The sequence below is a fragment of the Xiphophorus couchianus genome, chromosome 4 (genome assembly GCF_001444195.1).
Source record: "Xiphophorus couchianus chromosome 4, X_couchianus-1.0, whole genome shotgun sequence".
NCBI lineage: Eukaryota > Metazoa > Chordata > Actinopteri > Cyprinodontiformes > Poeciliidae > Xiphophorus > Xiphophorus couchianus.
The window spans coordinates 35558020-35630108 of NC_040231.1; the positions used below are offsets into that span (position 1 = coordinate 35558020).

Sequence of the window (72089 nt, forward strand, 5' to 3'; positions counted from 1 at the left end):
TGTGGAGAAGCCCCAAAGAAGCGTACCACCCAGACTGTTGCATGCCCAGAGTGAAGCATGGGGGTGGATCAGTGATGGTTTGGGCTGCCATATCATGGCATTCCCTTGGCCCCATACTTGTGCTAGACGGTAGTCCACTGCCAAGGACTACCGAACCATTCTGGAGGACCATGTGCATCCATGTATATATATATATATATATATATATATATATATATATATACTGCTCAAAAAAATAAAGGGAACACTCAAATAACACATCCTAGATCTGAATGAAAGAAATATTCTCATTGAATACTTTGTTCTGTACAAAGTTCCATTTGCACAACAGCAGGTGAAATTGATTGTCAATCAGTGTTGCTTCCTAAGTGGACAGTTTGATTTCACAGAAGTTTGATTTACTTGGAGTTATATTGTGTTGTTTAAGTGTTCCCTTTATTTTTTTGAGCAGTATATATATTTAAACAGCACTTACTTTAAGCGCAAACACACCACATGAAACCACATCTTGCTGGATGGCATGTTATACTGTTTCACATTTCCACATTGACACTTTCATCCCTTTGCTTCTCATAAATGTCCTTGTTGAGAGGATAAAATGTTAAATTAACATTCTAGTTATCCAATTATGACATTTTTTATTATAATAAACAATAATTGTTCTTGTTTTTCTCACCTTGTTACTTCCAAGCACCTCTTCACATCTTTTTGGGACTCTCCAAGTGAGTTAAGGAAACCTATTGTTATGAATATTCTTTTGTTGAAATTAATGAAAAAAAGTGATTTAATTTTTATGTTAAACCAAAATAAAAATGGTTTGTGTATGCTTTACATTTAGCAAAGATGCATTGTCAGATTTATTTCCTTCAGTATCCTTGCAATAGCGATAATAAAGAAATAACATTTTCTACATAATCACATTTGTTCCCTTAACTGCTGGTATGAGTTTTATATCAATAGGATGATATTTGGGAAAAATAGGTATGGCATGCAAATATCGGCAGGCTCAAATTCGATATTGCCAAAAAATGCATCCCCCTCCTAGCTTGAAAAAATAAAGAGTCAAGAGGGATTTTACCTTTTCTACATAATTACACTTATCCTCTTAGCTACTGGTATGAATGTCATATCAATAGGATGACATTTGAGGAAAATAGAGGGAGCATGCATATTTTGGCATGCTAGTAATAGGCCTTGCCGTAAAATGCATCCCCTGCTAAAATGGAGAAATAAAGAGTTAAGAGTGGAATAACTTTTTCTACATAATCACACTTGTTCTATGAACTGCTGGTATAAGTTTCATATCAATATTATAATATTTGAGAAAAATAGAGGGGGCATGCATATTTTGGCAGGCTAATAATAGGCTCTGCCAAAAAATGCATCCCCTGCTAAAATGGAGAAATAAAGAGTTATGAGTGGAATAACTTTTTCTACATAATCACACTTGTTCTATGAACTGCTGGTATAAGTTTCATATCAATATTATAATGTTTGAGGAAAATAGAGGGGGCATGCATATTTTGGCAGGCTAATAATAGGCTCTGCCAAAAAATGCATCCCCTGCTAAAATGGAGAAATAAAGAGTTAAGAGGGATTTTAGCTTTTCTACGTAATGACACTTGTTCTCTGAGCTACTTCTGTAAAGTTTCATATCAACAGGACAATAGACAGGGGATACAAATATTGGCAGGCTCAGAAATTAAAATCATCCCCCCTACATTAATAGACTAGACAGTAAAGGGTGATATAAAATATTCTACACAACGGGCTTCTGTTTTGTAATGCTTTAAGCCATTGTGTCAAAAGAAAAATCGGGGAATTTCAAACCATCTGCGGAGACCATTTTCATCAGACGCTGACTGAAAAACGTTCGACTCAGATGTTTCAATAAAGCTATAAAAACCGTATTTATTTCAATTAATCTGCGAAATAAAACCCACCGTTTTATGTCTTACATGATTAAGAAACGTGATAATGTTACGAATATCTTCAAAAATGTCCTCTTCGGTCATATTTCAGTCCGTTTTCTCATCAATATACGAGAGTTTAGAGCGATGCGCGCTCCCGCGACAGGGGATGCAATTTCCGGCAGGCATGCATTTCTCGGCATAACACCGGTCCATCCAGGCTCCCCTCCTCTTTCCTCCGCAGAGCCGCATTCCTCCTGCTACAGCCATAGACATGTTTGTGGGTACAGCGGGCCGAACCATTCTCTGGGAGGAAACACGGCCACGCTTCGTTTCGGCTAGAAGCAACATTCCCGCGCTGGCAGTTCACAAGCCCCGTCTCTGTGTTATTCTGGTTACTGGTTCAGCTAGTGAGTGAGGACCGAGGCTTTGGGAGCTAGTTAACGGCAGCCATCTCCCCCCGGCCCCAGCTTAAAGTGGTCCTCACCCTCCTTCTGCCATGTTGGATCCTTCCTCTGCTCCCCAGGCTGCTGGACTTCCCAAATGAAAGTTGCGTGTTAAGCTACTCCAGACATTTCTACAGTAGCTGCTTTAGGTTTTCACCAGACGAAGAATAGAAGGAATTTCCCAAGCAGAAAGCATCCTGGAGTGGTGGCCGCGCCTTCCTGCTCGGTTCTCCTGAGCGGAGATGGTTGCAGGCCATAGCGGCCGGAGCCCGCATGGAATATCATTCCTGAGGAGAGACAGTTGAGGCCAGTTCTCGCACAGGAGCCCCGCCGCCGGGGAATCTAAGCGAATTTGGAGTCATGAACAGCCACCATCCGCCCCGTAGGGCTGTAAATGTCGGCTCGCTGCTTCTCACCCCGCAGGAGAACGACTGTCTGTTCGGCTACCTGGGCAGGAAATGCGCTGTAAGTTCCGCTGTTTGTTTACCGTCCTGCAGGCTGGAGCAGGTGCACCAGAACCCCGCTGGTCCTCAGCCCAGTAATGATACTGTTTAAATACAGCGCCGATACATGACCACTTTATCCTCATTTGCAATGTCTTTGTAGGAAAGAAGAGCTGGAGCACAGTAAATGTTAGCTACTGATTAAGACCGGTGTTTCAGGCTGTTTACACCTGAAACTAATGTGGCGCCGCATGTTGTTTACTGCAGCGGTGGGCTCAGTGTTGGCAGCTGCAACTTTTAGGAGCATCCCTGCTCCTTCAGCTCTGCAGGCCTGGCAGCGAGCCATGGGAGGGTTAAGAAGTCCACGGGACTTCTCTTGTTGGTCCGATGGGAAAAAATACGTATCCCCACTGGCCGGACCGATTATTAATATTCTCTCATGAACCCATAAACATTAACTTTTCTGTAGCCTTTGCGAACTGTACACGTACCTCATCTTTTGCTAATATGGTCCTCCGTGACTTTAACTAGACCATTTCTTAAACACACAGCAGTTTGGAAGGCAGTCATCACTGAAAACAAGTTCTGAATGTTAAATGTTTGAATGCAAATATTTAGACTTAGTTATTTTCTGGGTTTGGTAGTTCTCATATTGTATACTTTTTTATATTTAGGCTGGCAAAACATCAAGAATTTTCAACAAGAGATTTCCATTTCGACCCAGTTAGATCTGCATGATTTAGCAGATTGCATTCATCCCTACAATATCATAATCTCAAAGGACAGATTAGATGCAGTAGTTGTTGGGCTTCAATATTTAAGATGCATCAGAAGTCTGAATGCCTGCCAGTTGTCTATTTCTTTCACCTCTTTACTGCACTAATGTTGCTGCTCTGCTATAGAAGCCAATAAAAGATACTGAGATATATTGTTGTCATGAGACAAAATATGGAAATGTTTAAAGGGAGTAATATCTGGCTCTGACTCTATTGTAGATGTCTGACCAGAACCAGTTCAGCTGTTGCTGTAGCTGCTGCTTTAGATGTAGCTGTAGGTGTTGCAGTAGCTTTTGCTGATGTAGCTGGAGAAAAAAACCTACTGGTTCCAATAAAATATTTGAAATATTAAATGAAAGGTTATTTTAATTTTCCTCCTGATTTGATTTTCCCAGGTCATGTCACTGCTTCCTGGACTTGCTGTGGTCTCCTTTTCCTGACCTTTGCTTGAGCTTATTGTCGGCAACTTCTGGCTTCATGAGGCTGCTTTGCTGCTGGTCACTTCTAGTTGCTTCAAGAAACCAAACACCAGCATCTGATCAATATCCTGTCTACCTGTGTGTGCAGACCTTGTGTTCGGCTGTGGTGCAGGTGTACCGAGCCGAGCGGAGCTGCAGCTGGGTGAAGAGGTGCTGTGGAGTGGCATGTTTGGTCAAAGACAATCCACAGAGGTCATACTTCATCAGAGTGTTTGACATCAAGGTAAGACTAGCTTCATGTCCAACACCTCCAGCTGCTTACTGTACACTCACTGATGGTGAACAACACAGAAGAGGCAGATGTGACATACAATCCCACTTGGGCTGCACAATAAGCCTCAAATATATAGTCTTGGCAATATCAGTTTGTGCAACATTCACATCGCAAAGGACTGTTTAGAGATTAATAATGGTTTGCTAATATTTTCCAAGTTATGAACTTGCATTTTTCATGTTACTGTAATAATTTGCCAGCCAGACAGTATTGGAACAGCAGATGTTCACACCTGACATTAATGATATCACTCAAAAGGCTAAAGGTCATAGTTAACCCTAACCCTAGACTAAACAGACAAAAATGGGAGACAGACGAGCAAATCTATACAAACAATTTATTTATACAAAAATATATGGCTCTGGGAGAACTACACAGCCAGTCTGAGAGGAGTGTGAACTAATGCTGCTTCCATCCAGTCTGACCCGGAGGCCGACCCTGCAGGCCAGGGACCGACTGGACGTCAGTACCTATCATCAGCCTGGTGGATCCAATTGCAGTTCTGAAAAGAAGAGAAAAAAAAACATTTAGCGAATGGGAGAGACACCTACTGGACAGTAGGTCTAGGTGTATTAATCTGTGTTTACAATTTTTAGTGTGAAAGCTGCACACTCTTTTATACATAAGGCCCCTGATCTTTAATGCTTGACACCATGATGCATCTGTTTAAGGGTGAATTCACGCCAGCCCTCTTTAGTCTAACTCCAGTCCATCTGCCAAGAAACTCCAATTCATTTGGGGAGGTGTGAATGTGAAATCGAACCAAAAAAATAAACTATGGTCCGCCTTAAAACCTAGGTCTCAGTTTGGTTATGGTCTTGAAATGAGGTGCACAAAAATGGCATTGAAAGTAAATTAAAAGTGTCAACTTTGCATTAAAAGTGTAATTATTTGCCGAATGACACTTCATAACAGTCGTAAACACTTGTGAAGAGTTATTCATGCTTATGACAGGTGTTATGTTATGCATGACAGTCTTATGCACACCCCTTCAAATGAAGTGTTACCTTCAGTATTAATCAATGAATCTTCTTGGTTTCTCTAGAATATATTTGTATTATTTTGTTTGTATAGTTACGTAAATATGTATATTACTAAATATAAAAAAATGAGTGGCCGTGTGCTTTGTAAAAGGCTCATTATACATCAAATCAAAATATTCTACTCATGTTATTCGCTCTAAGAATATTTAAATATGCTCAAACATGTATCAATCCAGTTCAAAAATGGTTACAAAAAATAAATGTCTTTGCACATGTAGCTATGATAGCTGTTTGAATAAGGTTTCCAGCAAAAAGCATGAAAATCTGTTTAGTATTTAACGAGTTATGGTTAATTAAATGCGCTGATTCTTCATTGCGCCTGCCAAATGTATAACACAGAGTGGAACAGGCAACCGCTCCAAGATCAGCCCAACTTCACGTCGGTGACAATAGAGTGGTTCATGAGGCGTCTATCTTCATGTCTGTGTACTCTCCTGTTCTTGCAGGAAGGGAAGAGCATGTTTGAGCAGGAACTCTACCACAGCTTCTCAATCAGCTGCCCCCGGCCGTACTTCATCACTTTCGCAGGAGATGTAAGTGCCAGACTGCTGGCTCACAAACTTGTGTCGGCATCAGCTCAGTGCTGCTTCTCTGGCCCCTTTCCTTCTCCACCCTCCCTTTAGAGCTGCCAAGTGGGCCTGAACTTTGCCAGTGAAGAAGAAGCCAAGCGTTTCAGGGTGACTGTCAGCGACCTGCTCAACCGGAGGCAGCGGAAGTCAGGTGAGTGTCGCCGTTTGAGTTGGTCTTCTTCAGCCGCCATGACCAGTCTGCTTATAACTTCAAACATCTGCGCTACCCCACTCCAGCGCCAGCTCTATTTTTTGACCTTTTCCACATGTTGTCACATTACTGGGTGTTACTGCCATCTAAAAGGGCAGAGCCACACAAAGCAGTGTCTGATTATGAACTAGAATAGTTTTCACAAATTTTTAAAGTAAAAATCTGAAAAGTATGGTTAATATTTAATAATCCCCTTTACTCTGGTACCTCTGAATACAATCCAGTCTTCAGTCTAAATGCGTCTGGTCTGGTTCTGCTCTAATGGTGTGTTCACACCAAAAGCGTTAACGCGTGTCAACAACGCGTTCGACGCTTCAAGTTCGACACATGTGCACTTTGAATGCAGACGCTCGACATTTTGTCCTACAACTAGCGTTCTGTGCATCTGGTTTACATTCAAAGTCTATGTGGAGGCGTGTGGAGGGCGTGTCAGACGCGTCAGCTCTAATCATTGTTTTCCTTTGGATGCTCTTGATGCTTCAAACGCTCAAAAGAGTTCAAGTCTCGTCGCGCTAGATGCTTGAAAAGCGCCACAATGGCCCTTGATACATCTCCACATCAGAGGTTGTTAACAGAATATTTTCCGTATTTGACCGGTTATTTTTTTAAACGACAGGAAAGTTTAAAGACAATCTGTCATTTGACAGGTTATAATTAACACCCCTGACTGGTGCACATGGGCAGACATTCTAGACTTTATGCAAAGATTTCATTGCAGAGGCAACTAAAATCAATCAATAAAAAAAATCCTTTCTGAATATCATCTCATGAACGCTGAACTAAATGTGTCTTTCTGACCGGGTGCTGACAGCGTTTTGGAGAGTTATGGACCGGACGCTGTGGAGTGTCTGGTTCAGAAGCGCATTTCAAACCTTTTGTTGAAATAACGCGTTTAATTCAAGTCTCAAGTACATACAAAACAGAAAAAAATTAAGAGAATGCAATGTTGTGTTAATCCATTTCTAGTCTAAACAGAGGAGGCGGCAGTTTACCTTGAGGAAATAAATGACTGTGCAGAAGTTAATTAGACTGTAACATGCGCAGTGCGCTGCACAACCAATGCGGACGCGGCTTCACCGCTGCAAAGAATTAAACTTAACTCACTCTGCGGTTTTAACAAATGGAGCTGGAAGACATTTCCCTCCCGCACCCTGAAGAGCGGCGTTCTGGAGGACCGCGGCAGACGTAACATCTGTCCGTTTCGGAGAAGCAAAACCACGCAAAAAAAAAATCCTCGTAAAAGCGTACGTCCGGACCGCACAGGGTAAAAAAACTCGTAGAGTTCAATTGATCAGTTTGGATCAGACAGATCCTACTGACTGATGAACCAGAGCAGATTTCTCTGCAGATGCGACCAGGAGGAATTTGTGAGGCAGTGCGTTCAGACCCCAGCAAGTGAAAGTGCTGGTAATTAAAGTGAAGTCATTTAATTTAATTTATTACAAGTTATTGGGGCCACAGTCAGTGGTTTGTGTCACTGCGGAGAAAAAGTTAGATGTATTCACTTGCTTTATGTGTGATGAGATCTGGTTTCATGGTTCAAGTAGGTGAATATTAACTAAACCGCATAAAAATAGCCTATGTTAATATGATTAGAATTTGACGGATAAAAATAGTACATGACGGATTTTTTTTAATGTTGTGGGTCAAGATGACGGAGAACAAAAAAGTCTAGCGTGACCTCTGCACCATATAGACTTTGAATGTAAACCAGATGAGCCTGTCATTCAAAAGGTTCTTCAGAGAATCTCTTACCATGAAAATCAAGGAACCCAGCAGAAGGTCAGGCAGAACCTGGTGGTCGTGTTTAAATAAGGTTCTACAACAACATCTCAGAGTTCTGATCAATCCTTCATGAAGACGGCATGGACCAACTTAGGGGTGGGCAATATTGCCAAAAAATTATATCACAAAATATTTTTTTAAATACCTTGATAACAATATCACATTTTGTGCTTTTTCTTTTTTTTGTGGGGGGGCATAGGAGTTAATATATCTAGATTTTTTCTTTCTTTTATCACTACATGAAAAATATTCGTACATAAATATATTACGAAATTACAATGTTTACTGTGTCAAAGAAAATAAAAAGTAGATCAATAGAATCTGGTACTTGGTATTTTCATTTACCAAATGCAAATGAAAATACTTCCATCCATTTTTCCATTTTCGCGAGAGGCGGGGAACACCCTGGACAGGTCGCCAGTCTGTTGCAGGGCAACACAGAGACAGACAGGACACACAACCACACACACACACACACACACACACTCGCACCTAGGGAGAATTCAGAGAGACCAATTAACCTGACAGTCTGTGGGACTGTGGGAGGAAGCCAGAGTACCCGGAGAGAACCCAATATGAACAGGGAGAACATGCAGAAAGATCCCGGGCCGGGAATCGGACCCAGGACCTTCTTGCTGCAAGGCAATAGTGCTACCAACTGCGCCCACGAAAATACTTCAATACACTAATTAAACAAACTGTTGTGGTTCAACAGAACATTAGTTTTACAAGATGTTAACTGTTTCCCCCTCACGTTCTTTTAAAAATGCAAACATGTGCAAAACTAAGAATCTTGTTTATTTTTTTAAAGGAAATAATAATGCTCAACACCAAAATATGTCAGATAAAAAACCCTGCAAACAATAAAAGCTTGTGCACCCTTCCTAACAATAAGAACTTTGTGTATTTTCATTTCTTCCACCTGTCATGGACATTTCCATTACAATAATGTCTGGAATGAAAATCTGTGTTTTGACTTTTAGCTTTCACGGCTAAAAAGACCAACCAGCATGCAACGCTGTTTTCATTGCTTTAACAACAGTAATTGAAGTTTGTTTCATATTTTTTCTAAAGGAATTTCTGATTCGGGACACAGAGAACTAAGCACATTCAACTCTTGCTTCCACTGATTTATTGAAATGTTTATAGGTTAGTAGACATGACTAGCTGCAGCTAGCTAGTTTGTGCTCTGTGTCTGAGTAGCCTTGTATCCTTGACAAAACAATCAGGAAATACTTCTCCTGTTTCATAAAACTTGGTGGCCCTGAACCTTTGCACTAAGCTTTGAGTTATTTAGTTATTTTTTGAGAAGCAGTCTGTGTTTTAGAAACTTGACTATCTCTGCATGCGGGATGATATATTTACACCATGAAATTAGCATATCACAATACAATTTATTTTCCAGCTTTTATTTTAAATTATTTCAGTTTTCGTCATCTATACTAGAATTTTAACATTTGCTTATCGAAAATGTCGATGCTGTTAAATTTGATTTAATTGCTTCAGCAGAGACAAATGAAAAGATGTTAAATTTACATTTAAATTGAAGGTTTAATTGGGAAGTTTACTACAAGACCAACGCAGAGAGGTGTCTACAATGTGACTGGTGCATGCCTTCAGCATCGCCCTGTTTAATGAAAACCAGACTAAAATGCATGCAGTTTAGGGTTACTGGTGTATTAAAAACAGCCTGCCAGGCTTCTGATGCACTGATTGAGACCCTGGTCGCTCTGAGCTCTGAAACCTTGTGGAAGTAGTTGTTGTGTTCTAGGGTGGTGCTGCAGCACCCTGAGGATCTTCTCTGCTGCAGCTCCTCTTTCTAACATCTCCTCTAACCCTCAGCAAGCCTTCATTCCTCCTAAAATAATAATAATCCCTTCACCCCCAGTCAGACTGCCCCAGCCTGTCTGCTGATTGCTGAGTAACATGACTGATGGTTTGTCTCTTGCAGAGAAAAGAGGCAACCTGAGAAATGGTATGTTAAACTCCTCTCAGTATATTGTAATATTTCATTCTGTCTCGAGTGTGAAGCATTGAAGCAGTTATTGTGACGCTGCTGTAGCTCTGCTGCTCTACAGAGCAAGCTGATTTGCATGTACAAAAAAGAGTCCAGGAAGAGAAAGAGTCCAGGAAGCCTCCATGGCAACAATATGATCACTTTAGTCACTTTGCCTAAGGTCAGGCCTCTTGGCAGTGATATAACAGGAGCTGAAGACTGAAGGCACCCAGTTGAGTCTTCCCCGCTGCAGGTTTATCTGGTTTGCAGGAACCCAACTGTGCCATATGTGCAGCACATGGTCACTGCTGCTCTGTTTAAGCCTCCCTGTGACTCACTGTAGGCCTAATCTGTAATCTGTCATTGGAACCTATTGCTTGTTTACACATCTATTCATGAGTTAAAAGAAAACACACGAGTCATCCAATCTCAGGCATATTAATATTTTTTATTTTAGAAGCTATAGGACTAAGCTTAGACACCAGAGTTCTCTGGAAGAGCTCCTACTTGATTCACCCTGTGGCCCACACATGCTGTCTAGGCCAAAATTTGACCTTTCAAGTTTGAGGTGTGGAAACGACAAAATTTGCCCTTTGACACAAAATTACTTTCTTCCTGTAAATTTTAGGGCATACCTCCAAGAGACTTTTTTTATTTGGGGGGATCTAACTACGTACCAAATTTCATAAGCAAACTAAGCAGCCGCTTAGGACCCTAAGGCCACTCAAGGGCCCCCTCAGTGGAGCTGATTCTTTTTTTTTAGTAATAATTTCTATGTCATTATAATATCAAAAACACATAATTTTACTATGAAGTAATTTATTTTTACAATTATATATATTTGAGAAATTATTATTTTATTGATAAAAATAATAATAAGAAAAAAAGCTCTTGGGGGCCCCTGGTGGCCCCGGTAGGCACCACACGCTTCGCCGGTACCCAGCTGCCCTGCAGAGAGCGTCCAAATGTCCAAAGCTCCGGTCAGAAGTTAAGTAAGCAAAACAATGTCTCAAAAAAGGACTTATCCTTCAGGGAGGGAGAAAAGAGGAAGAATAGAAAAAAGCCAAGATAAAGGTTGGTTTTAATGAGTCTTGGTAACATAATGTAATGTAAAAGATTTATAAAGCTGCTAACAGAAAATTAGCTTGATAACGACATGGACCGGTCCAGTTCAACAGCCAAACGTTTATGCTAGGTTCTTTGTGTTTGTATGAAACTGAGTTTAAACTTTGAATGAGTTGATTCTCATGGTGGCTCTGGATATCTCTGAGGTATTTGATAACAATAATTAAAACTTGTCAATGTTTGACATTGTCTAGCAAAATGTTTTTCTGTCAGCCTACACAGCTGCTACATCGATGAGCTTCTCTATGCTGTAGTTGGGATTTGTTGTTTGCTGCTGAGCAAAATCATTTAGTGGCTAAAACAAACATTATTTTGACATCAACTTCTAAGTTATGAGAAACTTCTGTTAAAATCATTTGAAGGCTCAGAATCAGTCCGGTACCGGTACCGGTCCATATTCTCAGGGGAGAAAGACTCACCTGGTATAAATAACATTTTTAGCTATTGGAGTAACACTTAAGAGAAATTAATTTAATCAAAGAATGTCATGAATATGTGTGTAGAGCTGCACTGATTGCAGTTTTCTGGCCGATCCCTGGTTACCGATCTTTAAAAAGTCTGACCTGCCGATTTTGATTTTGGCTGATATACATTTTTTTGTCTGAAATGTCGCTAAATATAGCAAGAAAGTCACTGAGTTGGCAACAGTGAGGTGAATATTGTTAACTGCAAACGTTCAGACCTGACCTGGTGGGCCGGTCTGTCAGTCAAACCTCTTACTGTAGAGCAGAAGAGGACAGAGGATGATTTTTAAACCTTTTCTGACAAAAATAAGATTAGGAGATAAGATCAGCTTCACTTGTAAGTATCGGTCAACCACGATCCCCCAAAATTAAGAGAATTGGCGCCCAGAAATCATCTGGTCGACAAATCAGTTGAATCAGACTTTTACCATGTAGTGCTAGGAAGACTGGACACATTTAACATGGTTAAAGATTACACAAAAACATAAATAGCAGACAAACATTTGTCAAACAACATTTGAGTACAACTCAAAAACGCTGGACAGACTGAATTTTAACAAAAACAAAACTTAACTTAAATCCTGCCACTAGGGGGTAGTAAAACAACAGAAAGTAAGATACTAAGAGATCCGAGTATCACAACACACTCAATTACCCAATTCAGATTTTTTTTTTTTTGCCGTAATGTGACCTGCATCTGATCTTCTCATGACAGTCTGAACAACACAGGTCGGATTCTTTTTGAATGCTACCCATGCCTATTGGATATCCGATAAGTGTCCGATTCAAATGTGGCCTAACGTCCGGGTTACATTCATCTGACCGGAATGTCATTGATACTCAACAAATGTTCTGCATCCTGATTCGCCCAAGTAGGAAGAAAAGTAATAACAATGGCGAACAATAATCCTGACACAGTGTAGATGTGTCAGGATTAAGTTGGTAATATGCTGGCTCTAGTTGGACAACAACTTCAAAACGTAAACTATGCTCCACCGTTAGCATCCATGTTTAGTTCTGCAAACACTGCGTACGCTCTTTGTGTGTGATATTATTGCACCCTCTACTGACACTTTCAGGTAATTTGCAGTTCACACTGGAGATCACACACAGGTTGCATATTTGGAAGTGTGAATGGGCACAGCAAAACAATCAAATTTGACAATAAATCGGAATTGGGTCACTTCAGGCCGCAGTGTGAACGCATCCTTAGTTATATCCATGTTTGTAGCATCCAGTTTCCTTCTAGTCCTTTCATGTCTGTACAACTAAGTCCAGCCGGATTCAGATTTTAAACAAACAAAAGTTCAGACTACCACATTTAGATTACAATACTGTGATAGATTTCAAGAATCATAAAACAAAAAGGGCTTCTATCCAAGGACAAATATCTAACTATAAAAGTCTATGATTACATGAGGTAATATTTACTTCATGTAAGTATTACATGAGGTAATACTTACATAAATATGTAAGTATATACTTACATAAATATGTAAGTATTACATATTTATGTATGCAATACTTAAATATGTAATACTTAAATATGTATTTACCTTACATATTACCTCATGTAAATCTGCAGCTTGGTCATAAATTGGGGCTAGTCTAATGTCGAGTCAATTTGAACTAACAAAGACCCACCATGAATGGAGACCCTTCCAGTCAGTACATGGTCCATGCTTCTGGTTCATGGTAAACATTAAGTCCTGTAGTAAAGTAAAAGATGCAAGTTTGTTATAAATTTTGCCATGAACCCTCGAGTCAGTGGGCAGACAGACTGTAGATGTGTCAGAGCCTCGGGAGATGGCAGATGGCAGAAAGCCTCTCAGTCTAGGAGCAGAACCCCATCATTAATGGGGAGGTAAGGCGGGCTTGGGCTGGGATTAGTAGTGGATTAGTGTTTATGTCAGATGTTGCTGTGGTTTATTCAGATTATATGGAATTGAAGGAGTGAACAGCTTTCCAGTAACTGGAGGGATGGATCAAATCTGCAGGACAGAACTGGTCCTGAGGGTCGTTAATGGTCCAGAGGTGAACAGGTCATGGTGGAGATAGTCAGTCGGACTTTAAGACTCTGGATCATACCAGTCTGCCTTTCAACTGACTGAATAACCCAGCAGGGTTTCCACCAGAAAACTTGCTAAGCCCGGTGGTCCACCGGGGTTTTGTATTAAAAGATATTAAGTTGACAGGAAACGTAAAATAGTACTAGGTAATTATATGTTAGTGGAAGACATTGCTGACAATACCCACAATTATAGCTTTAAAAACAACAAATAAAAAAATGCAATTAAAATAAATATCAATTCTTTGCACTTCTTTAAATATTAAATCCAAATTAAGTAATCAGTTAGTAGATCTAAAAACACAATGGAATGCTAATCACATTTAGAACCGGTCCATTTGACTGCTCGGTCAATTAAACTAGGCCCTGTCTCCCAGATTTCACTAAATCCATAGTGAAATGCACCTCTTTGCAGGAAGAGGGGCCCCTAAATCAAATTCTGCTCAAGGCCTCATACAACCTTGGACCGGCCCTGCATGATGAGCTAGACCCGCAGCATAGCACATTTCTGCTGCTGGATGTAGAGGGACAAACAGGAGATTTAATTTATGTGACTTTAGTAGCTCTTCCATTTTGTGTTTTTAATAAACGCCACAGAAACCGTTTTGGTTGCCCAGGCTTCATGGGACGAGTTATACTGATATATGCACGGCCGCACAGCAACTTTACCTGACTTTAAGTAGACAAAGCATTTGATATGCATTGAGTCACCGCAAAAAAAATAAAATAAAAACAAACGAGCGTGCTGCGCTAGTCACGAGGCCAGAGTTCCTCCATGGGCTGAACCACGCCAGCGCGCAGTGACATCAGTGGTCTGATTGGTGCACACTCCCTGTTCAATGCATCAACTACAAAAACTATAAACCCGTCACTTAGCCTTTCATGGGCTAAAAGCATGGCGGCCCACCGTGCTTACAATTCATTGGCGAAAACGCTGGCCCAGTCAACTTAAAGGAACCAATACTAAGGTTTGTGCTCCTCCTACCCCAGTTTCCTCCTGAATGTCTTGCTCTTTAGTTCCTTTTATCTTTAAAATTTCTGTTCAATTCATTTTATTTCCTTAGCATCAAATCACAGCAAATGTCATCTCAAGACACTTCACCAACAAGTCGTCTCAGCTCAATCACTCATACATTCCAGTTGATCCTAGTTACCCATCAGTGTATTAAGTTATGTTCATTATTCAAAGAAACCCAATAGAGCATGGAGGCATCGGCTTTTACCTGTCTACAACCCAAACAGCCCTCACACCAGTGATGGGATTTTCGGCTCCTTTTCGAGATGCGGCTCTAATGGCTCTTCTTACTGTGGAGAGCCGGCTCTTTCGGCTCCCAAACGGCTCCCCATATATATTTTTGACATTATTAATTAATTAATAGCTTAAACCTAGTTTTATAATATTTTGTTTCATTATTGACATTGTTAAGCACTTATGATGAGTAAAAATGCCGCATAACAATGCTATAGCAATACCGATGCGTGTGATGTCCGCATGTGCCTGTGCAGGTTGTTTGTCGAGCCTGCAGATAGGAAATGCTGACTTTGCACAGTCTGCACTCTGCCCTGGAGCTCTTGATGTAACATTAAAATGAGTCCAAATCTTGCTCCGTTTTCTGTCACTCATTTATTTTCACCTATTCAGTTCTCACACTGACTCCCCTTCTTTCTGTTGTGCTTCTTGACCGCTGAGTGAGTGTCTGTACATAAACACCTGCCGACGAACGCTATACAGCTTGGCCAATTGCCTGCCGTTTCCACAAAAAAAGTGGAGATAAACTTTTTTTTTTCAGTGTTTTCCCGCCACATTATTAATTGAAACTATGTGTGATTGGTCAGATGTGTGGAGCACACGCTTGACATGAGGGCAGTGGACCGACCGAGGGAAAAAAACTCTCCGCTCTAGCACTGGCAGAAGAGCAAAACGCGCAAGGAGAGGGAGAAGGGGGGGAGAGACAGCGAGGCACCGCAGGACAAAAATAAAAAAACGATGTGGGGAAAAACTATCGTCTCTGGCACTTGCAGAGCACAAGCACAACAACAGGGAGGCGGAGAGACAGCGATATACTGTAGAAAAAAACCCGGCTCCCAAATAGGATCCTAAAACGGCTCCCATTGTGGAGCCGGTTCCAATCGTTCACTTCAAAGAGCCGGCTCTTAGAGCCGGATCGTTAGCGACCGACACATCACTACCTCACACCTTTTAGATCACTTTAGTTAAACTCTGTCATGAACTATGGAGATAAATGGTCATAAAAATGCTAACATTTTATAATTTTACAGTATATTTCTTTTCTGAAAATACTGGAACTGTTCCTATGTATTAATTGATCAACCTGCCATCGCACACTTTATTTTATCCACAGATGTAAAATAGGACTGACACAATTAATCAGATTAATCTTAATGAATCAATTGTAGAAAGAATTGTCAACAAATTTAGTGTTCGATTTATTGCTAACTGGAGAATACACTCACAAAAGGCCTTCTGTTGAAAGAATGACATGTTGAGCGGTTATTGAGCCAAAATTGTGCAAAAATATATGCAATCTTTGTCTGTAAATATGCTCTCCCCAGAATTCCTCAAGTGTCATAGCTTTAGCGTCACTCAGTTCAAATTTTGCAAAAAAACAACCATGCCACTTATTAATATCTCTTTAATCATGTCAGGTCCTGCTCTGCCCATGGCCACCGTGGACATCAAGAACCCAGAGATCAACAACATCAGAGTCCAGAACTCCCACAGCCACCATCAGCCTTATCACCTCAACAACATGCTGAGCAACAGTGGCCTGGTCCGCAGGGACAAGAAGAGCAAGAAGAAGAAGTTGACAAAGGCAGACATCGGCACACCCAGCAACTTCCAGTGAGTTCAGCTCTGTGGCACCAGCTAGATTGGCTCTGCTGCACATTTTCAGTAGCACACCTGAGACTGCTGTATAACCAACCTTGTGTGAGGATCTAATGGTTGGACAACCTCCAGTAAAATATCCTGACATTAACACAAGAATTTAAATTAGTTGTATAGAATAAATACTCCCTACTTTTTTTTTGGCGCCGGCACAGCTGGCTGCTTGCAGACGCAGCTCCCGTCGTGTGTGTTAATCTGTGTATATTTACTGTAACCGATTAAGGATCCGTGCTTAAAGAACCCATGGATCATCAGTTAAGCTTTCCACAATGGCTGGATGTGGTTCAGTCGATGTTCTCCGCATTCTTCTGCTACTTTTTATACTCTTTGTTACGGAGAACCTCGCTGAACGGAGTAGCGGCATTGTTTGCTCGCGTGAACGGCTGATTGCGCTGTGTGGGCCTCTGCTGCTGCCCGGAGACGGGCCTGTGGTCCCGGAGGAGTTACGGAGGAGACGCCGGGGCTGCAGGTCTGGAGTTAAACGGAGGGAGAAGAGGAGACGGCACAAACCAGCGGTAACGGCAATTATTGTGGGGAACGTGAGGTCTTTAGGGAATAAGGCGGACGAACTCACGGCGCTGGTTAGGACCCAGAAGGAGTACTGGGAGTGCAGTATCTTCTGCTTCACGGAAACCTGGCTGCACTCGCTTATTCCGGACTACAGCGTGGAGGTCCCTGGATTTTCCTTGGTGCGGGGGGACAGGGACTTTTCCAAGAGTCGGAAGAAGAAGGGCGGAGGGATTGCACTTTATGTGAGTGAGAGGTGGTGTAATCCCGGTCATGTTAACGTGAAGGAACAGATTTGTAGCCCGGACATTGAACTTCTGGCTGTGGGAATGCGGCCGTATTATTTACCGAGGGAGTTTACGTCCACCATTTTGATCGCTGTTTACATTCCCCCATCACCTGATGCAGCGGTGGCCTGTGACGTCATTAGCTCTACCGCAGCCAAACTCCAGACTCTACACCCGGACGCCTTCATGGTCATCACAGGTGACTTTAACCATGCCTCATTGGACAAAACTCTACACAACTTCCAGCAGTATGTTGACTGTCCCAACAGGGAAAACAAAATGCTGGATCTCCTGTATGCTAATGCCAAAGATGCATACAGCGCCACAGCCCTGCCCCCCCTTGGCAGGTCGGACCACATCTTGGTAAGGATGACTCCCAAGTATGTTCCTCTAGTGAGTAGGCAGCCTGTGCGCATCAGGACGGTGAGGAGGTGGACACAGGAGGCAGCTGAGGCACTGTAGGACTGCTTTGGGTCGACAGACTGGGATGTGCTCTGTGGGCGTCATGGGGAGGACATCGACAACATGTCTGACTGCATCACGGACTACATCAGATTCTGTGAGGACACTGTCATGCCAGCCCGGACCGTGCGCTGCTTCTCCAACAACAAACCCTGGATTACCAGCGACCTGAAGGCACTTCTAAACAAAAAGAAGATGGCTTTCAGGTCTGGAGATAAGGAGGAGCAGAGGAGAGTCCAGCGTGAACTCAGAGAGACACTGAGGACATGCAAGGACAACTACAGGAGGAAGCTTGAGTCCAAACTCGAGCGGAACAGTGTGAAAGATGTGTGGAAAGGAATGACGAACATCGCTGGAATGAAGGGGAAGGACATACAGACATCTGGGAGCCTGGATAGAGCAAACCAGTTCAACCAGTTTTTCAACAGGTTTAGCTCACCTCCTGCTACTCCCCTACCACCACCAGCCCCCCACACATCCACACTGCCCCAAGTTGTTCAAACCACCTACCGGCATTCTCCTGCACACCACCTCTCCTTCAGCCCCCCACCTCCCCTCCTCCCCCATCTCCACTGCAGACAACAACACCTACCCCCAGCTAACGGTGACTACAGGCCAGGTTAAGAGACAGTTGGAGCGATTGCACCAGGGGAAGGCTGCAGGACCTGATGGCATTACACCACGGATCCTGAAGACCTGCTCTGGCCAGCTGTCCCCTGTACTGGCACACATGTACAACTTGAGCTTGAGGCTGGAGAGAGTCTCACTGCGGTGGAAGACATTACATGTGGTTCCTGTTCCCAAGAAGCCAAGGCCATCCGACCCAGATGACTACAGACCAGTTGCTCTCACATCTCATGTGATGAAGGTCATGGAGAGACTGGTCCTGGCCCAGCTGAGGCCTCGGGTGAGGACGTTTCTAGACCCCCTGCAATTTGCCTACCAGCCCCACTTAGGAGTTGACGATGCCATCATCTTCCTGCTGCAACGAGCACTGTCGCACCTGGATGGTGGAGGAGACACTGTGAGAATCACATTCTTTGATTTCTCCAGTGCCTTCAACACCATCCAGCCTCTGCTACTGGGTGAGAAGCTGCGGAGGATGGGTGTCAACGACTCAGTGATCTCCTGGGTTACTGACTACTTGACAGGCAGGCCACAGTTTGTCCTGTCTGATGTGGTGGTCAGTGACGTAGGAGCTCCACAGGGAACTGTGCTTTCTCCCTTTCTCTTCACCCTGTACACCACTGATTTCCAGTACAACTCTGAGTCATGTCACCTACAGAAGTTTTCTGATGACTCAGCGGTTGTCGGGTGTATAGGGGATGGAGGGGAGGGGGAGTACAGGACACTGGTAGACAGCTTTGTGGAGTGGTCTGAGCAGAATCACCTGAGGCTCAACATTAGTAAGACCAGAGAGATGGTGATTGACTTCAGAAGGAAGAAGATACCTTCACGGCCACTGAAGATCAAAGGGGAAGTGGTGGAGGATTACAAATACCTGGGAGTTGTAATCGGCAACAGACTGGACTGGGCATCTAACACTGACGCTGTGTGCAAGAAGGGGATGAGCAGACTCTATTTTTTAAGGAAGCTGAGATCCTTCAATGTGTGCAGCAAGATGCTGGAGACCTTTTATCACAGTGTTGTTGCCGGTGCCATCTTCTTTGCTGCTGTGTGTTGGGGAAGCAGCATCAGAGCCAGCGACTCTAATAGACTAGACAAAATCATCAGGAAAGCTGGCTCTGTACTGGGACTAAGGCTGGAGTCCCTGGAAACTGTGGTGGAGAGGAGGACACTGAAGAAGGTTCTGTCTATTATGGACAATAAACAGCACCCTCTCCACCACATAGTGGACAGACAGCGGAGCACCTTCTCACATAGGCTGCTCCAGCTCCGCTGTCGTAGGGACAGATACAGGAAATCCTTCCTGCCACATGCCATCTCACTGTACATCCATCCATCCATCCATTGTCTGTTCACCCTTGTCCCTAATGGGGTCGGGAGGGTAGCTGGTGCCTATCTCCAGCTACGTTCCAGGCGGGAGGCGGGGTACACCCTGGACAGGTCGCCAGTCTGTCGCAGGGCTCTCACTGTACAATAAAAGCTAAATCATTGTTCTGCACTAATCAGTCCGATTTCGCACAACTGCACTGTGGCACACTTGCTGTACATATATTTACATATACATATCTACATTTTTTGGATCTTAAGTTGTTTCTTATATTAACAGCATTTTATATTGTATTTTTATTTTTTATTTTATCTACAACTACTACTCAGTGGTAGTTGTTATTGTGTCTTGTCTCTATGCTGTAACTGCGAAGTAATTTCCCCGCTGGGATGAATAAAGTACTTCTATTCTATTCTATTCTGGACTATTTGAAGTGTTCATAGTGATTATTTTTCCTGCTCTGCTCTGGGTTAGGCCAGCAGCCTAGCAGGTAGTGGGTTAGCTATTAGCTGTTAGCTTGTTAGGCTGCTGTCAGCTCTCAGCAGACCTGCTGCTGGAAAAACACCTGAAGAGTCCAATGACTGAGTGACTCTTAACCTCCTTCTAGAACACCTTTTGGTTCTATGAAGACATTAGGGCAGCATGAGCCTGTTGAGAGGGAGGGAGGGAAGTTGAGAGGGGCTTGGTAAATTGATCTGATTTGAACATGTTAAGGTGGGTGACAATAACCCCATCTGTAGTTAAAGCTTCATGTAGACACTCCATGTGAGGGTCAGGAGGTCATAGAGCTCAGCCAACAGAAAATAGAAAAATAATTGTTTTGCTGAGGTCCGAGAAGCACACCGAACACTACTTCTTGACATCTTCTGGATGTTGTTAAGTAACTTGTTGCTGTTATGCCAGATAAATGATCTGTTGTGTGATTGCTCCAGGGCAGTCATGGTGCTGATGGGACAGAACAAGCTGTGGTTCCTGTTGTGTCTGTCTCCACAGAGCAGCCTTCAGACGCCCAGTCTGCCAGCTGTTAGATTGAGATCTCTTTGTTGTGTATGCTAAGCAGCTCATGTGAATTTGCATGTGAACACATCTGCGATCTCACCACATATCTCTTCCATCTTCCTCAGGCACATCGGCCATGTGGGCTGGGATCCAAATACAGGCTTTGATGTGAGTACCACACTTCCCACAACGGCACAATAGTGACCTAGTCTGACAGCATGATGCCATCACACAATGACACATCATTGTCTCAAGCGTCTTCTTCTGCACACTGTGGATGTTCCAGACAGCAGCAGCAGGCCTGCTGACCTCATCGCTCCTCGCCTTCAGCTAATCCTCTGTCCGCTCTGACAGAAAGAAGCCAAATATGGCCGAGTCTGTTTCTCCAGAGTAGAGAGCGCAGTTCTGTGTTTAGATGCTGGGATTGAACTCACTGATCACCTGCTGCTGCTGCCAACAGTTACAAAAGACTGCCTGGATGCAACATTTGATCATAAAATCCTGGATTTTCCTGGACATGTCGGATGAACTCTGCCTGCCTTTAATAATCACACATGATGTAGATGTTAGTGGCTGAAATGCAAATTCTCAGCTGGAGGTCATGATCCTGGAATAAAATAGTGGAGGGAGGAAAATAATCATAATCTATCATCAATATCTTCTTGGGATGTTTTTTATTAAATGATTCCAGTATCCAGCCAGATTTATATTGAGAAGCCTGGAGCAGGCATCCATTATGGGCTGTAGTGATGTCGTCAGGGGAGTGTGACTCCAGTAAAGGAGACTAAGCTGAAAGTTTTTCTGGAACTTGACAAAATTATTAAAAACAACCAGATGGACTTGCTTTGGTCCACTCTGCCCATCGCGGGTTCATATAAGACGGATGGGACTCAAGAGTCTCAGAGTAGCAGCTCCTTCACCATCTAGATTTCAGGAGGTGGACTACAGTCCCATGTATCCTGGCAGTTGTTGTCACAGCAGCAGGTGGGTCTTAGCTTTGCTTCCCATGCTCAAGGTTCAGACCCAGCAGCATGCTTGTTCCTCTAAATGGGCTGATCAGAATGCTACCAGCACTAGTCACATTAAACTAGGAGTGCACTCATAAATTTGAGATTGGTGATCAGCTGACACTTGTATATGAAGTTGATCTATACATCGATCTTATCTTTTGCAAAGGTCTGAAAATCAGCTTTTGTAGCCTTTAGCGCTGTCATGAGGGCTGACTGACAAACCCAACCACCGGGTCACAGGCAGACGCCTGTCTGCGGTCAACTACAGTCATCCTTGCAACTTTTCACACAACAAAATATGTATCAGCCAAAATTGGAATCGGCAGGTCAGACTTTTTAAAGATAGGTGATCTTTAGGGTGCATTCACACCAGCCCTGTTAGTCCACTTTAATCAAACTCTAGTTTGTTTGTCTAGGAAATCCGGTTTGTGTGGGGAGGTGTGAATGCACAATCGAACTCTAATGTGTACTAAAAAAGGTTTAAACCTACCCTGATCCTCCTAAAAACCTAGGTCACTAGGTTCACAGAGTTCAGGTCTGGCATTCATGATCGCCATGACTTCAGCCATGAGAGCTCAAAACCTCGTGTGGGAGATGAGTGTGTCCTGTTTGGAGTAACATAGCATCCAGAATGCATATGGCTACACCGATAAGTCTTTCCCATGAACCACCCATGTGTGATAAATGTGGCGGGTTAAAAATCCATGTGCATCTTTTGCTTTGTAGATAGGATTCAACCACTGCCTCTTTGGAGTTCATGTTCAGTTCTCTGCATTCAAAGTTGGTTCCCGTGTCAGATCGGAGAAGTTTGGCAGGACCACGGAGAGTGAAAAATCTCCTAAAAGCGTTGATACAGCTATCTGTTGACATGGATTCCACCAGCTATATGTGCACAGCTCTGGTTGACATACAAGTGAAAAGGTCCACTAGACACTGAAAGATTTCCATCTCTATCAGTCAGCATAATTTGAGTTACCTTGAATGCTCAGAGTTGAACAAATTTTGTTGTTTGAGCAGCTAAACAACCTGGACCCAGAGCTGAAGAACCTGTTTGACATGTGTGGGATCTCCGAGGCTCAGCTGAAGGACAGAGAGACATCCAAGGTCATCTACGATTTCATTGAGAAGAAAGGGGGGGTGGAGGCTGTCAAGAACGAGCTCAGGAGGCAGGGTGAGAGCAGACACACACCTCCTCCCATGGTTCTGGTTCTGCTTGTACATCTGTGTGTTAATGTCACTTGTCATTCAGTTCATGTAAGCAGTGCCTGTTCACCGAGAAGCACAGATCACCACAGGTGATTTCAGTGACGTGCGGTGAGGTTCATAGCTGGTGAGGCACTGACGTCATCAGAATCAGATTTGCAAATAGATGCATAGATTGACAGCAGTTTACAGGTTATGTTTCACTTCTGCATCCTTACACTTTCAGCTCCGGCGTTGGCCTTCCTTTGGTTATTATCTCCTGCTTCGATTGAAAGTCCACTTGAGAAAACTTTTTTAGTGTTGTAATGTAGTCATCCATGTCGAAAGTCGGGATAAGCGAGAGGAAAAAAATCACTATCTCTATTATAATCTATCGCTGCACTTGACTTGCTTCCCGAATCGTTTAGCCTAGCTCGCTGTCACTTACTCGGCAGTTGAGGAGTGAACAAGACGAACGTCTGGGATCTTGAGCGCCCCCTGCCATGAGGCAAGAGAACTGCCTGCCTCACCACGAACCTGTTCTCTGCCGTTTATAATCAATCACTCATTACACGAAACACGTTACACAAACACAGTTGGTGACAAAAAGCACTGTACATTATATACATAAGCTAAATTATTGGAAATAAGTTCACATATTAAATTTGTTTAAACCATTTTATTGACGCCGTACAGCAACATGCTCTCTCCGCTTAGCAGCCAGCGCAGAGCCAGGGGTTGCGCAATCCAAGGTGAGGCAGAGCTCGCTGCTGCCTCACCGGCATCGCTTCCAAGCATTTCAATGGGAAAATAAGAAAATTCAGCGATTTTGAACAAATAAAAATTGAAATTGGTGAAGCTACATGAAAAATAAATATTTTTTAGTACAAACCACCGGATGAATATAACAATTTAAATTACTTTATGATTATATATTTTCTTTCTTTCCATGATGGCTGGTGAGGCACTGCCTCACCTGCCTCCCCTGACCGCACGTCACTGGGTGATTTGTGGTGAAAGATTAGAAATCTTTCTGAGACTAATTTAGCTCCACAGTGGTGTGGTCAGAACTCTGATCAGACCCTGTGGAGGGTTGTGGCCATAAAGTTTATCACGGGGAGGGTTAGGGAGGGTTAGGGGAGGGCTGCTTGAAGAAAGTCATCTGGCTTGAGACTTTGTTAAATTATGTTTTATTATTTAGCACGCTGCGTTCTGGTTGGATGATTACTTCTTACCTCCGTCAATGAGCTGCTGACAAATGCTAAGTGCTATTAGCAGCTATGGAGGAAGACTGCTAATAGAAAGAAGTGCTGCCAAGAAAGAGACAAAAAAGTAAATAGGAAAGATAGCACAGATCAGTGTGTGAACTGCAAAATGGAATTGGTGTTTTATAGTAGCACATCCTGCTCAGTGCTGTAACATGTTGGCAGCTGTTCTTGTTACAGCCTAATTAACTTCTGGACCTTCTCTGTCTTTGCTCAGCAGAGGCCTCTTGGATAAAAAAGTGCGCAGTTTTCACACTAAAACTTGACGTATGGACAAATTTAGAAAAGTGCAGCTGGTGGTCCGCCCTGTCGCCACCCACAAATACATATATAAATTAGTATAAATACCCGTGAAGCAATAACCATGGCAACGGTCCTTGCTTGTAGTATTGTAGTATAAGTATTTATAATAATAATAATAATATATTTTATATAAAAGGTGCTTTCAGGGCACATAAGGTCACCTCACAAAAACAAAAATGATACATTTTAAAGAAAACAATTTCAAATAAAAAAATAAAGAGCTCTGCTGTTCTAACGGGCTGTCTGGAGTTCAGCCGGGATTTAAAGACAGACATCATGTCAGAGAGTCCTTTGAGTGGGGAATGTGGATGTTTAAAGAAATCATGTGCATAAGTTGTACATTTACAGAACGATGCTGTCTGTCCATAAAGCCGCATTCACAAAGCGGACCTGGCTCGACTGAAGGATGTCTGCTTTTGAACTGGTCCTGGTACCGGTACCGCACGGCTCCTTCTTTAGGTTTTGCTCAAAGATCCAGAATGACCAGTCAACATGATCTCTCAATAAATGCTCCCTCTGAATCCTTCCATTGGCGATGTTCTCCATCAGAGCCAAAGCGCTCCATATTTATGCGGTTCATCTTTGCGCAGCTACTTGAATATGTGATTGTATACACAACGTATTATTTACATTCGAATGAGGTTTTTACATCCTTCTATTTTTATTTTCTTTGTTTTGTGTGCGTGTTAGCTTATTGCCTGAGGATAAATTTATTGTTTCGTCGTTTACGTTGAAACAATAAAAATCATGAAAAAACATCGGGTTCGATGCTTCTTGGTCTAAATAACTGAATGTAGTCAGATTTCAGTGTATTTAGGTGAGTTTTGGCACTTTGTAGTTTGATATTGGCCACAGAAAAAGTTTGCGTGACTGCTGCACATTTTCACGGCAGGTCAAAGCTTGTGTATATTTACGCAAACTTTCAAACTTTTTATTTATTTTTTACCTCTCCAGGGTTTTTTTTTGTGGGCTCTAGTGTCCCTTATATGAAAGTAGGCTGACAGGAAAGGGGGAAGAAAAGGGGGGAAGACATGCGGCAAATATCGTCGGGTCCGGGAGTTGAACCCGCGACGGCCGCGTCAATGACTCAAGACCTCCAAACATGGGTCGCGCTATCCCCTACGCCACCACGGCACGCCCATGTGAATTTTTATACATGCCGATTTTTGTGTAAAATATGGCGCCGCACATTTTTTGTGTGTACTGTACAATGCTTTATACATGAGGCCCCAGGTGAGCTACCTCCTCCATTTAGACTTGAATAAGTAGATTAACACATCTTTATATGGTGTATTCTGGTTTAGTTTTCTGTGTGCTGTATGTATTGTAGGATATTAAAAATGCGCCACAGAAGCCTTAGACTGACCCGATCCTCAACCTTTTCATTTTGACCTGATCCGGCCCAAACTTGGGTTTGGGAGGAACTCGGTCTTTAGATCTGACATGTAGGAAGCATCCACTACATGCATGGAGCTCATTAGTTGCTGCTAACAGGTGACATTTTTGTTCCCTTTGCAAAAAACTGACTTTTATCTGTTGGTGTTAGAACACAATCTGGCATTTTATACATGTACAAGAAAATAAAATTTGCCATTAGAAATTGTCAGTAAATGTATTCAGCTATCCCTACATAAAATTAAAGATCATGGTGTGATGTACTTGCTGATCCAGAAGAGTAATGACATAAACGATGAAAAATTGATTAGAAGTATCTTGTTGATGCAGAATGAGCCATCAGTTGATGTTTCTCCTCCCTCTGCAGCTCCGCCTCCTCCCCCATCTCGAAGTGGCGGCCCTCCTCCCCCTCCACCTCCACACAGCACAGCCCCACCCCCCCCATTCAGAGGGAGCAGAGGAGCCCCCCCTCCACCTCCTCCATCCAGAGCTCCTATTTCAGCCCCTCCTCCTCCCCCCTCCAGACCAGGAGCTCTTGGTGCCCCTCCTCCTCCTCCCCCCTCTAGGGGGGGCCATCAGCCTCCCCCCCCTCCTCCCCATCCATCATCTTCCATTGCCCCTCAAGCTGCCCCCCTTCCCCCACCTGTTCTTCCCCAAACATCCCCTGCCAGCTCTGCACCCCCTCCACCCCCTCCACCACCACCTCCAGGTCCTCCCCCTCCCCCAGAGTTGGACGGTGTCAGCAGTGGTCGGGACTCTCCCAGCCCAGGCGGGAAGTCAGCACTGCTGGAGCAGATCAGAGGGGGGGCCCAGCTGAAGAAGGTGGAGCAGAACCAGCGGGCTCCGGCCTCCAGCACTGGCCGGGACGCACTGCTGGACCAGATCCGACAGGGGATCCAGCTCAAGACTGTGAGCACCACTTCTACAAACTCTTCTCTCCTGTAGGACCGGCGCTCCGTAAACACCCTGCTGCCCAGGGCTCAGCTGGACCTGGGGCGAGTCAGGTTCCCGGGATAGAACCTGGGCACGCAGTTTCTGCCCCAGGTTCTGTTAACTAGGCTGAGCAGCTACCAGGTCTTAACTACTTCCTGTTCCCAGAGGACTACCACAGCAACTTCCACGTCAGAACGCTGTTGGCTTGGCAATGTGTGTACTGACCTGGAATTGGGTCGGATCTTTGAGTTCTGGCCTGTTGACCTCCACGCAGGCTGCTCAGTTTGGGAGTTAGGTGATTCCCTAGTTGTCTAGTTCCAGCATATTAGAGATGACGTTTGGTTCTAGAGTGAACGTCCTCCATGATGTTATGCCAGTGATCCACCAGGTGGCGAAGTCTCTTTTGAGAAATTCTATTTCCTCTTATTGTTGAGGAAAAAACAAAACTTTTCTTATGAAACCAAGACTGTTGTTCTGTTAAGGAATGAAAAATGGTGAGGCCTGCTGTGTGATGGTTGTGTTTGTGCCTTTAGGTATCAGATCTCCCAGAATCGGGCCCCCCAACTCCGGCTCCAACTGCAGGGATTGTTGGGGCCCTAATGGAGGTTATGCAAAAGAGGAGCAAAGCTATCCATTCCTCTGGTGAGTTTCTGCGTCACAAAGCTCTCTGGCCACTACAGCCATGACTTCATGTGAACAGACAAAGAAGGCGAGGTGTGTGGGGTTGTTTCACATAACCCCTCCCATTGTGATGTCACTGCAGTCTGATGATGCGTTCACGCCAAATGTGTTTGGCGCATCTGGTTTAAATGTAAAGTTTATGTGGAGGTGCGTCAGACGCACAAAAATTGTATTAGCCGTTGTTTTCGTTGCTGGCCTCTTTGTCGGATGCGACGAACGCTTCAAACGCACCTCAACAGGGCCTCCACGTGCCTCAACGGGGCCTCTACGCGCCTCAACGGGGCCTCCACGTGCCTCAACGGGGCCTCCACGTGCCTCAACGGGGCCTCCACGTGCCTCAACGGGGCCTCCACGTGCCTCAACGGGGCCTCCACGTGCCTCAACGGGGCCTCCACGTGCCTCAACGGGGCCTCTACGCGCCTCAACGGGGCCTCCACGCGCCTCAACGGGGGCCTCCACATGGATTTAAATGTAAACCGGACTCGCCCAACAAGCAAAACGCGTTTGCCATGAACGCACCATGAGTGGATGCAAGAATGTCAGAAAAATAACAGCCGAGAAGTTTTTAGCAGTAAAACTTAACGCTGACTATGTCACGATGCTTTTGACTTCCTGCACAATGGAAGGTCTGTTTTGCATTTTCTTTAGCATGCTGTGATGTGAATGCATTTGCAATTAGCTTTTGCTGAATTCTGAGCTGATTTTCAACTTTTGAATTGGAATACTTGATTGTTGTACAGAAGCACAACAGAAATTAATTTCAGTACAACCATCCAAAGACAATAAACAAAGAAAAGGAAAACAGGTGCCTGGACTGCAGCCGTGGAGGCGCTGCCCTTTTCATTAGGTCAGAAAAACAATAAGATGATGTTTGTTGGAGGTGAAAAAAATCCTGTCACTCTGTGCATAATTAACAGTAAGGACAGGGTGAGAGGTTGCAAACCCTGAATTGAAAAGCAACACGTAGACACAGGAGTGTCTACATGTCTCCGAAGGCGGAGAGTTTGAGGGTTGTGTGTTTCTAGCTATGTAGAATGAATGTCAGCATGTGTGTGTAGTAAGCTGACCCTGCCATTGTCTCTGATACGTGGTGAAAAGTTTATCAGTGACCTTGAGTAGAGTCCAAGATAGAGCTTCTTGTTCACTCAGGACAGTTTGAGAAGGCCGACTCAGGGGAACCAGATCAGATAGAGAAAGAATAGTTTTAGGTCGGGCTGACACCCTAGTTTTCCATCTGCCCTACAGACCCGACCTGTTGTCCGCCCTGTTTATCTGGAATTTCTAATTACCCTAACACCATAATATCTGTAGACAGGTGTAATGCTAAAATATTATTCCCCTACAGGCTACACAATTCATACTTCAGATTTTTGGCCCATAACACAATTAAGTTATGCTGGTAAAGTTTACATCTGGTAGGATAACTGTGTTTCCACTGCTTTAAGAGCTCAGACAAATCAGACTTTCAAACATTCACCTGTATGTGATTAATTGATCAGATGTGCCCAATAAGAGGATTGCAATTGATCAGTCAGTATTGGGAAGTAGCGTCTTCAGGTGACAAACTGAACGGTGCCAGGAGGCCAAGATGTTGCTAATCAAACATGTTCACTTAGATCCAAAACGTTTCTAACAACCAAAGGCAAAAAAAGAAATCAAAAGACATGTTCAAATGAACGACCTAATAGAAATAATATTCCTAATTATTGTTTCGACGAGGTGTTGCGCAGGTTTGTGTGTTTTGGGTTTTTTTCATATGGCAGAAAGAAGCCCCTCCCTTCAGGACAGCAGACCAGGGCTCAGCTGCTGATTGGCTCTTTAAACCTCCATGTTTGTTTTCTCAGATGACGATGAGGATGAAGATGAAGATGATGACTTTGAGGATGATGAAGAGTGGGATGACTAGTGAAGATGCCCCCCACCCACCTTTCCCAGCCTACCACTAACACTAAAACTCTTCCAGAACCCCACTACATCATGTAATGTAAATGTTGTTTGAGTTTCCAGTATATTTATTTTTGCTCTTAAAAAATGATAATTCCAGTTAATCTGTGCAATACCTCATCAATGAAGCTGTTCTGTTCATCACACACCGTAGAGGTAAAAGCTTCTCTCCTCCTCCTGCGTCAGTAGAAAGCACTTAATGCACCGTTAGCTCAGAGCCTGGACCTGAGCTCCAGAAGGAAACGCTGCAGGGAAGACTTGGAGGTGGGCGGAGCTTCCTGGGAAGTCATTCTGTTACATTTCATTGCCTGTTTCAGAAACTTTAAATGGACAATAGTCCAAGCAATTTGGCAGGAAAATGTTTGAGTGTATTGCTCTGAAATGCATAATTAACACTATTTTCCTATCGTATTTGTCCTGTCCTCTATTTATTTTCTGTCTTTTCATCTCCTATTGAAGACATGACCATGACCAAACCTTGTGTAGATCTTTAACTTAGATTTTTCACATGATTAAAAGGTTTTGTTGTTTTTGTCTTGTTTTGCACAGTTTCTAAAATAGTTTGTTTGGTTTCTTGTTTTGTGTGTTTGTAATAGTAGCATACATACAGTAGGATAGACAGTAGGATACTCTGACATTAATGTAACAAGACAATGTTTGAGTTACAGACACACATGCATGTATAGCTGATATAGCAGGACTTTCTTTTCTTTTGCAACATTCCATTATCCTGTCAGGAAGTTACACCATCATCATACTGTTTTCATTTCATTTAAAGGGAATAAGTAAAAATATTTGTCATTTGCTCTTTTTTTTAATTTTTTTTAAGAAACTATGATTTTTATGCAATGCAACTGTAAATGCCCTCCTTTTGCAAATACCAGACAAAGCAAATAATGATGAACCAAATGTGGCATTTTCAAGCAGCTTGCGGCTTTGGCGATGCCTGTGATGGTTTGTCAGAGAAACAGTGTGAAGAAGTAACCGACGCTTGTTTCTCTGTCTGTCCTTTAAGTTCTTATTGTCCTCCAGGGACCTAATGCTGCATCAAGAAGCCAAGTTACTGACATAAAGCCTGTGAAAAAGGTCGGGAGGGGCCGGGATGGGTGGGGTCAGTGAGAATAATAAATTGTATACCTGAATAAATGTTATTTACATAGGTGAGTTGGTCTGATGGTTTTTCTGTTAAATTTCCTAAAAACCTATTTTCAGAGGTTTTGGTTTCATGTGTTGGTGCAGATTCTCCATAGCCCAGGTCATCCTCAATGCTCAGGTGGAAGACAACCAGACTACCTGATGCCAGACATGTTTTACCTTTTATGCTAAAAGGTTCTTCTTGGAACTGCTTGGAAGCTGTACCCAGTACAGTCACCCTACCAGGGCTGTGAAGTTACTGATTCTACTCCCTCCATGGTTCTTGGTTCACATGCTTCTATTTTTGCTATTTACATCACTTTCAGTTATTTAAATAAAAATTGAAATTAATAATAATAATATATATTCAGTTATGCATTATATTGCATGCTTACAAAAGAAAAAAAACATTAAGAATTGGTGCTGTGTTAGGGGAACTGCAATTTCCCCGAGGGAAAATCCCAGAGGGATTTCTAAAGTGTCTGTCTAGCAACCTGTCTATCCTGAGCTGGTATTTCTTTCAGTGCGTTTATTTAACACGGCATTTTGCGTTCATGATTACATATCATATGGCAGACCGCGGGCCACATCCGGCCCGCGTGAGGCCAATCATAAATTACAAAATAATTTTTTTAAAAAACATCTACAGTATGTCGTGCGTGCAATACAACTGTGCTGCTTTTATTTTGAAAAGTGTTATTAATGGACGTATGTCCGTGCCTAACCTGTGAGTGAAGGTGCACAGCTACAAGTGATGGCTGGTTACCCCCAAGATGTCCACTCACGCTAAAAAAAGAAAAGTTGATGACGTTTTCAACAAGACATGGACTGCCACGTATTTCTTTACAGAAATGAAACGTAAAGCCGTGTGCTTAATTTGTGGTACACAGGTTGCTGTGTTTAAAGATTATAATTTGAATCGCCGCTACACGACGAAGCACGAGGATAAATATCGGAATCTGATGAAGAGGCGTGAGGAAGGCTGATGAGTTGATGGTAAAACTGCAAACCCAAAAAAGACTTTTTACCAAACTTCACACCCCCAGAAATGCAGCCGTCAGGACAAGTTTCGTCATTGCTCACAAAATCGCCAGAAAAAGTAAGGCATTTTCTGACGGAGAGTTTATTACGTTTATTGCTCATTGGACTCTGTTGCGCTGATTTGCCCGGAGAAGAAGGGCGCATTTGAGAACGTGTCACTCTCCAGACGCTCTGTAACGAGGCGGGTTGAGGCCATCGCTGGAAACTTGGAGCTTCAGCTGAAGAACAGAGCGGCTGACTTTGACAGTTTTTCTCTGGCTTTGGATGAGAGCTGCGATGTACGGGACAGCGCCCAGCTGCTCATCTTCTTGCGTGGGACAACTGCAGACTTTCAAATCACGGAGGAGCTGGCAGCCATGCAGTCAATTAAAGCGACAACCACAGGTAATGACTTGTTCACAGAGGTAAATGCGTGTTTGGACATGTTAGGACGGAAATGGGACAAGCTGGCAGGTGTGACAACAGATGGTTGTCCAAATCTGACAGGGAAAAATGTTGGACTTTTAAAGAGGATGCAGGATAAAGTGACAGAAATGAACCCTGTGCAGAAATGGACATTTTTGCATTGTATTATACATCAGGAAGTGTTGTGTAAGACAGTGTTAAAAATGAACCATGTTGTTGATGCTGTAATTAAAACAGTTAACTGTATCAGAGCGAGAGCGTTAAATCATAGACAATTTGTTGCACTTTGGAGGAACATGAGAGTGAACATGGTGACATAAGCTACCACAGCAACGTCAGGTAGCTCAGCCTGAGCAAAGTACTGAAAAGTGTCTGAGACCTGAGAGACCAGATTCAGAATTTCTGTGGGAAGAAAGGACATGACATCCCAGAACTTTCAGATGAAGACTGGGTGGCAGACCTTGGATTCGCTGTGGATGTGACTGCACTCATGAACGAATTGAATGTCAAACTGCAGTGCAAGGGCCTTTTTGTGCATGAGATGTACAGTGCAGTGACGGCTTTCATGAGAAAGCTTCTCTCAAGCCAAGTGAAGGACAACATTCTGACCCACTTGCCAACACTAAAGGAAGCCACCAGATCAGCCGATCACCTCCACAAGTACTCAAGCAAGTTAGAAGCACTGCATGGAAAGTTTTTGAGGCAATTTCAAGATTTCAAAACTACTGAGAGTGAACTGGACATGGTTTCTTCTCCCTTCAACTGCAGTGTGGACAATTCACCGAGCAATGTTCAGATGGAGCTCATTGACCTGCAGTCTGACCTACTTCTGGCAGAGCACTTCAGGTCAGTCTCACTGCTGGACTTTAACTCCTCCCTCAAAGAGGAGAACTTCCCACACCTGAGGAGGCGTGCTCAGAGGATTCTGGTCCTCTTTGGATCCACCTATGTATGTGAAGAGACATTTTCAGTGATGAAGTTCAACAACTCCAAACACAGATCCTCTATCACTGATGATCACCTCTCAGCTGTCCTTCACATAGCCACCTCAGATTTCAATGCCTTTGTTCAAGCCCATAACAGACTGGATTATTCACACTGAAGAGGTCAAATGAGGTGGAAAACATAACAAGTTATTGTTTGTTGTATTTCTATAAACTTGTTAAGTTGTTTGTTGTTTTTCCTTGTTTGTAGAACAAAGTTAAAGTGTGAACAATTTAAAAATAAATTGCAGTGATTCAATGATTGTTTTTGTTTTCTTTTTTCAATTTCACATAGCCTAATATAAATATTTAAGGATTAAGAGTTTAAATAAAACCATCAAAAGCAATCTGCTTTTGTATAAAGTTACGTTAGGTTAAATTAAATTCTTCTTCTTATTATTATTATTATTTATCTTACGGTATATCAAAAATAATACTGAGCAAAATTTAATTGAAATATTGATGTGGCCCTCCAGCAGTGCTCCGGTTGCTCATTCGGCCCCCGGTAAAAATGAATTGCCCACCTTGCCATATCTAAAATAGGTCTGGAGCTATCTTCATAGCTCGTTTGGTCATGTGATCCTCAAGCCCGGATTTTAGCAAGATGCTTTGTATTTTTGTGAATGAATAAGGTCATAATGTCCTAATTTTATCACTGACTAAGAGGATTTTGGCGGTGTTATTGAAAAAAAATTTCTAATTTGTTCTGGCAAACGTCCATCATGAAAGCTTGATTATTATTGGTCCAAGTTGCTTCTGACGCTTTGGGGCGGAGCGTCACGGAGTAATTTCTCACGATGGCGGACGACAGAATGAATGACAACGGAGCGCAGGAACGAAAGGAAAAGAAGAGCGCGACCGACAGGTGATGAAGAAAATATCCAAGCTAACAGGGTTTTTTAAACTCATATCGGACATGGAACAGAACCACCGTCCCTCTCCGCTTCTCAAGACGTTAGCCTTGCTAACAGCGGTTCTACGGTCCGCCAGAACCTGGATCTCTGACTGATCCGGTGCCGCCCAGAGGCGGCGGAAGGGCGAACGTCTTCTCCAGGTGCAGCGATGACCACGGATAATCCGTACAGTACTGGTCCTGAGCTTTGGGTAAAAACTGATGAGTTCGTGTGAGTTTACTGGGCTGAGCAAGAAGCAGGGAGCTATTAAAATATGATGTTAATTTTAAAGCATCAGAACATCTTTACAAACATCAGAAACGATTCTTCTCCTGATCGCCTTTTTGAAAGCCAGCTCCAAGTGTGAGTACATCCAAACACAGGCTGATTCTCCTCCATCCGCCGCGGCTGGGTTTTGTGTTTTAAACGATGCTAAAAGTCAGTGAAGCTTTGAAACGAGTTTCCGTGAGGAAAAAAGCAACAGAACGATTCAAAGAGAAAGAAAACGGCTAAAGTCACAGAAAAGTAATGCGACGCTCTGCTCGCTCAATGTGAAGTTAAAACTAGCTTTAGCTTCCAGCTAGCAGCTGAACTGTCCTAATTATAGGACCGACTGTATTAACTTTTTTTTTTTTTTTTTTTTTTTTGACTGTATTAACTTGAGTGCGTCCTGCCCTGACACGCAGCTACATCCGGTCATCACAGAATAACAGTTTTGAGCAGGTTTGGCTCCCAGAGGGGAAATAACCTGTCAGTCTGAACTTGGTAAGGAAATAAACCTGATAATTACAGAGAAAGATACAGTTGATAAAAACTGAAAGAGGGAGGGAGACAGATAAAGATAGAAATGAAGAAGGATAAATAAATACTGTACATAGAGGATGGATAGAGAACATTGTCACATTTGTTCTTCCTTAGGAAAGCTCTGTTGAATAGACATGCTCAAGATGTTCAAGTATTTCTTTAATAACTATTTTGTTTGTAGTTATGATCTTTACATTCATTAAAGGTGCACCGGTAGCAATTTTCTGACTGATCATGATCTTTAAAAATCTGACTTGACTGTTGTAAACCTTGCATGTAGAGATGACCTGGGATGACCTGGAGCTTGGGACTGTCCATCAGCCTCATGGTGGACAGTGACTGATTTTTGTGACCTTGTAGGTGGATAAGGTTTGTGGATAAGATAGAATCGGTTCCACACACACACACACACACACACACACACACACACACACATATATATATATATATAGAACGATTATTAAGTGGGGCCCTAGGACCGCCCCACACCTTGGCTCAAGCCCAGGGGCCCACACCCTCCTAAGTCCGGCCCCGGTGATCCTTATACCAAAACAAACCGGTTGCTATGGCAACATGTAAACGTTTTACTCAGCCATTTTAAACCTATGCCTTCGAAAGCTTAGGTTTGTAATTTGCAAACTTTTTTTTTCATTGATAAATTAACAAAAATATAGCAACGACTTTATTCGAAAATGTAGATATTGACGGGTTTCCAGGTTTTAATCTCGACGCGGTTTGTCGTGGATTTGTTGCGGTCAGACTTTCTTATAGAACATTTGTTGATTTAAGTTCAGTACTTTTCTACCAAGATATCCTCACGCTGCCAGTTCAAACCACAATGAGCAAACCAGGAGAAACCACAGAGGACAGAGAGGAAGAGGAAGAGAACAAGAAGACTAAAGAGAGCCCGCCGACAGTTGGAAGTACTATAGCGCAGCCACCAGAGGGCGGCAGAGAGGAGGAGAGCGAAGACGGCTCCTGTTCAGATGAGCCCAGTGCGAGTAAGGCAAAAAAAAGAAACACTGAGAACTTGGTCAAAAGTAAAGGAAGAGCTGTTATTCTTTTTACCTTCATAGTCTACCTGAAGACACAGACATACAGGCTGTCTACATAAATGCCCTGTTTTGCTCGGTGCGTTTAAGTGGTGACACCTGATAACACGTTGCTATGTTGAAGCAATATGTTGCTGTTCAGCCTGAGCCTGAGCACTAATCATACCAAGGAATGGAAGGAGTGTATGAGGAAGCAATTAGTAAAGAGCTGTATTAAAGTAAACAGGCAAATGTAATCAGAAGCCGAAATAAACACAATGGCCTCCTCGCTCCTTCTCAGCCACTTTTCTCTTGTTTTTTTCTTTGCAAATGTAGATCAGGATGTAAAAGACACTGGAAGTCGAGCTAGGTGATCTATGTGATGATCTGCAACAGAAACAGGAAATGTTCAAAGCTCCATAGAAAATATATATATTTCATCTCAAGCTATCCTAATCAACTTGTATTTGGAATTATTCAGATTTATATTAAATTCTGAAGGGTCATCTAGAATTTGTCTGTCATAAAGTAATTACCATAAAAATCTACTCATAAGCACTGTTATTTTAGAAAGCAAAGAGGAGGCTTTCTGTGAAATTCCTTCCTTTTTGTGTGATCTAGCTGTTCTGGATGCTGTGGAGGATCAAATGCCTGATGATGCTGATGAGCTTGATGATAATGAAACGAATGTTAAAAACTCAACAGCTACAGGTAAGCATGACTGCAACCAGACACTACAGTACAGCCTGCTGGGCTCTGCATTTTGATCAGTGATTTATTTGAGTTTGGAGGAGAAGTGAAGCATCAACAGAGCCTTAGTTATTTGCGTTAGCTGCGTTCAAATGATAACTGAGTTTTAACCCTTTATCTTTGTAATAACTTTTTATTTCTGCACTGATTTGAAATATTGCTAATTGAATTTTAAAGCAAAACATGAGAAACATGATTATATTAATTTACAAAATATTAGACTGTTCAAAATAGCAGTGTTAGCAATGTTATTTCCAGAGTCCAACATTTATTGTGTAAAGTGAGAAATGCTTGAATATTTCTGTTTCCTGTGAATCACTGAACTAGTATTTGGTTGTAAAGGCATTGTTTCTGTGAACGTTTTCACATCTGGGTTGGATGGAGTCGAACAAAGTCTGACACCTGTGATCAGGTGTTCCAGCCTTTATCTCATCTGCATTTCTGGGTTTTCCCTTAGAAAAAAAAAGTTGCATGGTTGTCTCATAAACTATTGGTTCCTAGAACCAAAAAGTACAATTCTGGTTCCCTGAATCCATAAAATGTTCTTCCATGTCTCTTTAGGTCACTCACTGTGTTATTTGGTCAACTGTAATGTCTCTCAGCATATGTTGGTTTATAACAGTGGTGCCCAAAGTGGGTCCTCAAGGGCCGACATCCTGCATGCTTTAGTTCTCTCCCTGGTGGTACCAACAACCTTTTCAGCAGGTCAATGTTCTCCTTAGTCATCATTTGATCCAGGTGCTTTAAACCAGGGAGAGACTAAAACATGCAGGATGCCGGCCCTCCAGAACCCACTTTGGGCACCACTGGTTTATAACAAAGGGCCTTTGTGAAAACTTCTTGCAGATCGATTTTTGTTAATTCCAGAGTGGATCAGTAGCCGATTCTATTCTTTGAACCATTAAAACCATAATTTTATGTTCCTTACACATCGTTTTGGTTTCTGTATTTGAGATTGTTTTAGCAGAGCTGCATCATTTTCTTCATGTGTACCATGTGGTGCTGTTTGTAAAGTTACACTGTCAAAAATGATCTGCAAGTATTTGGGATATTTAACGTGTCCCATTATTTTTTAAATTATATATACTTCATGCTTTTTATTATTTATTTAATTGTTATTATTATTAGAGCCTTGCAACAAAATTTTGTTCAATATGTACATTTTAAATGTGCAGTTGAATGACAGTTAAGTCTATCTGTCATAGGAGAAAAATATGGATGTTCATTTTCAAATCATATGCACTTGACAACATGGACAATGTCTGAAATGACTTGTTTTTTAAAACTCTTAAAAATGTGTCAAATTAAAAATAGAAATTTAATATAGAAATGTCCCATTTCAGCAGTAAGGACAATGTGATGACAGACAGAGTCTGTGTATGCTTTCAGTGAAAGTTGTGCTGGTGCCAGGGGGTCATGTGATGACCATGGCTTTCGCCATCGGGCTCACCATTGAAGAGATGAAGCATCACCTGGCCTCAGAGCTGAAAGTCCCACTGGAGGTGCTGCAGCTCTACCTGAATGGTGAGTCATTTGCTTTAGCCTCCAACCTCACATCACATTTCTCATCTTAGTCCTGCTTTGTCACATGCAAAACCTTTAAAAACTGCACGTGATTTACCTTCCAGTGTATGGCAAAATTGATTGAGTAGATTAAACATATCTATTTATTACATAAATTGAAAAAAACTGAAAGACTAAAGATATATTTGGGGTGGAAGCTTATTTTATATCAGACTTTATTGATAAAAATGCTTTTAAAATGTCCATCCATTACTGTCAGGTCTAAATACCTATTAGAGACAATTTTAAACAAACACAGGAAAGACAAGAGAGTTAGATTCTTTGTTTCTCGCGAGGAGAACGGACAGAGATGTGCTTTCAGTTACAAATCTCCTACCGCTCTGAAAAACACATCTCCCGCTCCTCTGTTTTATTGATTTTAGGAACCCTATCACAGAGAGCACTGCAACTCTGAAAGGGTGGGGTCAAAGCATTTTAGTTGCAGTGCTAAATAACAATCACTAACTAAACACATGTTATCTACAATCTAAATCCTTCTTGCTCCAGGCACGGCGTCGAATGGGACACGTTGTATAGCTTCAAAGCAACGGCTTTGTAGCACAAAGAACAAAGCAGAGTTTCCTCCAGGGTTGTAAAACTCAGCTGGGAACAACTAACACCTCCATTAAACAGGGATTCCTGCTGAGAATATCTGTCACCTCCCTCTTCCAAGGAGGGATTAGGAAGAAATCAGAATTAATGAACACACAGAAACATTATCTAAATGTAACTACAAGGCTACATAATACAACGAATATTTGATAATTACTAAAAATACAATTTATCCAACAATTACTCATGTGCATACAAATTTGAATGTTAAAACATCTAATTAATCTATATAATGTCTTTCACTTGGTGATGGAATTAGTAACAAAGGAACTTTTCAGTCATATTCTAATTTATGGAACGAGTCTGTATTTGCTGAGTATATTTGCTTTAATATAGCAAATATTAGAGATGCAAAAACTATTTACCAACTGGTTGGAGCAGTTGGCGAGTAGAGTGACCATCGATGTTACTGGATTCTATAAAATGTGGCTTAAAGCTGAGATGCTGATGTTTGGACATGTAAAATATATTTTCTGTCTGCATATAAATCTATAAATAGTTTGGTTTCTGTCAGTTCTGTAAAGATGCAAGAGAGAACAAAGCAAATTTCTCTTTTATATTGACCAATAATTTAATTTTACTTAATAGTCGCTGTAGGAGCCATGGTTTAAAATTTAACAAACTTTGGCTTGCTTTATGAAATATTTCATCCTATTTGATGATTGATCTGAATATTGCCACGTTCAATTATGCAATTAGTCCAGGGAAAATGTAGAAAAACGGGTGATTGTATTATTTTTCCCAGTCTGTCAGCCATGGCACGTTGCCATGTGTAACCGGTGTATACTATTAGTGTTCTTTACTGATAACCTGGTCTTATACAGTTGGTTAACCTTGTTGTGTTCAGATGAAGAAGGGAGTTGGTTGTTCTTTAATGCACAGACAGAGGCCTGCAGAAATAGAAATAAAAATCCCTTTAACATGCAGCTCTTCCATTCACAGGAGTCGGAATTCCCCTCTTCTCAGGCAGCCTATCGCCAACTCAAGCTAGTACAGTACTATTGTTCTCGTAAATAAATATACAATAATAAAAAGGTAGATTTCTTGTAAAATAAAAATAAAAAACTCTGAATCAGCTGTTTTGTTCCCTAAATACAACCAGCTTAAACATTGTAGAACAACAGAACCAAATGCACATACCTGCACAGATAGAAATAAAAATGCCCTTTAACATGCAGCTCTTCCATTCACAGGAGTCGGAATTCCCCTAGCAGACAAACACATGGAGAAATCCTGTGTCTAACTGATAACAATATCTGCTCTAACATTTAAGAAAAACTTTCTTAACTTATCAAAAAGAAAACTCCTCTATATGTGTTAAAACAAATTAACATTCACAGCTGCATGCACTTACAATTATTTTATATATTTCATAAAACGCGAGCGTAACCTAAAGCAAAGAAAAGTTCCTACCTCTTCTCAGGCAGCCTAGCGCCACCTGAACAGTACAATGCTGATGTCATAAGACGCTCTCTTAAAGTGACAGTACAGGTACTAGTGTTTGTCAAAATTAGTAAAATAATAGAATTCTTAAAATATAACAAAGAAATAGAATTCTTCAGTGTTAATCAGGATTTGGCGAAATTTCAAACATTATAATAATAAAAAATAAATGCACATTTTCTAAAGTTGTTACACATGGCAACCAATAACAACAGCCCCGGGAGTGCAGAGCAAAGAATACGTTCAAGTGCATCAGGAATTAACACTAAAAAAACCCCCACAAAACATTTTCCACACAAAAAAGTAAAAACACCAAAGTGATCGCCTGAACACTAGCGGTGGTTGATTAGCTACTTAAACACTTGCACTCCTTATTTGCCAGAAAATGTGTCTAGTTCACCTTATTTTGTGTTAATTGAACCAAAATACTCTGAACTGCATAACAAGAGTACATGTTGATAAAAGTTAAGCTAGCATAACTAACCTACTCTCCACTTTCTTATATACATTTTTAATGAAGGCTTTTTACTGACCTGTGAAGTGATTCCCTTTGGACCTTGTTATCTTGCTGTCGTAGCGTTTTCAATTAAAACCTTGGGTCCCTTTTTCAGATTCTTTGTTTAATTTTCCTGACCATCGATATTCCTAACTTAATGCACAGTAAGTCACGTGACATCCAATCCACTAGATCAGGGGTGTCAAACTCAAATCCACAGTGGGCCAAAATTTTAAATTGAACAAAGCCGCGGGCCAAGGTTGAACAAATGAATCTTTTAATATGGACCCAAACAAGTTTTGATTTAACAATAAATATTGAACAAGCAAGGCTTATATAACTTAAAAGTGCAGGTGTGCAAAATTGAGTTGCTAAAAATAATAATAAAACATATAAATAAAAATTGAATGCCTCCTTTCTGAGGTAAATGTCAAAATTAGCTTCGTACACAGGCTAATAAATTTGAAAATAAAATAACATAACAACTATGAATAAATCATTAAATAAACTATGAATAAACCATTCAGGCCTTGGAGTAACAAGCAAAGGTGCATAGAAAACTTATTTATTGCTCATTTTGCGACACACTGATCTACTCTGATGCAGCCAAGCCAGATACCTGGCATCTTTTCTTGGATGCCAGTTCATCAATGTTGGGGCTCAGAGTTTGAGCTGAGGAAACCTTCATTATCGAACAAAGGTGTTCGTCAGTCAGACGTCTCCTGTGAGACGTTTTGGTCATCTTCACCGAGGAGAAAAGTTGCTCACTGTTACGTCCACAAAGGGCACAACATATTTGAGGACACGAAGACAAAAATGAGGATTCAAAAGTAATTTTTATTTCAACTCTCTCGACCTTTTTCTTTAAGATGAGCTTCTTTAGATTTTTCTGTGAAGAAAAAGAGAGAATTAAATCCTTGGTTCCCCGTGTCCCAAAAAAATAAAGAAAACAAAAATCCCAAAGTATACTGCTCAAAAAAATAAAGGGAACACTTAAACAACACAATATAACTCCAAGTAAATCAAACTTCTGTGAAATCAAACTGTCCACTTAGGAAGCAACACTGATTGACAATCAATTTCACCTGCTGTTGTTCAAATGGAACTTTGTACAGAACAAAGTATTCAATGAGAATATTTCTTTCATTCAGATCTAGGATGTGTTATTTGAGTGTTCCCTTTACTTTTTTCAGCAGTGTATAAACAGAAAGTTGGACCTGATGAGCCGATCAAAAAGAACAAAACGGTACAGTAGGGGGCCAACCCTATACAGGGCCGTCGAAGCTCCTGCTAGTACCGGACTACAAGAAAAAAGAAACTACTGCTAAAGAAAAATCGAAAACAAGACAACCGGTCCCACCAGGTCAAAAATTACAACAAAAAACATCAACCAAACAAACGGCTAACAAAAACTACCGTGTGGCAGGCTGGAGACGTGCGCACCGCGTCAGAACGCAACCTAGGTGTTTGTTGGGAGGGCGTCGCCCTTTACCTGGCGCAACCCAGCCTATTTACAGGCTGTCCAACACCGTCACAAATTAACGGACCAAATTACAAGAAAGAATTATCAAAACTCCAAAGTATATTAAACAACAACAAAAAAAATAATACAACTAACTTCTATACAAAATGATCCAAGTGAAAAAAAAATAGACAGAAATAAATACAATGTGCCGAAGCACATAACACTCACATACATATGTAAACAGATATTCTGTCTCCCACCTGTCCAGAAAAGTTCTATTTTCTGCCTTTCCTTTTTCCATTTTTTGGTAGTGTAACACAGTGACAGCTGTAGTTTGAGGTCGCAGTGAGGTTTGGGGGAGAGGCCCGGGGATGCGGGGTGCGCCGGGGCTTTCAACCCAAGGAGTGCACAAGAAGACGGATCACCACCTTCCTAATACATCCATGTCCGCTACCATAAGTGCTACTGACACAGAGGAGGAGGCGTGTCTGCCTCTGTCTTGATTGACGCGCCAAAAAACAGCAGAGCATTATGGGATTTGTAGTATAAGTGGTGAATGCGGCGTCACAGCGTTGCCACTGTATAATACCAGTGGGCCGGCTCTAATATTAATTTGAAATTGCCTCGTGGGCCAAATATAATTACAGTGTGGGCCAAATTTGGCCCGCGGGCCAGAGTTTGACACCTATGCACTAGATCACTGAGCGGACTTGCCATTTACGTTTTACAAAGGAATTTTAAAAATCATTCACTAACTGTTGATGCTTTGAATACAGCGTGCAGCTGCTGTTGTGTTACATAGATGCAGGCGTATAAAGAAAAATAGTAAATGTTGGTGGGGACTGTCCCCGTCAGTCCAGAGTTGGTGGGGACATGTCCACACCAGTCCTTCAGGAAGTTACGCCTATGATTTAGGACACCATTTATTGTGCGGGTTATCAGTGATACATCTATCTTGTTTGATGTCCTACTAAGTTATGTAACTAAGATCTGAATGTTAAAACTAAAGCTGCACCAATTGCAGTTTTCTGGCCAATCACAGATTACTGATCATTCACTACATAATATTTTGGTGCCACTCTCTCAATTTCATCTGCCATAGTACAGAGAATGGCAATGGAAAACAACAGCTTGTCCCAACGAACGTCGATAAATCAGCCGGCCAATAAATCGATGTACCCCTAGTTAGAACGGCCTTTCCAGCCAGGGACTGATTACTGTCTGGTTACTGCCTGACCTGCCTTGGTGATCATAATACATGTAAATGCCCATTCCATTATTTATGCTGTTTGTAGGTTGCTACCCATAGTACCCACTAGGGGCGCTGTAGTTTGGTTCACTCTAAGTTAGTACCTTCATTTAAAGTGAAAAATAAGAGGAAGTGTTGCTAGTTTCCTGTCAGTCAGAACGTTGGGCGGGAATATCCCACGGACAGGAGGAGGAGGAGGATGTTCTTCATCTTTATGACTCTGGGTTAGCGCACTTTCTTCAGAGAAGGCTAGAAGCAGCGCTGCACGGACTTTACCGCCATAAACTTTGCAGCCCTTGGACAGCGGAGCGAGGTACATGTTTAGAACAGCATTAGTTTGTGAAGTTAGCGTTTTTTTTATGTAATGTATTCATGTTTTGTGTCAAACAAAGGCACTCAAGCAAATGTATTTTCTTTTCTTTTAGTTTTCACGGTGTATTTGGAGCACGGTGTATTTCAGTGCTATTCAGCAAACTTGGCTGTGAAAGAAGCAAATACAAAGCTACTACACCCGTCGAAGCTCTCTGTGTTTTCTTGGGTCTGAGGGACTGCTACAATACATGTCTAGAGAAGAATCAGCTGACTTGTGTCTGGAACACACAATTTTTGAAATGTTAACACAGTGCTGATTGACGATGAAGAAAATCCAGAAAGTAGATAAGTTCAGATCTCTGGGTGTGTTTTGGGCTCCCAACTTAAATACAAATCTCATAAATACCGTTAAAACTAATTTTATCTGTTTTCTTTTGATCAGATCATGTTTGTTTTTACTTGTCAAACTCAATCTCTATGCTTTGACTTTGTCTTACGTTTTTGTTAACCAAACTAACCAGTCAGTTTTAGACCTGGGATGTTCTACAAGGAAGCTCTGAAAGTTTCAGATCAAAAGCCAATGCAAAGGCAACATTATGAAGTTTAACCTCCTATGTTTTGATGGTATTATTTCAATAAAGCTGACTTTTGAATGTTTTACCAGTCCAGTCCCTCAAGTAAATGATGTCAAAGCCACACTCCCTATGGAGCAGACAGGTAGCGCTTCAGTCGGATACAGAAAATCTCTAATCTATCTGACAGACATCTGACGGGCAACTACTCAGATTTGGAATAGTTAGCCATAAAACAGTTAAGATTCATTAAGACCCATCTGTGATTACTGATTATTTTCTGTTGCTGTTATTATTTTTGATTAAATTCTAGGCACATTTGTGTGTTTCACTCCTGGTCATAGTGGTAAAGCTTCAGCTGTCTGAAGACTGGACCTGAAACGAGCTGCTCCTTTCTTTTTACTTATGGAGGATTGTCTTAGGTCTTCATGTTGTTGATGTTATGATTCTAAGCAAAGTAGAAATGCTTCATAGGCTACATAATGCCAACACTATACAGATTTCTATGATGTTCTGCTTTGTTTGAATGTTTTACCTCATATTATGATCTCCAGAGTGTTTTGGTTTAAGAAAAGACAGAACCTCAGATCACTCTTTTGCAGGTAGAGTGGTGGAGGAGAAGCAGAGCCTTATGGAACTTGGCATCCGACCTCACAGCTCCACCCAGATGGAGATGAGCTCCTCTGACCCAACTTCTTACCCACTCCGCCTTCTCCGCCCCCCAGAACATGACAGCATGCCCGATGTCATTACTGTACGGGTCCAAAAAGGTATGGCCTCAAACGTAATCAGTAATAACTTAAACCCAACTCTGAAGACATGAAACAATCAAAGCTGATACTAAAAACTTAAATAAAACAGTTTTGTTTTATTCCCAGCATTCAGTAGAATCTGGAACTGCTTCTACTTTCATTCCCCTCAACAAAACCATCTGTGGGGTTAGAGTTATATCATACGGTAACAATAGGGTAGGAAGAGCTACCATCTTGAAAAAAGAAATGCTGCCACCACCAGGTTTTAGGTGTGTTTGTTGATAGAAAATGTTGCTACTCTGGAACTGTTGCCCAGAAGTTCAAGACCAAAGCTCATCTTCTACATAGTTCAAAGTAAGGGACTGTAATTTGCTAGTGGAAATGTTCAGATTACTGTGGTGAGTCCGGTTAGAACTCCAAAGAAACGCAGACGCACTCCAGTGGGTTTAACTTGCACTTGCTGTTTATTTCTTAATCTGACGAAATTGTGTGGTTCTAGAAAGATAAATAATAATACAGCATCAGTGTCTGGATATGACCTGAATAATATCACAATTACTAAATAAAATCCAGGTTGTGTGGCTCTTATTGAATGTGCATGTGAACAAAGCATGCTATCAATTAAGGGTAAAAATTTAAATATTCGGCTAAATAAACAATATCCTTAACTTCTAACATTACTTACTTGCATTTCCATGCACACAAATCAAACGAGGTGACAACAAACTGCAAACAAGTTAAACAATACAAAATGCAAACATTAAACTCTACAGCTCCTTTTTTTCTTCTCTCCCTTTCTTGTCTGCATTCTGCTCCCTGCTGCTCTAAGCTCCGCCCCTTAAAGGGCCCAGCATGATAGTTTTTTAGGCAGCTTTTTTCACATGGCCCAGTAACAGCATTACATCATCTCATCCTTCCTCGACTCTATCACAGAAAGCTGAATGTTCCCAGCAGCACCAGCTATCACACCCTAATCCAGTCTGACTTACTCAGCTAATAATTGTTTGACCACTAGGTGGTAGTCATGTTCTTTGTTTAGAGCACTGAACTTTTGATCCTGAATATATTTTTGTCTCTATTTTCCAGATGAAGGGGTGTTTAAGGAGGTGGTAATGGAGATAGAGCGTTCCCACCAGAAGAAGCCCTTCCTTGGGGGCTACAGGCACCGGTTGACTGGGGTGGAGTACCACAACGCCGCTGTCCAGACCCTTCCTAAAAAGAGGCCTGACAGAGGTGTGCTGGTCCACAGTCTGGGCATACAGGTAACACGCAGCTCTCCAAAACTGTTAAGAATGTCACACATTAGAAAATATTTTAAATGGCTTCTAGTCAATATGATGGTGGCTCTGAACTGGTTTAAATCTTATTTCACTTTCTGTGTCTGTCTTGATGCCCGTAGGTCCCCCTCTGCTCCAATAGTCCCACAGGGCTCAGTTCTAGGTCCTCCTTTTCTTGTTGTACCTCCTTCCTCTTGGCTCTATTTTTAGAAAATATGGAATTGATTTTCATTGTTATGCAGATGACACCAGATATATTTACCACTAAAGAATGCAGACTCCACCTCTCTTCAGTCTCTGTTTTTATGTCTGGAAGATTTGAAGACCTGGGTGGGCCTAAATTTCTTGAAACTTAATGAGGATAAGACAGAGGTAGTGATTTTTGGCAGATCCATTTTAGATTCCCTGACCAATCTTGGCTCTTTGGCCCAGTATATCAAGCCAGTTATTACAAATTTAGGGGTCAAGATGGATGCTGGTCTTAAGCTGGAAGCACAAATTAGAGCCGTTGTAAAATCCAGCTTTTTCCACTTAAGGCAGCTAGCCAAAGTAAAACCTATTCTCTCCAGACAGCACTTTGAAACAGTGATCCATGCATTTGTGACCACACAGCTGGATTACTGTAATGCACTTTACATAGGAGTAAATGATTTCTATATTTCCCAGCTTCAGAGGGTACAAAATGCTGCTGCACGTCTTTTAACAGGAACATGAAAATTTGACCATATTTCCCTTATTTTAGCTTCCTTACACTGGTTACTAGTACATTTTAGGATTCATTTTAAATCCTTTTAATTGTTTTTAAAGCTCTTAATGGCCTTGCCCCTCCCTATCTCTCTGAGCTGTTACATTCTTACACACCCTCCCGTTCCCTCAGGCCAGCTGATCAGCTGCTTCTGAAGGTACCAAAGACAAAGTCCAAGCTCAGAGGGAACCGGGCTTTTTCTGTGGCAGCTTCCAAGCTATGGAATGATAGAATAGAATAGAATTACTTTATTCATCCCAGCAGGGAAATTATTTCGCAGTTACAGCAGCATAGAGACAAGACAATGATCTTGTTTTGGCCTCTTCACTCGCTGTTTTTAAGTCCTTTTTAAGACCCATCTTTTTTCCTTGGCTTTTGGAACAATCTGAGTGGTTTCACTTTGTTTTATTGTGTCTGCATATTAATATGTATTTTATATTGAATCTTTTCTATTTTATAATCGCATTGTATTTTATGATTGTGTATAGCACTTTGGTCCCATCAGTGTATAAAGTGCTTCATAAATAAAGTTGGTATGGTATGATAAAAATGTGGAATCACTAAAAGACGAGTTAAAAGGAGGTTAGCTCCAGAGGTGTTTTCAACTGTAACTCCAGACTGTCTTTTTTCAAAGTGATGCATTCTCTTCCACTCTCTGGACTGGTCACCTCATATCAACCTAATATCAAGCTTTATTTCAGCCTCATTAGTAGAACTACACTGTCAAATGGTCTAACCTTTCAAACTTACTGTCAAAAGTCAGAACTTCTCTTTTTTTATTGTGATATACACTGCTCAAAAAAGTAAAGGGAACACTCAAATAACACATCCTAGATCTGAATGAAAGAAATATTCTCATTGAATACTTTGTTCTGTACAAAGTTCCATTTGTACAACAGCAGGTGACATTGATTGTCAATCAGTGTTGCTTCCTAAGTGGACAGTTTGATTTCACAGAAGTTTGATTTACTTGGAGTTATATTGTGTTGTTTAAGTGTTCCCTTTATTTTTTTGAGCAATATATTTCACATTGCAGATTTTCAAATGAAGGCATCCATAAGTGAACACATGCATTATTCAATAAACCAAACAGTTTAAAATAACTGGTTTATTGAATAATGCTGTTAGAGCCATAAATAGGAAATATTTAAGTTAGTTGTATGATGGTTTGTTTTTTATTTTATTATATTTAGTAAGAAGACTGATATTTGTTCAAGCCTTTTTTATTGTGAGATTTAGATTTATTTTGAAAGGCTTGCTTCCTGCCGGGCCATATATTGTATTAGAAAAACTTGACGGATTACCAAGACACGGAGCAATGGGCTCTTTGCACCTGCTGCGCTGACGTCACCACCGCATGTGCAAATGCTGCTCTCTTTTTTTCCGCTTTGAGTTACCATGACAGCTAAAAAAGACAAAGTTGTATTTCAGACGCAAATAAAACAATACTATGAACATTGCTGTCTTCCTAATATAATGGGCTTTTAAGTTTTCATGGATTTCCAAGCGATCCTGAATTAAGAAGACGGTGGCTTGCAAATATTCGTCGCTACCAGTTAAAGCTAACGCCGCACAGCAACATTTTCAGCCTGCACTTCACTCCGGATCAACTTCTTCAGCCTAAAGCAGAAGGTAAAGGAGCCTCCTGTGTTATTTCCATGGAATCACTTCTGTATTCAGCCTGAAAGAGAGTTTATGGGAACGAGTGAGCAGACCAGAGCCAGACAGCCGAGCTACTGATCCGCCTGTACAAACCGCTGTAAACATCGTCCTGCTTCACAAGAAGCATGCAAAACTAATAAAGTGAAATAACACGGAGACCTTAAGGAACACGGCCATATTTTTCTAAAAGCAACAACTCTGAACCCGAACAGTCAGCTGAACTAGAACTCCGACACCAGAGCTGCTCTACTGTTAAGCTATGGGCTTGTTGTTCCTCAGGCTTTCAGAAGCAAAAAGCCTGAACCGTAAAATCCACATTACTTGGTCTCTGACACTAACGACAATAAACGCATGTAATATACTTGAAAAAAAGGTAAAAACATTATCCGGTAGAATGGATGAAAAATGTTTAGATACTTAAATAGCACATTTTTACAAGAAAAATGTTTAGCATAAGCTAAAGCTGATGTTAGCCACAAAGTTTAAAGAAAGTAAAACTCACCTTCGTATCTGTGAACGTATAATGAGGCGAACATCTTTAAAACCTTTCTCCAGCTACTTGTTGGGGCTTTGGATCGATGTACATCATTAACTGTTACCTTGGACAAGCCCTGAAAACACCCAGTGTAAAGAGCCATTTTCAGTAGATCGGAAACGATTGAGCCGCTTTTCCCCGAACGCGGAAGCTGACCTGCAAAGAGCCCATACAGTTTTTGACCGTGTAAGCTGTGTATGTTTTGGAAAAGGAAAAAGAGGAATTGTAAAACTGATGTATTGTCATTTTTGTATTTGCATTTTTTCGTTACTTTTTACTGATAAAGGATTTTTGTTAAATTCACGGTTTGCACGCGTCCTTTACTTCCAGTGTCTAAGGATTCTAAGGAATGACACAGATATTGGATCTGTTGCCATAACAAATGCTATTCAATAAACCGGAATGAATAGTGTTGCTATTAAAAGGAACCCAAAATGTTACGTTTGTTCATTTCTACATTGTACTACATATTTCTATCCACTGTTTAGTTGTGTTGGAGTCTTCGATGTAATAAGAAACCAAAAAAATGGATCCAAAATCTGCAATCATTACTGAATTTTACTTTGCCAACTTTGTTCTATGAAGATTATGTTGAGTTTAAGTTATTTTAAGCCCCAAACAATCCATTTTAATGTCTGTGGGATATGTGAACATGAGATTTGATTAAATTAGAACTACACAGATTAGAAGGAAAACAGTTTTATTCAGCTTCAATAGAACCTGATCAGATGAACCATAATCAAACATGTTTAATTACTTCAAATCAGTAATATGCAGATTGTTCTTGCCTGTCAATAAGACAGATTTTATTTTAAATGAATGTGCCATCAGTGCTTTTGGCACAAATTTCCCATGCTGAAAGGTGAAGGTCTCTGGACATCCTGAAGTTGTGAAGCCACTGGGAGTCTGTGAAGCCGGACAGAGACGGAGGCCACAGGATGGTCTGCTGTGCCAATTTACCAACATCTGAAAACATACACAATATGAATATTAATTAATGTGCAATGTGTACATAAAGTAACAAAAACAAGAAAACAATACTGTGGCTGAAATCAGTGCCCATATTTGGTGTATTGCAAGCACAGTCATAGTTAATAAATTTGAATGAGTTCCAAAGAGACTCGTTTATTAGATTAAGAGTACCTTTTGAAAATAATGTTTAAGCATGTATTTAAACATTTTTCACTGCTGGTATATTCTAATCTTACACGCTATGTTGTCATTAGCTGTAACCAAACAAGTCCTAATTATTATAAATAAAAACTTTGAAACATCCCTTTGTGTAATTAATCTGTAACTGGTTTGTGAGCTGAGTTACTGAAACACATTAACTTTTCATTAATATTACAACTGATTAAATATGAGTGCAATTGTAAAACAAACGTCAGCGTTAGCTTACTGTCCAGCAACCAGAGTTCACCCGAAGCTTCAATCAGAAGCCAACTTCAGCCGCCGCTTTGTCCAAACTATGAAAACTCCGATGGTGAACCTCTGAGTCCATGAGAGCCGCAAACTGAAACACGTTCTGCAGGGGAGTTCCACAAGAAAAATAATAAATTCAGGAGCTATGACACTATTTTCTAATAAAGTTTTTGACATAATAAACAATATATATTTATGCTTTTATTTTTTATTATGTCAGTTTTGGTCCTCCATACATCCAATTTATTATGTTTTATATAACATGTTGAAAGTATTTGTTCTCAACCTTTGCTTTGTATTTCTCAATTTATTCAGTATTGCAAAATTAATAAAAATCATTTGTACATATCATTTTTATTTACATTTTTGCATTTCAATAAATATGTAGATAGGGTTTTTTCATTTTTTTTAATGAAGAAATTGGTATTAGTGTTAGTGTAGCCTACACTGCTTAGAGCAGGGCTGTCTAAGTCCAGGCCTCTAGAGCTGCTTCCCTGGAACATGTAGATGTGTCTCTTTGCAAACACACCTGAATCAAATTGTCAGCCTCTGTAGAACTGAATGAGCTACAGATGAGGGAATGTGGTTCAGGGGCATTGGAGCAGGGATGAGACTGACTGGACCCAACCGTCTTTCTTACAGAGTAAGAGTTTTACACTGAAATTCATTTGTGTTTTGTTTTCTCCTAAACAGACAGCTGAGCTGAAGTCTAAGCTGCTGCAGTGTTCTGTGGACATGTCCACTCAGATGACTGGCATTGGCTGCTACGTGTCCTGTGTCAATGACAAGTTGGTAACTCTTGGGGAATATGTGACTGCTGATGAGTATCATGGCAGAAGGCTGAAGGCTGTGAGTGAAAACTAATTTTCTTGTTGAGGGACACTGTTTTTTTTGTTTTGTTTTGGGGGGTTTTGTGTCATAAAAACATTTTGTTATGATAAGTTACCATGGGCCTCAACAGACTGTGACTGTGAAGGAGCGGCAGAGATCCACAGCTCCAGTGGGAGAACCACTCAGTAGGACTGCAGTGCAGGTCTGGGAGAGTGGCAACAAGCCCTAAATAGTCCAGCTGTACTGGGGACAGCACACACACTCCTACTATTGTTGACTTAAGTGCAAAAAGTGAAAAACTGCATATTGCTCTGACACATTCGCACCACAAAGCATGACAGTGGTAGTATCATGCTGTGGGGGAGGATATTTTTCAGCAGGGACAGAGAAGCAGGTCAGATTGGATGGCTGGAGCTACAGGAGATTCTTGGGAGGAAACCAGTTAGAAACTGGAGGAAGTTGACCTTCCAGCAGGAGAACCAGCAGAACATCCAGCCAGAAATATCAAAACGTACTGCATGAACCCGTATGAAAATGGGCCAGTCAAAGTAACAAATGAAATCCAATACCAGCTGTGTTTCCTTTGACCATATAATTGTTTAAATTGTAATTACAAAAAAAATCATTTAATGAAAACACCCCAATGTCCAGAAAATACTTTTTTTTTCATTTTAGTCTTTGCACTAGGATGAGGTGGTTTTTGGCTTGTTCGACATTAGTGTATTTCACAAGACCAGTATACAGTAGAATCCATTTTTTTGCATCAACATGAGTCACTAGATCAACAACTGGAAAGGATGAAGAAGACGACATTAAGTGGTAGAAGGATCATAGCGCAGCATGTTTTTTAATTAGTTTTGCATGAACAAGATTATTCACATTTGAATTGTGTTACTTCTTTAATAAAAACTCTGCAATTGTAAAATTGTGGGAGGTGTTTCAACATTATCGAAATATCAACATAGAAGCTGCATTTTCATTACAAAACTAAGAATCTGTGGTGAGACCTGGGAACTGATGTTCAAAGATTCTCTCCACCCAGTCTGACTTAGCTGGAGCTGCTTCCTGAGGAATAATTATGTTAGTCACCCATATCCCAAACCACCTGCAGCAAAATGTGCATCTATATGTGCAGAGTCCTTACTCCTTACTCTGACCCCTGTGAGGTCCACAGGACTTGAACAAGAGAGTTTGGTGTGGAAGAAGTGCTGTGCAGAACCCTGAGCTTAAGTTCAAAGACCATCTCTGGGATGGAGTCAGACTGCTGCTCCCAACACCAGTGTCTGACCCTAAAAATCACCCTTTGAAATATACTCAAATATTCCCGTGAACACTTTGAACCCTGACAGAAATCTTAAAGCTGCCACCCCCACCTAAATGCATTCTATTAAAATGGGATCTTGTTAAATTTTAGAACAGTCTAAAGGCCGAGTGACCAAAAAAGCTGTACAAAATGTGTGAATGTATATATATTCTTTGTTTCCCAGGTTATTTGCCTGCAGTCCTACGTTCGGCGATGGTTAGCCCAGGAGGAAGTGGAGCAGCTGAGGAGAGAGCGAGCTCGGCGCCTCGCCTGGTTCGACCTTCAGGAAAGAAAGTGCAAAGAGGAGAAAGAGGCGCAGCTGAGAGAACGCCGCAGGCGCTGGATGAACCCGCAGACCAAAGAGGACTTCAATTTGCTCTACCACGCCCTGCAGAGTAGGCCTGAGACCAGGGCCTGAGGGTGTAGGAAACACCTACACCCTCAGGTGTAAGGTGTCTGGATATGTATAATCTCTCTTCCTGCCTGTGATTTTTGCTTTTCAGAGTGGAGGAGTGAGGAGGAGGAGCAGATAAACTGCAGCCTGCGCGGTGCGGAGAGGAAAGCAGCTCTGTGCGCGCTGCTGGAGCAGGAAATGGAGTTCATTGCTGCCATTGGCCGCCATCAAATCAACATAGAAGTTATCAACCAAGACAAAATTATCAGGAACTTCCTGAATAAGGTCAGAGGTCACTTTTCTGCTCAAAAGGCTCACTGAAAATCCGGTACTTTAAAACATCTTTAAGGTCAAGATTGACATTGTTAGACACACCAGCTAAAGCACAGGTGTCTAACTCCAGTCCTGCAGGGCCACTGCCCTGCGACTTTTAGATGTGTCTCTGCTGCACCACCTGAACAGAATAATTAGGTCATTAAGGCTCTGGAGAACTGATCTACACAAGGAGGAGGTCATTAAGCCATTTCATTTCAGTGTTTGTGGCTCATCTAAAAACTGCAGGACAGCGACCCTTAAGGACTGGAGTGACACCCCTGAGCTAAAGGCTAACATTCACCTATTCACACTCATAATAACACACATTATGCATATAATATGCATATTGGTAACCTGCCAATAGGTATATTGGCAGGTTACCCAGTGGAACATCAACACATGACAGAAGGAAACTAGATTAACTTTAATGAACTTTAAACTATTCAGATCTATTTGTGCAGCTTCAGTGGAAACAGCTCATGTGACCTTCCAGACAAATCAGTTTCCTTGATGACTATAACCTGCTTCAGCCTTGTTGCCGGCCTAAAAATCCAAACATTTAAAGGTCTGATTTGGTTTATATGTTATCAAGCAGGCATATCAAGCAGGTAAATGAGGTTGTTATTTATCTCTCTTCCTCTGTCTGGTTTGTGATGAACATATTGAATGAGAAACATTTTTTGAGAAAGTGTAAGACAATGTGTTTTGTTGTCTCTGGTTGTAGTTCAGTGCTTCTTTGTGGGGGTTAAGGAGTGTATCTTTAATCAGCCACAGACTCAATCCAGGTGTGTGGCAGAAGGGAAACACCTAAAACATGCAGGGCAGGAGAACATGAGGGCCAGAATGTTATCAATAGAACCTGAATCAATAGAATCAGAATGTATTGTTTATCAGGAGTTTATGTATGTTGTACAACGCCTAATTATTCAGTGTTACCATGGAAAGAAAGAAGCATTTATGAGCATATCATAGCCATTTTGTGGTTTTTAAAGATTTTATGTTGTTTTATATTTTCAATGATGGAGTATAACGTCCCAGACTTTCTTGAACTGATTGTACATTGAGAGATATCTGATCTTGAGTGCTTGGATATAGGAAATAAGCCATGTGAGAACAGGAATTAGATGGTAAATTGAAAAGTAAAGCAGTTCTAATTTTTCAAAGTGTCTCATCCAGAGGTGTTCGAGCTATACAGTGAATCAGTGGGCGATATGGTCTTGCTAGATGAAATTGTCAGTCTGTACCACACAAAAATCTGGGAGAAAAGTCAGTGTCCACCAGATGCCACAAGCCATAATACACAGGAAATACGCACTTCTACTGTAACACATGTAAAATCCAGCTGTGCTTTGTGCCACACTGAAACTGCTTCAAGGGTGTTCATCAAAAATGAGAGATTCCATGAAAATACCCAGCAACCTGATGCTTCGTCAACGGTTTGGTAACTGTGTAATCCGTTTACATTACCACAAATAATAACATGCCAATCCATTTGAACTTTCAGTGAAACATTGCTGAAGTCAAAACTACATTTTGTATTATATATGCTCTATACAGACATGCACACTGATACAGAAGCAGACATCTAGTTTAAAAGGTTGAGATCATGCCAAATTAGATATTACATGAAACTATATGGGAAAAGTATAGAAGTTTTCAAGATATTCTATGCTCATTTAGTCGAGATGTCCATTACAATGGACATTAAAAAAGCATATTAAAACATGAGATAGGAAACATGTATCATTTTCCCTTTATTTTTAAGTGTAAAGAGGAATAAAAATCAGTTGAGTAAAAATGTTTTGGTCCACTAGAAAATACTAAAGGGAAACCGGTCGTGACGCGTCTTCTGTGTCAAGGCTTCGGAGCATGTGTCGAGTAATCCAGGAGAATTTTTATGAAATGCATATCGAGGCTTGTGGTAATGGAGCAGGTTGTGGCGTTTAAAGCCTCACAAATGGGCTGATTCAGGAACTGGTTTGTCAGTTTGCTTGCAGATCAAAATAAATGGCAAAACGCTGCTGTTTCACCCATCACATTTTCTTGTTTTAGGATTTTATTGCGTGTGCGTTCGCAGTTCATTACAGCGTCTTTTTTCCGATGGACCCAATTCTCTCTTGTCTGGCAACGTTATGATATCTCCAAATAGTTTCACACAGTAATAAACCTTCGCCTATGTCAAAAAACCAACACAGTGATTCCTGTGTGTCATGAAATGTTTGTTGGTGGTGGTGAGAATGAGACGCAGTGGAACCAGATTGTAGTGAAATTGATGGTTTTAATGAAGATAAACCCTAAACACATCCAGCCCCGGGGCCTTGCCACCGAGGAGCTTTTTAACCACCTCGGCGACCTCGCCCCCAGAGATTGGAGAGCCCAACCCAGAGTCCCCAGGCTCAGCTTCCTCAATGGAAGGCATGTTGGTGGGATTGAGGAGGTCTTCAAAGTACTCTGCCCACCGGCCCACAACGTCCCGAGTAGAGGTCAGCAGCACACCATCCCCACTATAAACAGTGTTGGTGCTCTACTGCTTCCCCCTGCTGAGACGCCAGATGGTGGACCAGAATCGCCTCGAAGCCTTGCGGAAGTCTTTCTCCATGGCCTCTCCAAACTCCTCCCATGCCCGAGTTTTTGCCTCAGCAACCACCCGATCCTCATGCCGCTTCGCTCGCCGGTACCCATCAGCTGCTTCAAAAAGGCCCAATAGGACTCCTTCTTCAGCCTGACAGCATCCCTCACCACCAATGGGTTTGAGGGTTGCCGCCGTGACAGGCACCAACAACCTTGCGGCCACAGCCCCGATAGGCCGCCTCGACAATGGAGGCATGGAACACGGTCCACTCAGACTCAATGTCCCCCACCTCCCCCGGGACGTGTTCAAAGCTCTGCCGGAGATGGGAGTTAAAGCTCCGTCTCACATGGGATTCCTGCCAGGTCTGACCAGCATCCTCCCCCACCACCGGAACCAACTTACCACCAGGTAGTGGTCAGTGGACAGCTCCACACCTCTCTTCACCCGAGTATCCAAGACATATGGCTGCAGATCCGATGAAACAATGACAAAGTCGATCATCAAACTGCGGCCTAGGGTGTCCTGGTGCCAAGTGCACGTATGGACACCCTTATGCCTGAACATGGTGTTCGTTATGGACAATCCGTGACGAGCACAGAAGTCCAACAACAGAACACCGCTCGAGTTCAGATTGGGGGGCCGTTCCTCCCAACCACGCCCCTCCAGGTCTTACTGTCATTGCCCACGTGAGCGTTGAAGTCCCCCAGCAGAACAAGGGAGTCCCCAGGAGGAGCACTCTCCAGTACCCCCTCTAAGGACACCAAGAAGGGTGGGTAATCTGAACTATCATTCAGCCCATAAGCACAAACGACAATCAGGACCTGTCCCCCCACCCGTAGGCGGAGGGAGTCTACCCTTTCGTTCACCAGGGTAAACCCCAACGTACAGGCGCCAAGATGGGGAGCAACAAGTATGCCCACTCCTGCCCGAAGCCTCTCACGCTGGGCAACTCCAGAGTGGAAGTATGTCCAGTCCCTCTCAAGGAGACTGGTCCCAGAACCAGAACCATGCGTCGAGGTGAGACCGACTATTTCTAGCCGGAACCTCTCAACCTCACACACTAGCTCCGGCTCCTTCCCCACCAGAGAGTGACATTCCACATCCCAAGAGCCACCTTCTGCAACCGAGGATCGGACCGCTAGGGCCCCTTCCCTTGGCAGCCACCCATCACACACTGCACCCGACCCCTTTGACCTCTCTCATGGATAGTACAACACAATTACTGATAAACACAGAGCATCCAGACAGTATTTCACTTTTTCCACTATTTGTTTTATTCCAGCCTTTTTCCAAATATTTCCTCAAAATTCTACACACAAATACCCCATAATTACAATGTTGAGTATGTTTTTTAGTTCTTTGCAAATTACATAAAAACAGAAAACCCAGAAATCACATTTACATAAGTATTAACTGCCTTTTCTCAAAGTGCACATATCATACATTTAAATCCTTCATTTTCACATGTAAATAATTATCTTGTCTATATAAATCTGAGAGTCCTTCAGGTACATTTAGGTAAACGTCATATTGGTGTGTGACCTTTGACCTGCATTGACAATTGTGGGACCTTATATAAACAGGTGCTTGCCTTTCCAAATCAAGTTGAATTGAGCACAGCTGGAGAAACGTCTCCAGGATCATCAGTGGAAGCAGCTCAGTTTAGAGCTTCATTAACAACATATTAAGCAAAGACTGTAAATACTTTTGTAAATGTGATTTTGAATTTTCCTATTTGTAATGAAGAAGCAAAACATAAAAAATCCACATTGTCTTAATAAGGTATGCGTGTATGGAATTTTGAGGAAAGATTAGTTTAATACATTTTGAAATAAGGCTGTAAAGTAACAAATGAAAAAAGTGAAGTTCTGTGAATACTTTCTGGATGGACTGAAGTAAACACATCCTAGTTCTCAATTACCATCTCATTGTAGAATCTTGTTATTATGATGACCTGGTTTTTCCAGTGAGAGCAATGCCATCCCCATGCTCTGCTCTGTTCCTCAAGACAATAAGTGAACTTCCTTACAAAGGAATGGCATAATTTGAGGAGGACTCACCAGGTTTTCCAGTGGAATAAGAACAATTGCCAAGAAGCATTAGTACAGCAAAGCCGTAATGAAACACTAATTTTCTCCCTTTTTGTGGCAAGTTTCAGGTTTAGTACACCAGGTTTCAGAAATGAGGAATGAGTAGACACACAATAAAAAAGCAAGTGGAACCTTCAACCTTGTGGCAGTGAAAAGTTGAAAGTGTGTACTGTATAGTTTTGCCATCAGCAGAAATCCTAACAGCTTGGTTTACCCGGTCCAGGCAGCTGCTGCACATCAGTGGCGATCAGCCACAGGCCGTCTGTTTGAGATGGACTCTGTGCCTGATGTCAGAGCCCGGGCGCTGAAGGAGATCTATGACGACATCAGCAAGTTCCCTGTGGACCAGCAGGAGAGACGGCGCTTCCTAGAGAAGCTGAGAAACACTGTTATGGTAATATTCTTGAGATAACTGAAGATGTCTGCTGTCTGTGCTTCACAGAGATGCTGACATCACTGAGTTTGCTTATTGGACAGGAGCATGAGTGTCAGCTGGTGTGGGACATCATTGATCTGATTGACAGGGAGATGGACTTGATGGGTCGAGATGTTAAGGAGCATAATCTGGAGGGCCTGAGGAAGAGGATCTGCACTCTTTTCCTTCAGTACATCAGAACACCAGCGTTTAACCCCAAAGTGATCAAACTGCTAAAGGTAAACCATATGATGTTCATGGTGCTCTTTATGTAAAGGGTTACTGTATTGAGCCATAGATCAAAGCTGTCTGTCTTCAAGATCTCTAGATCAGTGTTTTATCCTTTTTATCCTTTCTGAGACCTTTCAGCCTACTTCATGTTGTCAAGTGATTTCTTAATAACATTATATTTGTATATTTATATATATATATATATATATATATATATATATATATATATATATATTAATTGTAAAATGTTCTCTATATTTACTCCACTTTTGATACTGAAAGGAATGGCATTATTGAAAAGACTTTGAAAGCAAAGGAAAATTGATTTTTATTTAACTTTATGAAGCTGGGTGATTATTATCATGCAGAAGTATAAATTTGGCACCACTGGGTGGAATCATTGAAAAGAGAAACAAATTATTAAAAACAGCAAAGTTTATATGCAGAATAAATCTATTCTTAATGCATGAGCTACATTAATAACTATCTGAAGTAACATAATCAAAATGTCCTTGGACATGTTGGCTTTAGAGATGTGTGTGAACTGAATCTCAGCGTAACATGGAGTCTGTTCCAGGTTCACAAGAAACCATCTGAGCTGCAGCACGACATGTTCTTCTGCCACGGGTGCCAGCGCTACCTTTGGTCCGCTGACTTTGATTCAAGTCCCACTGGCTGCCGGAGTCGTCGCTGCCGAAACTGTACCCGCTTAGACAACGTTGCAAGATCTAGAGATGACAACTCTGTGTACCAAAGCATCCTGAGGAGGTTGAGAACTGATGAGCACCGCCTCAATCCAGAAACTTCCATCCCCTTCTTGCTGCAGGTAAATGCTACTCTCTCTGCGTGTGAGCAACCGATGGCTCGCTGTCGTTTATGTGAAGCCCTGTCAAACTCAGTGACATACATCAAGATTTCTTTAAGAGATATACATACACTTGATGTTTTACAGGTGTCTGGAGATATGGATTTATCTGAAGACATTTGAAAGGCAAAACAAACATAACTTTCTGATTGGTTTAGTTGAAAAAGGAGTGCTTGTTTACAAATAATATACATTATTTACTGATGTTTTCTTTTCATTAATTTGAAAGAAGTTCTTTTTACAAGTAATCAAAACAATCAAAAGAGATTTATCTAAACACACAAATACCAAAATTCAATCTTAAAATTACAGGGAAACCACCAAAATAAATCTACATTACATCTCAAACAGGCCAACATGTCTACAAGCTGACCTTTGCCTTTGTCCAGGTGGACGACATTCGCTACCTGATAGAAAAGGTTTGGGCTTCCTGCTCAGCTCTGAATGGCAGCAGAGACATCTACAACCTGGTGTTTGCTCGCTGGAATGTCCAGGAGGACTGGAGCCCCTGGAACTGCATACTGTTGTCCAAAGAGGAGACTTCAGCTCACACACAAGTGGAACACATCCATAAGGTTTGTTCAAGTGACTGACTGTGACTGAGGTTTCAGCAAAGTGGGAACACAGGTTTTGCTGAATGTATTTTCCCTGGGCTGACCACATCCAGTTGTCTGACTGAATCTTTCTAATCTGTGTTTCCAGGCATATGAAACTACATTCATCCAATGGGTTGAACAGAAACACTCAATGGCACGACAACACTTCAACAAGAACCCAGTTATAGCAAAGAACCTGGGCCTTTAGCCAGATGCTGCTCCACACAACCAGTTTGTCTTCTTAGCCTGTTGGTCACTAATGAGAATCCTGACCACACTCCAGGACATTAACAAATCCTGTGTCCTCTCACTGCTTCTCCCATAAGACATGTTTGCCTTATGGGTGAAATAAACAAAACACTTCATGATTTTTATTGTGTCTCTGATTCAGCTGACTGCTAAATCAGTCTCAATGTGAAGGGAAGGTTTGTAGTCTGTGAGAATTTCTGTATCGAGTGTGGTTTTCACTAGAGGCTTAAGCAAGGCAGTTTTCACAGGGGACAGACTGGTGGGACTCTGGTCATAGATCTGTTTCAATCTGAGGAGATAAACATTGGAAAAAAGCTGCTTAGAATTGGCTGCACTGCTTTGAGCAGTGTTTAAAAAATCCAATGACCACGGAGCAGAGCTGCCCTCGCGGAGAAAAAAACCAAAACTTTAGTATATTTCAAATATACTTACATTTGTGTAAGTATGTTTGAAATATACTAAGTGTATGATATATAAATATATACGAAGTGCACTAATTTTGACATAACTTTAAACACACTTAAATATATTTGTACCACAATACACATTTAAGAAATATATTAAATAAAACTATACTTTAAGTGAACAAAATATGTATTTGCTCAAGTGTACCAATGAAACAATTTGCTTTTAAATATTTTTTGTGTATATTTTAAAATTTAAGCTCAAAATAGAATTTTTTAAAATTCACTTAAAGCTTACTTTAAAAGTAAACTGATATATTGAAATTTCAGTATGTTTTAAATTACATCTCCATGTTTTACTTTAGGCTAATAAAGTAGGCCTTTTTAGGTTCCTTAATAATATTTTACTATTTTTGTTAAAATGGCATAGAATAAAAAAATAACAATCCTTATAGTGGACTAGATGTAATGTTGCTTAACAAAGTAAATAATGTGTTCATACCTCAAAACATCAAATATTGACACTTTAGTGACAGAGGTTCTACAACAAAAACAATACTTGTCCTTGACACTAAATGTAGCAGGTCTTCAGTTTTACATCTCTCTGAATATGATCTGTTGTTTTCAGTTTTTTAACTAAAACACAGGAGCTATTTTTACCCAGTCCATTTTCAGAAGTATGATGGAAGATTATGGAAGTAAATATGTGCCATCAGGATTTGAATAAAAAATGCCTCTGAAATTTGAATATTGGTACGGAGACGGGGGCTAAGGGACATGGGGAATTTTTTTCTTTTGCGTTCCCTCGCAAAACTTTTGCATTCCCTCTCAATACTGTACTGGTCAGTTATGCAGCATAATTGAATACTGTAAGTCTTTCTTACGGTGGGCGCCATACTTTCTGCTTTAATATAAGGTTATGTGAGGTTTTTCCATGAATGTTAGAATCTTTTTGTGAAATATCTGAAGTTTTATTTTTTTCTTTAGGATAGAAAGGCACCACAAACCTACGATATAAACAGAAACTTTCTGTAAGTAGGAAAGAAATTAAAATACTTCTTAATTTGGACTATTTCTGAGTTATTGTCGCGGGTAATCAGTCATCTGACAGTTTTGATTGTGTCTCTGTTGTGTTCGTAGTCTGAATGGTTTAAAGGGCTGCTTTCAATTCCATCTTAGCCTTAACAGACATAAACGTGCAGTGTTATTTTACAGGTTACGTCTTGCGCGTCAAAATTGAGCCAACTTGCAGCAGAATGAGTAACAAAACAGCATCGGAGTGCTGCGCACCCCCCACCACTCCACACCCCCGGTCTGCAGCAAAATTGCGAAGGGCTGACCGGTCCGAGCGACTAAAAAGGTTGGGGACCGCTGACGTAGGGGATAGCACGACCCACTTTTGGAGGCCTTGAGTCCTTGACGTGGCCGTCGCAGGTTTGATTCCCGGACCCGGCAACGTTTGCTGCATGTCTTCCCCCCTCTCCTTCCCCCTTTTCTGTCGGCCTACTTTCATATAAGGGACACTAGAGCCCACAAAAGACCCCCTGGAGGGGAAGGGAGGGGAGGGGAAAAAAAAAGGGGGGGGGGGGCACTTTAGACCTTAAGTCAAATTCTGCGGAAGCCCTCATACAGCCTGGCACTGGTCCTGCATGACGAGTTAAAAGCATCATGCAGGGCCGGTGATTTAACTCACTGGCCTCATGCAGAGATGCGCAACAAACGAGAAATTTAATGTAATCCTGCTAATGTGGCTTTAGTAGCTCTTCCATTTCGTGTCTGTTGAGTTTTCAACAAGTGTCTCAGAAACTGTTGTGGTTGCTCAGTTTTGTGGGATGAGTTTTTCTGATTACCGCGCGACCACACGCATTAACTCTGATTGACTAAGTGGACAAAACATTTGGTATGGTATGGTACATCGTGTAACCAGAAAAATAATACTAAAAAAATTATATAATAATATAGTCACCAGCGTGATGTGTGACTACGAAGCGAGAGAAAGCTCCTTACCGGGCTGACCCTACATGATGAGGTTAGTGTTGGTTCGTTAACCACTAACGCTCCGGCCAACTGGGAACACAGACATAAACTTTACAGGGAAGACAGGGAGCAACATGCTGGGCAGTGTTGAGATGTAAACACCCCACGATTCCTCGAATGATTCGAGTACCTCGATTAGTTTTTTTTTTTTATTAAAGTTTTTATTATTTTAGAACACACATGTATACAACCTCTCCCAACCCTAACCCTAACCCCCCCAAAAAATAAAAACACAAATAGAACAGAGCAAAACAAAACACAACCACCAGGTCAGTGCATATCTAATCAATAAAAGTTTCACTAAAAAAAAAAAATTTGGCATATACAAATATCCTCGATGATAGCAGAAAAAACTACAGTAAACAGCAGTAATCACTTCTCAGTACTTTCAAAGACAGCAGTTCATCACAGAAATTTACTCGTCCCAATATTGTAGGAAAGAAAACCGTTCCAGGATTTTGTGAAGTTTTCTATGGCATTGTTTAGCTTAGCCAGCATTTGTTCATATGATACTATTTCCAACATCAACTCCAACCAGTTTTTAATATTCGGAACAGTTGCAGATTTCCATAGTCTGAGGATTGTTCTGGCAGCCGTGACCGTCCCCACCTGCACTACGGTGCTTTGGTGTTTTGACATATTAGGCGTCACTATTTGATCTCCCAATAAGCAAAGTCTTGGTGACATGGGTATCCCCACACCTATCCACTTTCCAATATGTTGTACTACTTCTTTCCAGAATGGGGAGATGCATTTACATTCCCACATCGCATGTTTAAAAGTTCCTGGTTCCGTTTTGCATTTCCAGCATAGGTTATTGGCGAGCAGGCCCATTCTATGGAGCCTGGATGGGGTGAAATAAAATCTATGTACTATCTTATAGTGTGTAAATTTGCCTCTCGATTCTTTAATATATTTCCCATTATTTGAAAGTACTTTCGACCATTCTTCATCACCAAAAATGCAGCCAAGGTCCCTCTGCCAGACAATCCCCAGACTTTTACATATATCCTTTTGCATGCCGTTAAATAATTTATAAAATGTGGATGCCTTATATTTGATTTTACTTGAACCCATAAATTCCTGTATTGGATTATCCATGTGTGAAATTGTCTTTAATAATACAGTCTCTAATTTGTAAATATCTCCAAAAACTTTCTTTTTTTAAATTATATTTCAGCATGAGATCTGAAAAAGACATAAAAACCCCATCTGAATACAAATCATCCACAGTGTGTATTGCCTTCACAAGCCATTGTTCCCAATAAACAGTTTTTGTTCCAATACAGATGGATGGATTAAACCACAATGAAGAGTACAACTGTTTAAAATGCGACATCCTACATATTTTATGCATCTCCTTCCATACTAATTTAGAATGTGCCAATACTGGATTTGTGGGGAGAGGATGTCTATTATATGTTTTACCATGAGAAAGAACATCTATTGGTCTAAAAGGATTCACTAATTCTTCTTCAATATTCATCCAACTCAGCTTTGTTTCTCCCTTTACAAAATATTTGAACAACTTAGACATTTCAAAGGCGAGATTATATAGCCTTACATTAGGGAGGGCCATGCCCCCTATGTCCCTTGCACACCACATTTTCCTAATGCTAACTCTGGGTTTCTTTTTGTCCCAAAGAAAGTCCTTAACATAAGTCTCGTATTGCTTGTATACCTGTGATGGGATGTCAACAGGCACCATCATGGACACATAATTAAACAATGGGGCTATCACCATTTTTATTACATCCACCTTTCCCCATAAAGAAAGCTTCAATAAAACTAATCCCATTTATTAAGATTAGTTTTTATTTTCTGAAGAAGCGGTTCCATATTCAGTAGCATTATTTCCTCTAGAGTACCTCGATTAGTAAAATTCCTCGAGGAAAATTTACCTGCCTCGAAGCTTCGTTAATTTATGTTTTATTATTTAGCGCACCGTGTTCCGGCCGGGACATTATTTGCGTTGTGCGGAGCTCGAGTTATTGACAAATACTACGTTTTAGCAGCATAACGTCTAATTTTCAAGTTTGGCCAGTGGGGATTTTATTGATTGAAAATTACGCCTGGGTTTTCATCGTTTTTGGAGGATCAATAAGCATCCTTGAAATGAGTGACACGATGCCTGGAGTACGGCAGCCTTTCTCCTCCTGGAGCTGCTGGTTCAGAGCGAATGGCGGTAAGAGCTGCAGGTATTAATACAGGTGAGCTGATAGACTGAACACGGCAGGCGGCTGAGTAGTTGATGCTTTACGGACGTGTAGCTTTACGGACGAACCACACAATAAATTTCATATAATCTCGGTCTCAACCAACGGGTGGCGGAAATCATCGTGGCAGTACATGGCTGTAGATGAGTTTCTGAGTGGGATGAACGAAGGTGCCGTAAATATCCCCATATTGCCACCCCATCTCTTACTTTGGTCCCCTGGTCCATTTCCTCTCCTCCACCTCATCTTATGTTCATTTGTTTGCCTGCCCCTCCTCCCCCACCCCAAACCCCCCACTCCTGGAGGCACAAGGAAGTCCAGGAGCACCGGCAGACCCCACAAGTATGTGCTTGGGCTCTTGGAGGCTAGCTGGTGGCTAGAATGTGAAGCCAGCTGCCCCGGCTTCCATCAAAGCCGGGGCAGCCGCCAAGTAATGGCTTGGGAACGCCAAGCCATTACTTGGCGTTCCCACCTTGCCTCCTCCAGCAACTCTACCAAGTCCAGTGAAGGGAGATGAGGATCAGGGACACACCTGTCCCCAACCCCCGGTCCGTGGACCAATTGGTACTGAACTGCGCAAGAAATAATTAAATATTTCCGTTTTAATGTATTATTTGAGTCTGGAGGATCTTTTATTTTGAAAGTCATTTAACCGGATTCTCTCGGTTACGTCTTGCGCGCCAATATTGAGGCCACAAGCAAAATGAGTAAGAAACATGTGATATTTTGGGGTTGGAAAGAACAAGCAGAGGGAATGTGGAGACAAAGTATTTTAATGGTGGAACGCAGGAACAGAACAGCTACTACAGTACAGGTTTTCTGACTAACCCCACCTAATAAGTTGGCCTACTAAGAACTATACCTAGAACAGGTATATCTGTATTTCTACCACTAGGGGCAAACAAACCACTCTATTACATTCCTCCCCTTTTAGATTTCTACTGCAACTAATATGTAGGAAAAAATGCATAATAACAGCAAATAAATTCCCTACGGCCTTCACTAAGAATTTAACAATTTAGGCTGCACTTAATGCTTTATTACCTCAAAAATCAACTAGCAGTAACTAACTCATACTTTATACATTTTCAAAGATTCAGTCTTTTTGGAGGAACTCTGTGCCTCACAGGGTATCTGCGCTCCGCTGATGGGCTTTGGGTTGTTTTAGGGGTTGATACCGAGGGTTCTTCTGTTGTCTGCCCAGGTGATTCAGCAGGCAAAGGTGATGCTGACGTTTCAGGAATATCTCTGCTGGTGTGCAACCTGTCACGGTGTGCGGTGTACTGCGATACATGATAAGGAAGTTTGCCAATCGATGACTGAGTGGCAATGTGGCCTTCCCATCTGTCTCCAGTAAATCTTTCATCAAAGATCGTTTCAGGATTTGTACTGACCTCTCTGCTGCTCCATTTGATGCAGGGTGATATGCAGGAACAGCTGTGTGACGGATCCCGTTTAACTCCAAAAACTGGCGGAATTCTTGTGACACCAGCTGAGGTCCATTGTCTGAAACAAGTTCTTCTGGAAGTCCATATGAAGAGAATAACCTTCTCAAGATTTCAATGGTATTGTGTGACGTGATGGATGTCATCGGGAATACTTCCAACCATTTTGAATGACTGTCAATGACCACTAAGAAATAGTGTTTGTCCTTTTCAGCGAAGTCGATGTGAATTCGTTGCCACGCTCTTTCAGGCCATTTCCACGGGTGGAGTGGTGCGACCGCTGGCAACTTCTGCACAGCTTGACAGATTTGACAGCTTTGGACCAGTTCTTGTATGTCACCGTCACACCCTGGCCACCACAGGTAACTGCGGGCGAGAGCTTTCATACGACATATGCCTGGATGTTCATGATGCAGGTCTTTCAGCACTTTCTGTTGGTAACTTGGTGGGATGATAACACGTTGTCCCCAAAGAACACATCCTTGTTCTGCTGACAGTTCCTGTCTGCGAATGAAATAAGGTTTAAGTGTTTCATCCTGCACATAATTTGGCCACCCATTCATGGTGTAGCTCCACACTCTGCTGAGAAGCGGATCTTTCATAGTCGCTTTCTCAATGTCTTTTGCTAATACTGGTAGTTCTTCCACATGAGAGAAGTAGAAGATGCTTCCTTCTTCTGCAGTGTTGTCTGGTGAGTTCCGTGGTAAACGTGACAACGCATCCGCATTTGCATGGTCAGCTGATCTTATGTACTCAATGTCATAGTTATATGCCATCAGAATAAGAGCCCAGCGTTGCATCCTCAAAGCAGCAAGTGTTGGCACCGCTGACTTTGGTCCCAGTATAGTCAACAATGGCTTGTGATCTGTTACGAGCGTGAATTTCCTTCCGTACAGATATTTGTGGAATTTCTTGACTCCAAAAATGATGGCAAGAGCCTCTTTCTCTATTTGGGCATACTTCCGCTCAGCATCGGTTAGCGTTCTTGATGCAAATGCCACCGGCCTTTCCTCTCCATTTTCCAAGATATGAGAAATGACTGCACCAACCCCATAAGGTGATGCATCACAGGCTAATTTCAATGGCAGGCGTGTGCTATAATGCACTAACACTTTGTTCTGCAGCAGTAGTCTTTTTGCATCTTCAAATGCTTGTGTACATGCTGTTGTCCAAATCCATGTTTCATCTTTTCTCAACAGGTTGTGGAGAGGCTGAAGGATGGTAGATGGATTGTTTAGAAATCGACTGTAGTAATTCAGAAGACCCAAAAAAGACTTCAGTTCAGTGACATTGGTTGGTTCTGGTGCCTTTGTTATGGCTGCAACCTTTTCCTCCATGGGGTGCAGTCCATCTTTGTCGATCCTGTGTCCCAAATATTCCACACTGCTCTGAAGGAAACGACACTTTGCAAGCTTAACTCTCACACCATGCTTCTCCAGGCGTGTGAGAACTTCTTCCAACCTCTGTAGATGTTCCTTCTCCGATGACGCAGTGATGAGAATATCATCCAGAAAACAGGTCACATGATCCATCCCTTGTAAAATCTGATCCATCACAGACTGAAAAATAGCAGGAGCACTGGAAACGCCATAGCTGAGGCGACTGTACTTGTACAGACCTTTGTGGGTGTTGATAACCAGATACTTCTCTGACTCTTCATCTAACTCCAGCTGCTGGTAGGCATGAGAAAGGTCCAGTTTACTGAATGATGTTCCTTCCTCCAAAGTAGCAAAAAGGGCTTGTCAAGAAAACTGGTAGGGGGTTTGAGATCTATCCAGGTACACGCAGAAACAGGTGCATGAAAGCCTGAGGGAAATAAAGCAATCTTGTGTTTTGATTTATAATGATTGAGTGTTTTGATAATGATTAAGTTGAATATGGATGAATACAATAGGTAAAATGACTGTATGTAAGTAATCACTGAATGATTCTGAAGTGTACGAATCATGATCTGTAATAACATGACAACAATGAAATAATTAAGGTTTGATGATTTATAATAAGTGAAAGAGGTGATTAATGCTTATGATTAATGCTTAATGGAAATCAGCACATAAGTTTTTAATATTTGACTGTGTTTAAAAGTTAATCAGAGAAAAGCACATAGTTTTTAATGTTAAAAGGAGAAGGGGAAAAAAGGAGAAGGGAAACTTGTGAGTTCCTGCTGTCGCAAGCAGTTCTGAACAGATGGCCAGACGCACAGGATGGGTGGGGTGGTATGGTTGGCTAAGAACAACACGCTGAGGAAAGGACGGTACTTTCCATCCCAGCCAGCAGACAGGAGGGGCCGAAACCACGTAAACTAACACTCCCCATACACATATATGGCAGAGAACTGTATAGAAGCAGACGGAAAAGGAGAAGTTCTTGTTCTTTGTCTGCGGCACTGAAGTAGAGCTAACACGAAGAAGCAGATCGAGGAAACAACAGCAGACCACACCCTGGAGCCACGGGGAAAGCTGAAGCTTCTTGCCGCCAAAGGGAGACAAGTTCCAATCGTCCAACCCGGGTTCCTGATTCGATCGTCGGTCTTACCTCAACCCAAACATTGCAACAGACTTGGAGAAAGGACAAAGGTCCCGGAGGGATAAAAGAGTTGGGTTTTCAAAAGCAATTGAACCCTCTCTACTTTGCTTCCATTCTAAAGAGGATTTTTTCACACAAAGGATAAAGACTCAGACCAAGGTTTTCGGACGTTCCTGTTGCCAAAGATCCACCACCAACTGGGTATGAGTAGAATTCGATTCCTAAAAAGCTATCTCAGAATCTGCGACATAGGTTAGGGAAAGAGACAGGAGGGTATGATTATACATGTTGATCTTATTACACTGCTCTTGACTTGTATACAATTGATTATTGATTTGTATGTCACATATCCCTGCTTAAGCTTGCTTAATAAATTCTTACTCTAAAATTCTAATGAAGTTGGTGGACATTGGAATTAATTGAGTCATTTAATCATTTTTCAGTTCTTTTAATAAAGGTAAAACTAAGGTACATGGTTCTAGTGAAAAGGGGGCTTCATAATTTCCTTTGGCGAGAGTAAAATAATGACCCAGGGACTTACATCCAAGTCACTAAATTTAATCTAGCCGGTTCCAAGAGCAAGTTATATTTTAGAAAGCGAGCTACCGTTAACAGGAGTGGTTATTGGAATTACGCAGCTGTGAGGGCTACTCAGCTGATTGTTTCTTAACTGAAAAGGGTCGTAACTTCTGGATTGGAGGTAGTTAGAGCTAGATGAATCGCTTTCGACACCAGTTTAAATAGATTATCTCTTATAGATCTCTTTTAGGGTAATACCCAGGTCTTAGAGATTTTCCGGACCTGTTAGACAGAGAACTGGTCAGTAGTCAGTCCCGGAGGGTTGTGATGAAGTGGGCGGGGCTAGCTATTGCAGGATAACGGACAGTCTTCAGCATTAGGAAGTGGATAATGTTTCTCTTCAATGCACTGATTTATGCTGACCTTGTAGTCACCACAGATCCTAATGGTTTTGTCAGTTTTGGGCACTGTAACAATGGGAGACGCCCACTCACTTTTCTCGACCTTTGAAATCACCTTCACCTTTTCCAACCTGTCCAACTCTTTTTCTACCGCTTCCTTTAGTGCATAAGGAACTGGGCGAGCTTTACAGAAAACTGGTGCAGTGTTTGGCTTAATGCGAATCCTGGCCTTAAATCCCTTGATGCAGCCTTGGTCATCAGAAAACACTGCCTGATGGCGTAGGATCACTTTCTATAATCCTGGTTTTGCATCTTTTTGCACTAGTATCTTGTGTACTGTGAAAATCTGTTTCCAGTTTAGCTGTAGTTTCTTTAACCAGTTTCGTCCAATCAGGGATGGCCTGTTTCCCTGAACAATGATCAGTGGTAAAGTACTCTTTTGTGTTTCATACTGTACTGGTACAACTATACATCCACGAACAGCAATGCTTTGGCCTGAGTAAGACTTCAACTTTAACCCAACTGGTTTTATAGGGAACTGGGTGAGATGTGACTGGTAATACTTGTCACTTATCACTGATACTGCTGATCCTGTGTCCAGCAACATGGTGGTTTTTTTGTCTCCCAGTAAAACGTCCACTGTGTAACCTTTTTCACTGGAAGCGACAGAGTACACCGAATAAACTCCAAACAGTTCGGCTTCATCATTTCTGTTTGATGCCTCGATGTCCGTTTCCACATACTGAGTTTGTTGTCTGCTTTTTTTATTCCTGCAAGCACGAGCAATGTGTCCTATTTTTGCACAAACATGACATTGTTCATTTCTAAATCTGCAGTCGCGTGCTGAATGTTTTCCACCACATCGATAGCATGGTTGCCTTGTTGCTGTATCTTTTTTAGACCCCATCCAGCTCTTAATTTGATGTTTTTCCTCTTTTGAGTGCTGTCCCTTCCATCCTCTCTTAGAAAAAATTGGAACATTTGTCAGGGCATTGACTTGGTGAGGGTCATGGTGTCCAGAAAACTCCATAGTATTCTTTGAAGCAAGTTCCATGTTCACGGCAATCTCACAAGCACGTGAAAAGGTAAGATCTTTTTCTGCCAGCAGCTTACGCTGTGCAGCATCCGAGCGCAGCCCACTGACAAAACGATCTCTCAGCGCCTCATCCAAGTATTGTCCGAAATTACATGTGGCTGACAACTGCCTCAGGGCAACCACGTAGTCTGATACTGGCTCCCCCTCCTTTTGGTTACGTTTTTGGAATCGAAAACGCTCCGCTATCACCACTGGTGTCGGCTTATAGTGTGCTTGTAACGCTGCAGTGAGCGCTGCATACTGCATCGTGCTCGGTACTTTCGGAGACACAAGATTCTTTAGCAGCCCATATGTATCTGCTCCGATCACAGAGAGAAAAGTGCAAACAACCTTCTCATCCGGAACATCATTAGCCAACATCCACTGTTCCAAACGCTCCAAATATGACTCAAAATCTTCCTTCGATTCATCATATTCAACCACACGACCCACGTGCATAGCGATATTAGCTTCTCGATGCTAAATCTTGTAGCTTCGGAGAAAAAAAAAACATACGGTTGTTTCCCTTACTTCCGCACAAAGTCTGTCGACAGGCTCATCTCTGTCACGCTGTGGAAATCTTTTAAAATCCTCGTCGCCAGTTGTGATATTTTGGGGTTGGAAAGAACAAGCAGAGGGAATGTGGAGACAAAGTCTTTTAATGGTGGAACGCAGGAACAGAACAGCTACTACAGTACAGGTTTTCTGACTAACCCCACCTAATAAGTTGGCCTACTAAGAACAATACCTAGAACAGGTATATCTGTATTTCTACCACTAGGGGCAAACAACCACTCTATTACAAAACAGATCAGATGTTTTGGAAAGTTTCTTTGAGATGGTGATCGGCTCGCTAATGAGACAATGAAGCCTTCAACTTCGCTTCAGCTTCGCCACGTAGAGACCAGGCACCCTGTGCATCAGCAACACTTTGGGTGTCATTGTCTCTCATCTCTCCCAGATGGGACCTTCTCGTTGCAGAGAAACAAGCTCAGGGCTCCCATTAGTCTTTATCATGAGTTAAAATTTTCAGGAAAGTA

General features: G+C 41.8%; 2 protein-coding genes and 1 long non-coding RNA gene across 5 annotated transcripts; all 3 read left to right on the plus strand.

Annotated features, from left to right (window-relative positions):
- Window positions 1-2121: 2121 nt before the first annotated feature.
- Window positions 2122-30583, plus strand: wasla (WASP like actin nucleation promoting factor a). Of its 2 annotated transcripts, XM_028014637.1 has the most exons (11): window positions 2122-2821; window positions 4143-4277; window positions 5818-5904; window positions 5995-6091; window positions 9888-9911; window positions 16257-16452; window positions 20832-20874; window positions 22734-22887; window positions 26229-26770; window positions 27328-27436; window positions 29320-30583. In XM_028014637.1, the coding sequence occupies exons 1-11, from the start codon at window positions 2717-2719 to the stop codon at window positions 29379-29381; spliced, it is 1554 nt and encodes a 517-aa protein (XP_027870438.1). In that variant the 5' UTR covers window positions 2122-2716; the 3' UTR covers window positions 29382-30583. The 2 variants fall into 2 exon arrangements, with proteins under 2 accessions (XP_027870438.1, XP_027870439.1); XM_028014638.1 differs by lacking the exon at window positions 9888-9911 and having other exon boundaries at window positions 2124-2821.
- A 690-nt stretch (window positions 30584-31273) lies between these two features.
- On the plus strand, window positions 31274-60551 carry iqub (IQ motif and ubiquitin domain containing). 2 transcript variants are annotated; one of them, XM_028014636.1, is made up of 13 exons: window positions 31274-31978; window positions 36332-36421; window positions 37850-37984; window positions 44775-44942; window positions 46011-46186; window positions 51259-51414; window positions 52884-53094; window positions 53203-53378; window positions 58294-58464; window positions 58548-58724; window positions 59294-59542; window positions 59971-60156; window positions 60284-60551. In XM_028014636.1, exons 1-13 carry the CDS (start codon window positions 31951-31953, stop codon window positions 60383-60385), a joined length of 2025 nt encoding a protein of 674 aa, XP_027870437.1. In that variant the 5' UTR covers window positions 31274-31950; the 3' UTR covers window positions 60386-60551. The 2 variants fall into 2 exon arrangements, with proteins under 2 accessions (XP_027870437.1, XP_027870436.1); XM_028014635.1 differs by lacking the exon at window positions 31274-31978 and adding an exon at window positions 35248-35680.
- LOC114142974 (uncharacterized) lies at window positions 43305-43807 on the plus strand. Its single transcript, XR_003595136.1, has 2 exons — window positions 43305-43601; window positions 43714-43807. It is a non-coding gene; the product is annotated as an uncharacterized LOC114142974 (long non-coding RNA).
- Window positions 60552-72089: the final 11538 nt, after the last annotated feature.

Coding starts and splice junctions, on each gene's coding strand:
- wasla (XM_028014637.1), top strand. CDS start 2,717: ATGAACAGCCACCATCCGCCCCGTAGGGCTGTAAATGTCGGCTCGCTG. Junction 6,092..9,887: donor CCGGAGGCAGCGGAAGTCAG/GTGAGTGTCGCC, acceptor TGTCTCTTGCAG/AGAAAAGAGGCAACCTGAGA. Junction 20,875..22,733: donor ATCCAAATACAGGCTTTGAT/GTGAGTACCACA, acceptor TTGTTTGAGCAG/CTAAACAACCTGGACCCAGA.
- iqub (XM_028014635.1), top strand. CDS start 35,518: ATGAGCAAACCAGGAGAAACCACAGAGGACAGAGAGGAAGAGGAAGAG. Junction 44,943..46,010: donor TACTGTACGGGTCCAAAAAG/GTATGGCCTCAA, acceptor TCTATTTTCCAG/ATGAAGGGGTGTTTAAGGAG. Junction 60,157..60,283: donor AAGTGGAACACATCCATAAG/GTTTGTTCAAGT, acceptor CTGTGTTTCCAG/GCATATGAAACTACATTCAT.